The following is a 60,948-nucleotide window of genomic DNA, read 5'->3' on the forward strand; positions in this document are numbered from 1 at the left end:
AGTTTTTCTTGCTTGCAGTTTTCTGAGTTAACAGAACTGGTTCTGCGAATTGCATTCTCAATCTGATGATGAAATAGGTGTTATATAACTATGATGCTTTCACTGGAAAATACTGAAAAGAACATGTACTTGGCTTTAAGGTTCAGCTGTGTTAGATTATGACAGGGATCCCCCTGTTAATTTCAAATTATTCAGTGTTGCATTAGTTCTTTTAAAATGCTGCTATAAACATGAGTTGTTTTAGAATGAACCAGCCCATTCTGGGATTATGTATATATTCCTTGGCCCTTGCCTTCCACACGAGAGGAGAAAAAGAAAGCAAACATTAAATGTGAAATAGTTCTCTCAGCAACATTTTTAAGTGCTTCTGACAGAGAAGCAGACATAAAACATGCCCAGGTGGATGTGTTTGTCTTCATTAAAGGCATGAATGAAAACCCAAAGAAGGTGATGTGAGGTTTCCAATTGATTTTTAATGGGGATGACTGAGCTCTAAGTGGAGGAAATGACATTTTTTTAAACTGCTAATGTTACTGTGGTGGCCAGGTGAGTGCTGGGGCCCTTGCCGGGAACCCAGAACGTTAGGTGGGTACTTCGACGCGTGGAGTGGAATTAGGTACGGATGCGTATTGGTTGCAACAAGGTTGTTTACTTACGCTACTGATGTGTGCAGCGTAGGAAGAATTGGCTTAATTGCAGTTACAAATGAGTTACAAACGTAGTGAGAGAAACGTAGCAAGAGCCCTTGAAGCGAGACAAGACGTTCCATAAACGAATTACCAAGCATGCAGAGGAGGGGGTACGTCAGGGAGGTCGGTGACAGGGAGTTGTTGGTGGGTGATCAGTCCGCCAAGTTTACTCCGAGGTGTATCCGGAGTTCTCCAACATGGGCGGAAACTGCACGGACTTTTATATGTTTAGAGTAGCCAATGTTGGGCTGCTAAATAGAGCGCGGAATGGCTGATGTCACAGCGCACTTCCATGACCAAATTTGGGAGTGGAGGTCGGTCCATACGGTCTATTGTGACATGGGCACTTGCTCGACTTGGTTATGACAGTTACAAGCTGTTTATTTTAAAGACAATCTATTTTAAAGTAAATGGAAGTGCCACAGCTCATATTTTTGCTTCCAAGAAGTTAATAAGGGATTTGCTAGGACACTGATTAATGACCACACAGATGGAAGTAAGAGCACACAGACCCATTTCTGGCTCTGCTGAGAGGAAACAGGGAGAGAATTAGTCTCTCACTTTCTAACCAGTCAGAGGGTAGGAGAAGATCCCAGAGACCTGATTTAAAGCACAAGAAAGTCATTAGAAAAGGCTTGCATTGACTTGCACTGCATTTGGATCACAAGATAAGGGTCTTACAGGATGAGATGAGATGTGTCCACTGTAAACAGGGTTCAAGTTACACTTTGACTCTTGGAGAGGTCTCCAAAAAACATTGAGTTGCCATCATGATTCCCTAATAAAATCAGAGACCCCCAGTTTATGATTTTCAAATCTTGCAATGGGGCTCTTGTCTTATTTGGGGGGTTCAGCCCCCCAAAAGTTCAAACCCTACCTCTAAAGCAGTGTCTAGACACATAATGTGGTACATTTCAAGGCTGGATGTTTTAAATGATCTTAAAAGAAAAAAAAAAAAAAGTACTCACAGCATGATTTTCAAAAGCATTCGAGGGATAGAGAAGTAGAGGTCCCATTTTATTTGCCTTTGTATTGTACCTAAGTAACGTAATAAGCACACTTGGAAATTGAGACTTGGGTATTTAACTCTTAGATGCCTTTGAAAATTCCAGCTAGAGATGTTTTCCTGAACATGGGCAGGATTCTTCAAAGCTCCACAGCTTCATTAAGTTAAAGCCAAACTGTACAAAGTGAATATTTCTCTTAAGATTTAATTACAGGATAAGTTTTGGGCTTTATCTGTAATAGAGGCAGATAAAAAAAAAAAATCCCAGCATATGTTTCAGTTAAAGTCAATATCATCATCAGAAGGCTTGGAGGAATTTTTTCAAACTCTCAACACCCATAAGCTTTAGCACAGAGATCAAGAAAGGAAATTGAGACCCAGAGGAAAATATATGAGAGTGATGTGATCGTGTGAAAATAAAGGGGGAGAATGAACAAACTGTTTTGCAACTGTAGATCTGCTACTGACAAATCTATAACTTATGTTGTGAATGAAGTAGGTAAAAAAGCCCCCAAAAAACTAGACAGAAAGTCCTCTCTGCTACTGACAGACAGCAAAGATAAGCTAGAAGTAGAAAATGATGGTGAACCCAAAATAGTATTTTGCTTTACCCAAATGAACTCTTAACCTCTTCAGTGTCAAGCAGTCAAGGTGAAAGCAGGATGCAAGGGGTGGGAAAGATACAGCAGAAACATTTCTGGGAAAGCTTTACTGAAAGAGATAGAGAGGTTAAATGTGACACTGAGAAGCAAGAAAGGTTTACGTTCTGGAAAATTGTTTACTTTAGCATATAAATTATTTATTCATTCTCCATGATTCAAACAGGTTCTGAAACTAGTAAAACTTATGCATAGTTCCTCTACTCCAAAGTAAGAGTTTACCTTACAAATATCACTTCAATATATAATTCGGGGGGGGGGGGGGGGGGGGGGGGAGGGTGATCCAGGAGCTGTCTTTATTGCACTGCCCAATACTGATAAAGATCAGGCTCAAATCTAAGCTATGCCATAATTTTCCTGTGTGACCCTGGGCCAAGTCATTTGAGACCAGTTTTAAATGTATTTAGACACCTACAAATGCATATAAACACCCAATGTGGCCATTAAGTGTGTCCTTGAGTCTGTTTCCAATTGGTTTGTATTTTGATTGTGAAAAGGCAATTTTGTAAATCCCACTGGTCTTCAGTCTGTGTGTGCCTCAGTTACTTGGTTGTCCCCTTTCTGCTTTCTAGTCTCTGCTTGTTTAGACGGCAACATCTTTGAAGAAGACGACAAGGACTGTACCTTACTAAGCATTTGCACAGCAAAGGGACGATCAGTTTAAATACCTGTTCCCAAGTAGGCTGAACAGCACAGAAGAATGGGGCTGGACAGTGAAGTCAATGGCAAAACTCTCCTTGACTTCAATGGGTCAAAATTTCACCACAAATCTTTCATTTTTCATCAAAATCAAGTATCACATTTCAGCCTGGCATTTTCCTCTGGGTGTCCTCTCTGTTACTGTTATTGAGTGCTCACTATGATATTTGATGGCGTTTTATGTCCAGTTCCTTGAGAGAAACTGTTGGCCATCCTGTGGTCTTTATGCTGGTTTGCACATAGCATTTCTGTGTAGGCAGACTTGATCCTTTGGAAGAAAATTTATTTTCTTCCATAGTGCATGAAAACAGCAGGTTTTGTGCAAAAGTAGATTTTCTTCTTTTTATTTAATATTGGTAAAAATTAATTCTAAAGTTTAATAATTAATTCTCATTGAGTAACTCTGCACTTAGAGGGAATGCAGGTTCACTGAATACATGGACAGAAATTATACTGAGTTTTGCAGGATAACATATTAGTCCCAAGTGAAAAATACTGGAAGAAGCATCTTCAGACTGAAACTTTTGATGAAGCTGCCATTGCCAGAGCAGCTGAGCTTCTGTATTTATTCCAACAATAGCCTATGTGAAACTACTATTATTGTTCTTTTTTCTCCCATGTTCTAGGCCTCCCATATTCTAGACCAGGGTTCAGCAACCTGTGAACAGTGGCAGGCTGAATTATTAAAGCTTTGTCTAAGGAGAGATGTAGCCTGTGATTAGGCTGCCACCACATGCCACTGATTCTCCCCACTACCATGTGCTGTGGAATACTGATGACTTCCCTTGCTGTTGGCACCCTGAGTTTTTCAAGCTTGATAAAAATCCCTCTGGATCCCTATATCCTATAGGATAGGCCAGACCTATCCTATGGGATATAGTTCGACAACTCCTGTTGCAGGCAATCATCTAACAACTTAATTGCCTTTCCCTCTTTGAGATATGAGCATTATACAAATAACATTGGACATCTAGATTTTATGTTTTCACATTTCAGTCAGGGTTATCAATGACATTATCCTGATAACCTTTTTATCAGAATCAGGCCATGCAATGAAGATAGCTTCATGGATCAGAAAACAGGAATATGATTTAGGTGATATTTGTACAGTTAACTTTTACTCAAGGATGGAGTGACTATGGGTAAGTCTTGCCAGTTTGGGGAATCATTGAATAAATAAATTACATAGTACAGTAACCAGTTTTCCAGAATCTGAGTGTTTTCTGCATCTCGCCTTAGTTTGAAATACAGCTGCAAATAGGCACAGCAGAAGCTTTTCTGGGAAATCTTTATCTAACAAGGTAGTTAAATAAAACATTTAGTGTGATAATGTCACAGAGGCCCAGCTTTGGACTCTGTGACCTTGACAGGAATGTGCATCTTTACAAGGAAAAGATAAGTAAAAATAAAACTGCTCCTTTTTTCCTCTTACATAACCATATTGTCAGAGGTTATTCAGTCCTTAAGCTCTGTTATTGGGTCAAAGCCCATCTTCCATTCTGTTAGCCAGTGCAATTGCCCAAAATGCAATCGTGGTGATTCCATCTTCATGGTTGCCTTCCTACTATACCCATGACAGGGACTGTGTGTCAGAGGGTGCATCTACACATGCTATTAACGTGCAGCAATAGACTCTGGCTCATATTGTGTCAGAGTTTATTTCTGGGTGTTGCATTTGAACATGAGCCCAAGACCACAGCACATTGAACCAGGTCAGAGCAGCCTCAGCTGGCAAGGGGCCAAACAAAGGGGTCAGCTTGCCAGGCCTGTGCTGCAGATGAGCTGGCTCAGGCATAAGGGTGCTCCAGCATGGGGCTACCGGGTAGGCAGCCCCTGCACTGAAGCACCCTCATGCCCCTGTCAGCCCCATCAGTGCATCTGTGTTGCTACACAGCAAAGATCTCCACCACAGGATAATACTTGTATTTACAAGTACTAACCTGTGGTAGAGTAATTAGTTTCCAGGGCCTCAGTGCTGCACGTGCAGAGCCTGAGATGTTTACTATCCGGCTAATTAGGCACCTCTGCAGTAAACATCTTGTGTAGACACACCCAGAATGATATAAGTTACTGTATTAGGTGATAAGATCTGTTTTTGGTCATTTTGCCTGGGATTACTTCAGTAATTGTCTCAATCTGATGGGGAAACTGCTGTTAAATATCTGTAGAATTTGCAGATTTGGAGGTGGAAACTGCTGTAGCTACATAGAGGCGAGTAGTCTCCATGTGGGCACAGGATACTTCCTGCACTGAGGGATGTTCAGGACAGGGGCCTGTCACTGACAGAAGGAAACGTAGCTTTCTTGAGAGTGTTGATGTGCATTTGGACATCTGTGAGGGGGAAAAATACATAGTATAGGGAAAGGTGTCATGAAGGACATTTTAAATAAGCAGACAGTATGTGATGTTGTTAAATGGAAAGGCTTTGCACATATTAATAAATAAAAACCCCAAACAAACAACTTACAGTCCCCATGTGAGCTGGACAGGTACAACTATTCTGTATTTTACTGTGGCAGGAATTGCACTAGAGAAAGCCTGAACAGTCAGTACATCTACACAAGACACATTAATGCGCAGTAGCATAGTGTACCATGCCATAAAAGTACATGTCTACATGTGCACATACTTACTGAAGAGTAAATTATGCTACTCATAAGTAATCTTGCTACATGCAAATGCAGGTAGCAAGTTGACTCACAAGTAGTTAGCACACAGTCATGCATATGTGGACAACAACCGGGAGCAAATTTTCTCCCCATCAGTCCTGCCACTAGGGGGCCAGCCTCAGCACAGCCCCTTGGCTGGGAGCCTCTCCTGCTCCAGGGCTGAGCTGGCTCTCTGGCAGCCCCAGGCCCTTAAAAAACCTACAGACAGTTTGAGCCCTCCAGCACAAGAGCAGGGAGCCTGGGGTGACTGCTGCCCACTGCAAGCCAGTTGTGCCTGCTTGTTTGCACCCTGACACCACTCCCTGGTACTGCAGTGCTACACAGCTGCCAGGCCTACACTGTTCTGGCCTGCACTGTTCAGGCCCAGCTGCAGCCAGCTCCTGGCCACTGAGACCAGCTGCAGCTGCCCACAGCCAACCCCCAGCAGCCTGCCCAGAACCTGCAGGTGCTGCAGGGCATCACCTCACTGTGCCCCTGTGAGTCCTGCACTGTGCCCCCGTGCTGGGTGGTGCAGGAAGCTGCATAGGCCTGGCAGCACCAGGACAGCTGCACAGAGACCTGGAAAGCAAGCACAGGAACCATGACGGTGTTATCACCGATGCCCCGCACCACCACCCAGGACCCCAACTGGTCCAAGGAGGAGACTAGCAACCTTGTGGTGCTGTGGGGGGAGGCAGAGGTGCAGCAGCAGTTCACATGGGGTGGGCACTCCAATGCCCATGTCTAGGAGGGATTGTCAGGCTGGATGCGGGAGCGCAGGCACAACCAGTCAGCCTGGCAGTGCCACATAAAGTTGCAGGCACAGGGGGTTACCATCACCAACCACAACCGTTGGTCAGAGAGTACTTGCAAATCCATGCCCTTTATGCAGCAGCTAATTGACATCCTTGTGTTCTGGGACAAAGGCCACAGCCATGCTGTGTACTGCAGCATGGGCAGCCTGCCCAAGCCCCCACTCCAGTCTGACACCCACGGTAATGTGTCACTAGGCGAGGTCCTTGGGGCCCTATATCTTACCACATTCATGCCAATACTGCCTTAGTGTTTAGAATAATCAAAAGGCCTGAGCTTTTTCAGATAAGCAAGATGACAAAACATTTCTTCACCATATAAAACTCTTGGCCCAGTGAATGTCTCTTACATGCCTCAGTAGAACCAGCGGTCCAGTTCCTAGAAGACTGTAATGCAATGCACTAACCAACACAGCAAAGAGAATAAATACCTGAATGAAGTGGAAGACTAATTTTCAGAAGCCCACGGGAAGAACTCTGTTCACCCAGCAGTGTTAGTCTGGCACCTTTCTCAAGTTCTAACTGCTCATGAAAGAAAGGAAAGTGATAATCCCCAAATGGCAATACTAGATCTGTTGGTCATGACACATACCACAGGCCCCACATCATTCCTATGTGGGTCACTCTTCTCTGGGCAATAAGCACTACACTAAAAAGTGGTGTCTTTCTAGGCACTTTTCCAATTGAAAAATTAACTGCGTGGATCTATCATGTGGCATCAATCAGTGCAACTCCCTAGGCTTCCAACAAGCTGCAACATTTTATGCTAGTGGGGATCTGATCCATCACTGTGGCCAACAGTCGATACCACCTGGGAGTTTACACTTTTCTTTATTTGCTGGAGTTACATACAAAGGGCATTTTACCACCCTGAGAAATGGAATGAGAACTTTAAACAATGCGAGGTATATTATAATCAAAGCTTGATCAGCAAATACTATCAAGGCCCTAGTACTTTTGCACCTATTTTGAACTGAACTATCTCCACAGTTAATACATAGCCCGACATGTTTGCACATTGCCTAGTTTTATTTATTCTCTCTACCCCTCCTTTCTTCTTTTTATTTTAGCACTTGATGTAGGCTGTTGCCTGTGAATGCTTATAACTAACTATTCAGAAAGGTTCTAAGGGTGTTTTAACGTGTGTTCCAGGTAGGGTGGCCAACATAGAGGACATTCCAGTTTTCTGCTACTCTGTCCTCTATTGATACAAAACCAGACGCCTATATGTCCTATTTTTCTGTTGAAGAGAAAAATAGAGAGGACATAAAGGCATCTGGTTTCTTATCAGGAGAGGACAGTGGACAACCATACGGTCTTCTGTGGTGGCCACCCTCATTCCAGGGTGGGGTGGCAGGGAGGAGGGCATTTTAATTAGAGTGGCTCTCAGGAACCACTCTAATTAAAATACCCACAACATCTCATGGATTCAGCATCCCACATTTCAGAGTGACAGTGGGGGCACTTTTAATTAAATCTTGTTCAATTACCTTTAAAGTGTCCCCAGCATAATTTGAAACAAGGGGATGTTGAATATACAGAGCAACTGGAACACGCTGGACCATTCGGATTAGAAGGCTCCAGCAGACTCGACTAACTGACACGTTCTAATCAGAACTCATCACAGAACCTGTATAGGTGCCCTAAAATGCCCCCCTGCCCTGCCTTCTGCCGGACTTCAGACTAAGACGATTAAGTACCTCTCTCAAGTTTATAGTAATTTAAGTATGTCTACAAAGTTGTTTCCATTGGCCTATGCTACAGCTTGTCAAAAAACAGATACAGTAGGTTTCCATAGGGTTTCCAAAAAGTGCTTTACACAGTATGCGACAATTTGAACTATTTTAAATAAAAACAGAATTATTTCCCTTGCAAAATGACACTGTATTGTTTAGGAGTTTGGTGGCCTAACTCTTATTTCATTTTATGCACCTAAATAGCACATTTATGGCCAAATAACTAGTTTTGGGCACTTGCAAACACTTTGGCATGTGTGAAGCCCACGTTGGGGCTGTGTGAAGCTTCAGTACCCGATTCGATTTGGCAGAGATTTGGCCCAATTCAGCGGCCAAATCTCCAAATCTGGATTGAATCAGGAGACCCTTTAATCTCTCCAAATTGAATCAGAACCCGCCGAATCAATTCAGAGAGATTTGGAAAGATTTGGAGATTCCTACATAGACACAGCATTAGATGTTTTTTCTACATACCTCTAGGTAGCAGGCAGCTCATAAATGCTGCGATGTTGGGATGGATGAAGCTTCCTACGGCAGCATGGGGCACTCCTCAGCAGACCCGGAAGTGGACCAAAAGCATTTCTGGTCCACTTCTGGGTCCACTGGGGAGCGCACTGGGGGAGCCCCCCATGCCCCAGTGCAACTCAGTGACTGGTGCCTCCTGGGTCTGGGGGGCACCCAGGGTCCCCCCCCTGTGGCTGATTGCCAAGCTGGGGGGCACAGGGTGGCCCCCCCTACACATTCCCTTGTGGACCCAAAAGTAGACTGGAAGTACTTCCGGTCCACTTCTGAGTTCCCCGCCGAGCATGCGGGCTCCCCCCGCACACCCTTGTGGGACACTCCATCCGCCCCAGCATTGCAACATTCATGAGCGTCACCTTGTACTTGGAGGCATGTAGAAAAAACATTTAAAGTTGTATCTATGGCCAAATCACTGATTCTCTCACCAAATTACTGATTCTTCTCACCATCGAATCTTCAGCCAAATCCAAATCTGAATCAAATCGGGGACAGTGATCTGAATTAACAAATTGAATCATTGTCCCCGATTTGGGCCAAATCCAAATTGAATATGGTCCACTTCTCACACCCCAACTGAACATGCTGTCAAAGTCAACACACTGCCTGGGCAACTGCACAGGAAAATGGACTTACATAGGTATAGGCATAAGGCCTAAGTTATGGTCAGGCAAAAACTACATATCGTGAGCATAAAGGCCCTCTCACTCTCAGCCCAACAGCCTGTTAGGGGACTTTCCAGAGAGCTTGAGACCCAGGTTCCAGGACCCCTTCAGAAAAGGGTTTGAAAGTGCATTTCCTGCTTCTCAGTAAGAGGGGAGGCTCTAATCCTCAGGCTATATATTAACTAGAAACTTCACCAAAGGAGATAAATGGAGCTAGAAAGAAAGAAACAAATAGAAGGGTGTGTGGGTCAATGTGAAAACTGCACGTGCCCTAGATAAGCACAGGTCCCCCCTTTTTCTACTTTTTACTTCTGGTAGGTACCCATACAAACTCATTCTTTTTCACCACAGGTCACACTGAATCCTCAAGCGTGCCCAGAAACACCAAAAGGCAGCTCTGCAACTGCATATGGTCCAGTTAGGCACATCAGGCAAAACAAGATTTAGCCCTTGATGAGCCTGGGACCTTTTCTGTTTGCTCCAAAACAAGAAAACTCTGAGGGTAACCTAGGGTTCAAACCATGCAGTTTTATACCACTCTATGTATTTCCACAAAGTATTACTATGTATTTCAGTGTGAATGAGAAATAGGTGTGCATGGGAGCAGAGAAAGGACTGGAGGTATGATTAGTGTTCAGCCTTCTGGCTATATTCTATGCTGCCGAGTACCATGTAGGCAGCTGGGGAAATTTGGGGTCAAATTTCGAGAGACCTCATGCTGGGGACAACCAGCCAAGGGTAGAGTTCAGAAGGTGCAAAGTTATCTGAAAGTCATTTTTGACCCCTATGCCTCTGAAAAGGTGCAGCATAGAAATCACTGCCTAATCATGCCTAGGACTCCTATTGAAATATTTGAAATGTTACCACTTTGACTCATATCTCTGTGGGTTTCTTTCTTAGATCTGTCTGCCTATTCTAAACTTAAGATCATCCTGATGACTATTTACAAGACCGATCTCAGCCCTGCCAACATCTAATGCTCTTCCTGCCATTTATTCATTTCAGCTTAATGATGAGAGACAGATACTGTCTCCCTTTCTCAAACAAGGCAGAGGTCACTGTGGGTAAGGACATTGTGCTGGAGGTGGAACGCAGCTGACTTTATCCTCTGGATAGGTCTCTGATGTTGACAACTTTTATGTAGCATCAGTATGATCCTACAATACCCACTGATTAGCTTCCAGCTCTAGTTTTACTCATGGCAGATACAGGTTTCATTTGAGTCATTGCTTACACCAGACAATCTATCCTGTACATTCAGAAAACAAAAATGAAAAGGTAGCTCTCAGAGCAATTACTTCAACAGGAAGAATATATGAAAGGGTCATGAACAAACTTTAGAAATGGATTCTCCTTTAGAGGAGAAAAATGTGGGAAACCATGGTTTTTCCCCTTGCTGGCTGGCAAAGTTGCAGCCTAAAATGGGCTGCTCGAGTCGTTTCCCCACCCCCCCACCCCCAACCCTGCCCTGCATTGTATTTGTTTAAAGCAAACTAGCCCTAAATTGCAATACATTATGGTATTGGGGAGGGATATTCCAATGGTAGGAATATTAGCCGATGGCTCAGGAAACCCAGGCTCAAGGCTCTATATTACAAAAAAGACTCACAGTGCCCAATTCCTGCTGATTTCAAGGGGAGTTAAACACCTGAATACTTTTCTAGATCTAGGTGCTAGTGTCTCAGTGTTTCAGTTCCCCCAGGTTGGAAGGTAAAACCTGAACTGGCAGATCCTTTCCCTGAAATTAGGTAGAAGTTTGCCATTGACTGCAGTGAGAGAGTAAAAAAAGTCTAATATGTCTATCTATTAATCAGTATTTTTATGTAAGTCCGTCAAGAGTGCAGCAGGTAAAAAAAGCTAATGCCTGGAACAAATGAGTACTGGGAGTGGAGAGCACAACACCTGTCTTATCTATTAACAGATATTTGTGTGTGAGAAACACAGGGCTATTTACTGTAACTTATGGGAAACCTTTGATTATGGAAGATACGAGTTATTTATTATTGGGTGGATCCTGTCAAAAGAGATTTAGAGAATGAAGGTTTCTGGTTTGAGATTTTGGTTTTCAATTCCAGGATTTTACTTATAAAACACCCATTCGTGCGAGACACATGAGCTACAACGCCTTCAGAAGGTCAATCAAGGTTAACTCAGAACTCTCAGTAACTCCATTCCCACTGATATCCATCCCCATAACAGGATCTGGGGAAGAGTGTCCTGCAGGGCCTGCTCATGTTATTCATGTTCTACAGGATCAAGCTTCTATACTTTAAGCCTATGCCCTGTTCTGCACTGATGGGCTAGGGACAGACATTACACAAACTGATTTAAGTGATCAGCAACTGGTTTAAACCTGTAACAGATAAGTTCAGTGCACATAAACCAGTTTCAAAATGGCTGAAACTGGTTTAAGATAAACCTGGTTGAATGCAGTATCAGACTTAACGGATTTGGCTCAAAAGTTTATGCAATGTCTGTCCCAGGCCCCTTCCTGGTTTAAGTTAAAGCAGAGTCCTCCAGCATCCCAGATGCTTTTCACCCCTGGGTTTGATTGTGCTGTACTGTCTGCTCCAGAGAACAGGGATGACCCTGCCCCTCTGCTCCCCAGTCAGAGCTCTGGTGGAGACTGCAGGCACAGCAAAGTCTGCCTTGCTTCTCCCTGCCCCTCCCCACTTGCTGTTTGCTGTTCAAACAGGGATCCCACTTCGCTGTCTCCCATCTCCCACAGCACAGACCCCAGCCCCATGGATCCTAGGCATGTGGTATGCTAGCTAATGCTGAGAGGTATGTGCGAGTGTCTGTCTCTAATTTCACTGGAACAGGCAGACAGAACAGTGTCTGATTAGGACTTTTTGGAGCTAATCAGCAAGTCAGCTGGTGATGTCCCTCTGTTCCTTCCTTGGAAAGAGCTGTTTAAGAAGCGCGGCTTTTGTTTTACTGATGGGCTGATAAATGCTGTGTTATCAGCCACCTGTTGACTCCCTCACCTGTCAGGTTTGCAGACAGTATAAAGAAGTAGGGACAGGGAGATTGAAAAGCTCAGTATCATCAACAGATACATGCACTGCACATATCCCCTTTGCCTCAGAGTGCTAACCTGGGGCTGGGAACACTCCCATCCCTTGAGCAAGGAGTGGGAAAAAGCCTGGGATGGTGCAAACAGGGTGGGGGTTAACACCCCTCCCTATTCAGAGCATCCTGCTGGGGCCTGGCCATACCTCCCTCAGCTCAGCATAGTGGAAGGGAGAGGAGGGATGCTCTAGTGCACCCCAGCTTTTAGCCTGAGCCACTGCAGGCATGTGCCAGCACTTCCTCAGTCCAGAGGGAATGCCTGTGCAGTTGCAAACCAGACCAACCTAGCCAGGTTAAACTAACCTTCAAAGATTGAATCAATCTAGGCTCAGGCTTTTTGAATGTCCGTCCCTAGCCAGGTGGCATTTCCTGATTCTGGAAAGAGGTCAAAAAGGAATTGCGTTTTTTTTTGTTCTTGATTTTTGATGACTGTCATGGAATGGGGGTCCCCAGGCATGGCCATGATACCTCTAGGTCTCCTTGACCATGCCAATCCTGCCCAATGGGCACCCTCTTTATCTTCTGCCATGTCTTGCTGTACCTGTAATAAATGGGGAGGCTGCCCTCAAGTTTATATTTTTTGGACACGGTCCTGATGGATCCCACTGAACCCTGTGGGTTCTCGGACCCCTTTTGGGTCTTGCTCCAAAATGGATGCCTCTCGGGACACCCTCAGCCTTATGGGCTAGATGCATGGCTCCAAACTGCCCCTTTACCATACCTCAAGCCTCACAGATGGCATTTACACAGTGTTCCTCTGAGGCCTTACTTTAACTTGGCCTCTGGTCATCACTGGGCTCTCCACAGCCCTCTTTCTCTCTCTCGGTGCCCCCGGCACTGGGGTCTGCTCACCCCCTTTGTCACCACACCCACATTGGCGCTGGGGTCCCCATAGTGCAGTGGGCCCCCCAATGAGGCCTCCTCCTTCCCCTATACCATCAGCCCAATCCACCAGTTTATAAACAGAAATCAAAATACAATTTTGGGCTAAAACATAATGCAAGCAGCTCAAGGTGTGCTCTGTCCCTTTAAAAGAATCACCCTTCCCCCCCAGCACTATGTGCCTTGTAGGCCAGGATATTTGTTAAGCTCCTGAAGCCCCCCAGTCTTACCAGAAGCCAAATGGGCAGCCAAGCCTCTTCACTTAGCTTCCTCTAGGAGAGCTCCTTCCCCCTTGACTGCTGGCACAGAACTGACTCTCTGGTCCCAGCCTTGGGGTTTACATATGCTCCAGGCCCTGCCTCTTCTGGTCACCTGACTGCCTGCAGATGGGGCTAATTCCCTCATTCCTGCTGCCATGGTAATTTGCAGCTGAGGGGTTCCTGACTGACTGCTAGGGCTCTCTCCCTAGGCAGTATCAGCCCTTAAAGGACCAGGCACCTTAGTGCCCTACGACAATGACAATGACCCATACAACGATGAACCTGATGCTTCCAGGGTCAAAAAAAAGTGTCACAGCACACATGGAAGCAGCATGTGCTGCCAGAAAGGGAGCCTGGCCAACCAGAGCAAACTCTGGCTGCTGGCCAGGCCCCAAGCGGCCGACTTGGCCCTGCTGCTGCTTCAGAAGGCCCTCAAGCCCTTAGGTCTTCTCAAGAGTAAATCAGTGGTACCTGTGATCTTTTTTTAAGATTTCATCTCTTACAGTGGTTGAAAAGTAAATGTATGAATTAGATGACAGTTCTCCTTCCTGCAATAGTGGAGAGAACATTTTTGCTGAAGAACTTACTAGATGGCTCAAATGTACTTGGAAACTAGCATTCTGCCTTAATTGTGGTAAACATGCTACATCTGCAAAATCTGATTAAAATCACTGATTTAACTCAAAATTCAGTTTTTACTCTTAGAAAATTCTGTTTTTACTCTTAGGGCTAACTAGAGCCCTCTCCACTCAGACTTCACATCCAAGGGCTATACATAATGAGTTTTAGCAATAATTAAGGTTGGGGAGTATCCTCTTACCTACAGTGGTGCGATATTCAGTAAATCAGAATAGATTCAACGGAGCTTCTAAGGATATTACCCAGTATTTTGAAATTCATAGATTCATAGATTCATAGATATTAGGGTCAGAAGGGACTGCAATAGATCATCAAATCCGACCCCCTGCATAGGCAGGAAAGAGTGCTGGGTCTAGATGACCCCAGCTAGATGCCTATCTAACCTCCTCTTGAAGACCCCCAGGGTAGGGGAGAGCACCACCTCCCTTGGGAGCCCATTTCAGACTTTAGCCACTCGAACTGTGAAGAAGTTCTTCCCAATGTCCAGTCTAAATCCGCTCTCTGCTAGCTTATGGCCAGTATTTCTTGTAACCCCCAGGGGTGTCTTGGTGAGCAGAGCCTCACCAATTCCCTTCTGTGCCCCCATGATGAACTTATAGGCAGCCACAAGGTCGCCTCTCAACCTTCTCTTGCAGAGGCTGAAGAGGTCCAGGTGCCCCAGTCTCTCCTCATAGGGCTTGGCCTGCAAGCACTTAACCATATGAGTGGTCCTTCTCTGGACCCTCTCCAGGTTATCCGCATCTCTCTTGAAGCGCGGCGCCCAAAACTGCACGCAGTATTCCAACTGCAGTCGGACCAGTGCCCGATAGAGGGGAAGTATCACCTCCTTGGTTCTGTTTGTCATGCACCTGCTGATGCATGATTTTGATGACTTCATCACACTGCCGACTCATATTCATCTTGGAGTCCACTAGGACTCCAAGATCCCTTTCTGCTTCTGTGCTACTAAGCAGGTCATTCCCTAGGCTGTAGGTGTGCTGGACATTTTTCCTCCCTAGGTACAGCACTTCGCATTTCTCCTTGTTGAATTGCATTCTATTGTTTTCTGCCCATTTGTTCAACCTGTCCATGTCTGCCTGTAGTTGTTCCCTGCCCTCCGCTGTGTCCACTTCTCCCCACAGTTTTGTATCATCCACAAACTTGGACAGTGTAGACTTCACTCCCTCATCCAAGTCACTGATGAAGACATTGAAGAGTATCGGTCCAAGGACCGAGCCCTGCGGGACCCCACTGCCCATGTCCTTCTAGGTGGATACCGACCCATCTACCACCACTCTCTGGGTTTGACCCCCTAGCCAATTTGCCATCCACCGAACTGTGTAGTCATCCAAGTCACAGCCTCTTAACTTGTTCACCAGTATGGGGTGGGATTCCGTATCGAAGGCCTTCCTGAAGTCTAAGTAGATGATGTCAACCCCTATTCCTGCATCCAGGTGTTTTGTAACCTGGTTGTAAAAAGAGACTAGATTAGTCAGGCATGATCTACCTGCTACAAACCCATGCTGGTTTCCCCTCAGCATAATTTTTCCTGCTGGGCTCTCACATATATGAGCTGTAATAATCTTTTCAAAGACTTTGCCAAGGATGGAGGTAAGAGTGACTGGCCTGTAGTTGCCTGGATCCTCCTTCCTCCCCGTCTCGAAAATAGGGACCACATTGGCCCTTTTCCAGTCCTTTGGGACCTGGCCTGGGCACCACGAGTGTTCAAATATTCTTGCCAGTGGCTGTGCAATGATGTCAGCCAGTGCCTTCAGTACCCTTGGATGGAGCTCATCCAGGCCTGCTGACTTAAATGCATCCAGTCCTTCCAAGTGACTCTGCAACATCTCAGGGTCAACACTTGGTAGTCTGGCGCCCTGCTGTTGTCTCTCTACAATCGCATTGTGAGACTTGTCTTGCCCCTCGTTTAGGAACACTGAGGCAAAGAACTCATTGAGGAGTTCAGCCTTGTCCCCCCATCTGTCACCAATTTCTCTTGTCCATTCAGTAGCTGTCCTATTCCTCCCTGGTCCTTTCTTTTCCTCCCTATATATCTGAAAAACAATTTTTTGTTATCCTTAACTTGGGATGCCATCCTCATCTCCATGGTAACTTTGGCCTTTCTAACTGCCTCCCTACAACTGCGAGCTGAGGAGGTATACTCCTCTTTAGTAATCCCTCCCTGTTTCCACTGCTTATATGCCCCCCTTTTTGCCCTTAGGCTGCTCTGGATTTCTCTGGTCAGCCAGGGAAGCCTCTTGGCCACTTTCCCCGCTTTCCTCCGCATTTGGATCATCTTCCTCTGTGCCCAAAGGATAGTTTCCTTAAGGCACAGCCACCCTTCCTGGGCTCCCATCTTGCTAAATCTCTTACTCTGCAGTGTGTCATAGACTAAATGCTTGAGTTCACTGAAGTCAGCCTTCCTAAAGTCTAGCACTTCCGCCTTACTAGTTACCTTACCCACTCTACGCCTTATGACGAATTCTATTATTTGGTGGTCACTGTCCCCCAGGTGACCGCTGATCTGTAGGTCTCCTACCATGTCATCCCCTGTTGCCAATACCAGGTATAGTAAGGCATTCCCCCTAGTGGGAATATGTACCTCCTGTGTCAGGTGGAGGTCCTGTACACAAGATAGGAACCTGCGTGAATGGTGGGGATTTGCTGTCTGCATCTCCCAGCAGATGTCAGGGTAGTTTAGGTCCCCCATGACTACCACCTCCCTAGCCTTTATGGTCTCCAAGAGCTGCCTCAGGAGTTCCAAATCTAGTACTTCTCCTTGGTGTGGGAGTCTGTAACAGGCCCCTACCCCCAAATCTCTTTCCCCTTGTCCTCCATGTATCCTAACCCACAATCCTTCTACTTTCTCCTCCTCTGAATCCATTTTGATAAGGGTTGATGTATAACGCTCCTTGACATACAGCGCAACCCCTCCCCCTCTCCTCCCCACTCTGTCCTTTCTGTACAGCTTATAGCCCTCAATGTGTACTGCCCAGTCATGGGTAGAGTCCCACCAGGTTTCAGTTAGCCCCATTAAGTCGTAAGTGTTTTCTGCAAACAGGAGTGCTAATTCATCCTGCTTGTTCCCCATGCTCCTAGCATTAGTGTATAGGCACTTGAGCCCTGTGACTGGCGCCTTTGTTGCCCCCCGGCTCTGATGCCCAGTGGGCCCCCTATTGCTTACCTGCTTATTTCTCACCTGTGCTGTACTGCTGGCTGTCCCTTGGATTGTAGGTTCCTGATGTTCTCTTTCTTCTTCCTCCCCGTCCCCCATCTGAGCTAGTTTAAAGCCCGACGTAGGAGATCAGCCAACCTGTTGGAGAAAAGACTTTTACCTTTCGCTGAGAGGTGAAGTCCATCATGCCCCAAGAAGTCCCCTGCCAGGAAGTGTGGGTCGTGGTCCAGGAAGCCAAATCCTGCACCATGGCACCAACTCCTGAGCTGCAGGTTGACCTCTCTGATGCAGGTACTGTGATGCCTACTGCGACCTCTGACCGGGAGGATAGACGGGAAGACCACCTGTGCCCCTGTCTCTCTAAGCCTGGCCCCAGAGCCCTGTAGTCGCCCGTGACATGGTCAGGACTACTCCTAGCCACATCACTGGTTCCCACATGAATGAGGACCATGGGATAGTAGTCTGAGGGCCGGATCAGATCAGGAATCCTTATCATGACATCCTGGATCTTGGCCCCGGCAGGCAACACACCTTACGCGCCATGGGATCTGGATGGCAGATGTTTCCCTCTGCTCCTCTCAGTAGGGAATCGCCCACTACGATGACTCACCTCCTCTTCCTCCGGTAGCTTGTCTGGTCCTCAGCTTGCATGAGGATGGATTGGGGTACTTCCTGTGCCGCTTCCTCCACTGCACTCTCCTCCAGTGCAGCCAGGGCTTCGTATTTGTTCCCCAGCTGCACCAGTGGATCCATTTCTGTGGTGAGTGGCTTACCCCAGGAGGTGACAGTCGTCCATCCTTCCGTATCAGCTTTGGGACTTCTGCAGTCTGCTCCTCTGCCTGGTGTCTGGCTCTGCAGAGAAAGGAAGTACCCATTTATCTCCTCCTCAATTGCCCTGATCCCCCTCAGCCTGCTCACCTCTGCCTGGAGTACCGCTACCTGTCCCTCCAGTGCCTCAACCCTGGCACATGTGGGACAGGCAGGGGGACCCCTGGCCTCCCCCTGGCCCCCAGGCTTCTGAGAACCTGCCAGGCAAACCCTGCACGCAGGGTGCCCAGGTGCCACTGCCCCGGCCCAAGGCTCCATCTGGGTGGAGGCCTCAGAGGCTCCCAGGGAAGTGGGCAGCATCAGGGCAGGGTCCCTGGCTGCTCTCCAAGTTACCACCCCCATCAAGCTCCCCACACGTTCTCTCCCCTGGAGAGTCACTGGCCCTCCCTGCTCTCCGCCCTGCGCTAACACTGGCGCAAACACAGGTGTGCCCCTACAGAGCGTGCCTGTTTGCGCGGTCTGTTAGTGCGCGGCTCAGGAGCGCGGCTCCCGGCCTTCTCAGCTAAGAGGCTCCGGGGGGCTTCCCCTCTGGATCCTCTTCAGCTGTGCTGGCCTCTGCCCCTCTTACCTTTCTCACTGCTCCACTGCTGCTGTTGCTGCCTTCACTTCCCGGTAAGTCAGTTGGGTACACGTGTGCTGTTGGCACGTATGCTCCGACTCAAACCCCAATGTACTGCTATTTTCTTGTTTTTATTTTCTGGAAGTGTTGAGTCAACAACATTTTTTCCAGTGATGTATTGTAAACTAGATTAACCTTGTCATTTAGTGAGCAGAAGTAACCTCAGGCAGTCACAGTTACCAGACTGCTGGGAAGTATGCAGCAAGTTGGGTTTAACAAATTCCCTACTGATCAAGTTTTAAGATGGCACCATGATTAGAGGACTGGTAAATAATAAAGTAGATAGGCTGCAGACCCAGTCATCTGAATTGCTCAGGAAGCTAAGAGCAAGGAAACAATATGCCTTTCAACGTGGCCAAATACAGTAATACCTCTAAAAAAAAGAATGCAGGTCATATTTAAGGATAGAGCACACTATCTACATAGCAGTTTTTCTGAAAAAGACTTGGGGTCATCAAGGATAATCAGCTGAACTTGAGATCGCAATGCAATCTGATGGCCAAAGAGCCAATGCAGTACTTAGATATGTAAGTAGGGAAATACTGACTAGAAATAGCTATCTGTATATTTATTTTTTAGATATATATGCCACTCTTCCCAACAAAGCTCAGGGTGGCTTACAGTAAGAGAACAAAAACACTTAAAACAAGAAAATGGAAAAGAGAACAAGACAAGGAAAAAATACTCATAAAAGCATGTAGCGCATTAAAATATAAAATACATCCTTCCCCACCAAAAAAACAGTATCCCTGCTTAGCTTTGCTTGCAAAATGCCCACCCAAATAAGAATGTCTTATAGCACTACCAGAAGATGTCCAGGCTTAGGTCTGGTGGGCACTGGGGGGAAAGGAGTTCCAGAGCTGAAGAGCAACTGCCAAGAATGACTTCCTATGTGTTTTCATCAAATGATTTGGCAAAATCACATTGCTGTACTTGGAGGAGATAATAGGAGGCCCTTCAGTACTGATGTGACTGCACTGGAATACTGGGTGTGTCTACATGTGCAGAGTTACTGTTCAGTGACTTAGGTTACTATGCAGTAACCAAAAGTTACTGCACAGTACAGGCATGTGTCTACATGTGTGCACCTGTACTGCACAGTAACTATGGCGATTTACGCTGAGTTGGGCATAAATTTGCTACCTGCATCATGCAGGTAGCAAATTTACTCCTACTTAGTTACTCACAGTAAGGCACATGTAGATGCCTTACTGCACGTGCTCCGATTTGGGAGTAATTTTACTCCCAAGATGAAGCACACACAGCGTTACTGCGCGGTAATGCCTATACATGTAGATGCCGGTCTTAAAGCCACCTGTGACCTGGCTGGTGGCTACAATGGAAGACAGATGTTGATAAATTGGCGAGGATTCAGATAACCATACGAGTGAGTACTGGAGATCAAGCTTCATGGTGGAAGGTTCCAGGGGCTCAATCTGTTTGGTTTGTCAAAGAAAATGTTAAAAGATGAGTTGACCACAGTATGTACACCAGAAATAGGAAGTTGTCTGCAGAGTTCTTTGGTTTGGCAGTCAGAGGCCTAAAAATTTAAGTTGTTGAAAGATGAAACTAGGCAAATTCAAACTACAAATAGAACATTTTATCAATGAGAGTAATTGGCTGTTGAAAAAATCTGGCAACAGTTGTGGTAGATTCTGCATCATTTTACATTTTTTTAAGTAAAAGTATGTCCTTTTCTACTATGGCCTTTGTGACTCAGGATATAAAACCACAGTGGTTCTTTCTGTGAAGCTGTAACAGAAATGATACCTTGCCTAGATCAAGTTTCAAATTTCAAGCATTGGTCATGGATCAGGCAAGCTTCCTGAGGAAAGGTAGGGCATCACAGGCTTAACTACCTTGTCATTTACTCCCATATTAATTTAGGAATATCTCCACTGAAGCCAGTGGAGGGTACGCCAGACAAAAGCAGAAGATAATCAGTATCTTTAGGTCAGAACCCTAGTTTCTTCATACCTTGTGGAGTCACTTACACCAGTAATAAGTGAATGCAAAGAAGATGGGAAACACATCCTAATCCAAAAAGTAAGAGTTTGCGCTTTCTTGTGATTGTATCTGGCACATGTCAACAGTGAGGCCTGCCACAGTATTTGATCCTGGTGTGACAAATGAAGCACTTCTAACAAATGATTTTGACCCCATTTCTAAATGACAGTTCTTCATGTCAGACTTTCCACTCTGCTTCCTAAAGTGACCCAATTGTGTCCTAGCTGCCACGGACACCAGCAATTCTACAAGTAACTGCCCTGAGCAGAGGTCATCCCCCAGATCCTGAACCTGATTTTAGTCCCCCCATGTCCTCTCCTCAGCTGTTGAAACTAAATACTGCTGGAGCTGTGTGAATAACTGATGTCCCCATTCTTTAGAAGACTGGAAAACAAAATGTGTTTTGGGTCAACTGAAAATGAGGAATTTTCACTGAACCAAATGTTAAGGCCTGAAATTAAACATTTAATTTTACTTTGAGCTTTGTTTTATTTTTTATTCTTTAAAATAAAATTAAAAGTCAAAGAGCAGAGTTGTTTCAAAATGAAAAAATGAAAAGGATTTTTGTGAAAATTAATTTTCTTTTTTTAGCATTCTGTGCAAAGAGATACTTTGTTAAAATCTATATAAATTAGCCACATATTTCACTCAGCCTGAATTTTGCTTCGTGTCAATCCAAACAAAAAGGTAGTGGCTGAAAAAATTATACAAATTCTACCACTATCTTTCCCACCCCACAAATGACAGGAAGCTGCTTCAAAGCTCGTGTAGCCTAAGCTGACGTTTCATAGTTTCATAGTAGTTAGGGGTCAGAAGGGACCTGAATAGTTCATTTGAGATAGGATGAATGGGAATAAAAACTTTTCTCTGCTGCTTGTTCCTTGCATGCATTTTGCTGGAGGAAATCAATTTAGATTCTTTCCTCTTCTTTCTTGGCCATTCTCTGGTCTCAAACAGTCTAAGGGTATATGTTGTCCATGTAAGGGGTAATATATTTCCATTAATTCAGGTGAAGAAAGGCCTTTAGGTTCCAGTCTGGATCTGACTGATTACATCTCAATATTCAGAAATTACTAGACCTGTGAAAAGCGGCTAGTATTCGCTTTGGATTTGGCTGATCTGGGGGACAGTGATTCAATTTGGTGATTCGAATCACTGTCCTGATTCAATTAGGCCGAATCTCCGAATCACTCAGGCCCATCCCCTGCCCGCTCTCCCAGCCCACCAATGGCTGCCCTGCATGCCCAGCTCCCAGCACTTTGAAAAAATAAAGCCCCAACTCAGGTGCTGCTGGGCAGCAGGGGGCGATCCCCACTGCCCCGCACTGCACCACGCTGTGTGGGGGGCTCTGCATGAGCCCCCTGACCCCCCTGCTGACCAAGCCCCACCATGGCTGCCCTGCCCACAGTGGCTCTGGCCCTTTAAGAAAAAAAAAACCTGAGAAAAACCCCTGCACTCACCCTTCCTGCTGGTGTGGGGATGATCCCCACTGCCCCACTCCATGTAGGGGGCTCTGCATGAGCCCCCCCAAAGCCTCAAGGCTGCAGCAGGAGCCATGAGTCCTGGGGTTTTTCTCATTTTTTTTTTTTCTTAATGGGCTGGAGCTAGGGTGAGCGAGCGAAGCAGCCATGGGGGGGGGCTGGGGGAGCAAGGTGGGGTTGGGGGGCTCGTGACAGAGCCCCCCACATGGCATGGGGCAGTGGGGGGGCAGCTGAGATTGCCTCCCCGCCCACCAGCACTGGTGAGTCGGGGCTTTTTTTTAAAGTACTGGGAGCTGGGGCGGGCAAGGTAGCCATGGGGGGCAGGGGGAGCAAGTGGGGGTTGTGGGGGTCTGGGTGTCTAGGGGAGCAGGGAGGGGATGGGGCCTGGCAGGGGTCCGCCATGATCCTCTCCTCCCTCCCCCAGCCCCTGCTTACCAGCTCCAAGTCCAGCTGCAGCTCCCTGCTGCAGCCAGGGGGAACTGTCCAAATCATCAAAGCTCTCCAAATCTTTTCCAAAGATTCAGAGAGCTGCAAATCAATTCAGACCTTTTAATTGGTCCCCTGATTTAATTCAGATTCAGAGATTCGGCCACTGAATTGGGCTGAATCTCCTCCAAAATGAATCACCACCCAAAGCTTCGCATAGCCCTAGAAATTACCCTTCACCTGTTAACTTCCCCTCTGCTCCTCCCCAAGCCTTGTATTAAAATCTAGTCTCTTTCTATGACCAGGTTCCAAAATGCCTGGACACAGGAGGAGGGGTGGATGTCGTATACTTAGACTTCAGGAAGGCCTTCGATACGGTATCCCACACCATACTGGTGAACAAGTTAAGAGGCTGTGATGTGGATGACTACACAGTCCGGTGGGTGGCGAATTGGCTAGAGGGTCGCACCCAAAGAGTTGTGGTGGATGGGTCGGTCTCGACCTGGAAGGGTGTGGGCAGTGGGGTCCCGCAGGGCTCGGTCCTTGGACTGATACTCTTTAATGTCATCAGTGACTTGGACAAGGGAGTCAAATGTACTCTGTCCAAGTTTGCAGATGACACAAAGCTATGGGGAGAAGTGGACACGCCGGAGGGCAGGGAACAGCTGCAAGCAGACCTGGATAGGTTGCACAAGTGGGCAGAAAACAACAGGATGCAGTTCAACAAGGAGAAATGCAAAGTGCTGCACCTAGGGAGGAAAAATGTCCAGCACACCTACAGCCTAGGGAATGACCTGCTGGGTGGCACAGAGGTAGAAAGGGATCTTGGAGTCCTAGTGGACTCCAAGATGAACATGAGCCGGCAGTGTGACGAAGCCATCAGAAAAGCCAATGGCACTTTATCGTGCATCAGCAGATGCATGATGAATAGGTCCAGGGAGGTGATACTTCCCCTCTATAGGGCGCTGGTCAGACCGCAGTTGGAGTACTGTGTGCAATTCTGGGCGCCACACTTCAAGAAGGATGCGGATAACCTGGAGAGGGTCCAGAGAAGGGCAACTCGTATGGTCAAGGGCCTGCAGACCAAGCCCTACAAGGAGAGACTAGAGAAACTGGACCTCTTCAGCCTCCGCAAGAGAAGGTTGAGAGGCGACCTTGTGGCTGCCTTTAAGTTCATCACGGGGGCACAGAAGGGAATTGGTGAGGATTTATTCACCAAGGCGCCCCCGGAGGTTACAAGAAACAATGGCCACAAGCTAGCAGAGAGCAGATTTAGATTGGACATTAGGAAGAACTTCTTCACAGTTCGAGTGGCCAAGGTCTGGAACGGGCTCCCAAGGGAGGTGGTGCTCTCCCCTACCTTGGGGGTCTTCAAGAGGAGGTTAGATGAGTATCTAGCTGGGGTCATCTAGACCCAGCACTCTTTCCTGCTTATGCAGGGGGTCGGACTCGATGATCTATTGAGGTCCCTTCCGACCCTAACATCTATGAATCTATGAAAAACTGTTTTTCCTGGAGGGGTGACACTAAATTCTTACTCCTTTCTAAACCATTCTGTCTAGTACAATACTGGGCTCAATCACAGCATAAATAGATGTATTTAAGATGGCATTGAAGTCAGATCAGGTACACCATTTAGAACGTCAGAGCAGAGCTGATGTTTCCTAAGACTAGGCAATACATCTCATTTCATTTGTTTTCATAATGATTTTCATTGTCATGTCTGCCTTTGCTCTTCGGGGACTGCAAAAGCAAAATCAGGGATTTTTAAAGGATAATTGATGATTCTAATCAGGAAGAGGAAGGGTTGGAGGTCTCGTGGTGAAATCCATTCACGTGATATTTCAAAAACCAAATTTGCCAGAACAAGAGGAGTTCAGAGATATGATCAAAAAGAACCTATGAATCTATTGAAATGCACCTGTCCCTGGTGATATTGTAGGCTTACTTTGATTAGCTCCTACCATATCTCTGATGCAGTTCTAAGCACCTCAAATGGCCCCATTAACTCCTACCTATTCTGCTGCCCTAGAGCAGTGAGGGCCAACCATTTTAGCAAGCATGCCACAAGGTAAGCCCCACACCTTCCTTAAGTGCCCCTTCCCCTGTCCAATTTGCTGCTCTGTTTCTGCTTTCTACTCTGTCTGCCACTGTGTTCCTTGCTCCCTCCTTGATCTGCCACATGCCACACACACATCTACCCATGCCACTTGTCTTTTTGGTTTCTTTTTTTGGTCAATCAGCAAACCTAAAAATCAGGCATTCAAGCTCTAATTGCAAATCCTTCAAGTTGGACATTATGGTTTAACAGATTCAAGGGATATAATTTAACATCATGGGATGAAGACAATCTTGCAAAATTTAGAGATGTTCACCAGGGTGGGATATCATCCAGGGGTAAAAAGGATCTAAGTTGGGGAGAGATTGTGAGAGGAGCCAACATATTTTACTCAATTTGCACTGGTGTAAATGATTAAGTGCAGGTCAGTGGTATCGCCAGGTTAGGGATTAATCTTAGATTTCTTTAGTAAAGGGCTATGTGATATTTAGGCACATTTCTGGGCTGTCCCCTTCATTGCCTCTTCACCTTAGTTTCAGTGATGACCACCCATTACATGCTTGTTATCTGACCTAGTTAAGGAATGGGATCAAATTCATCCGTAGTGAAATTTTCCTGAAATCAACAGAGTTGCATCCTAGATCGGGGCGGGCAAAATACAATCCACAGGCCTAATCCGGCCCACTTGGCTATTCTATCCAGCCCTTGGGGTCCCTAAAAAATTTAAAAATTAATATTGATCTGCCCTGGCTGCTTGTCAAAGATGACAAGACACCAGGGGTAGTAGGACCCAGGGGGAGCCAGTGGCAGGACCCAGCAGCCACAGCAAGGCCAGCCTAGCCTGGCCCCACTCCCCCCATCCCCAGCTGGCCTGGGACCCTGGGGCTGTTCCTACCTCCCTCCACCTGAGAGGGAAATTCAAATAAGGGGGGCGGGAGGGGGGATGGAGGCAGGGTAGGACCACAGGCAATTGCTCCAGTTCTCAGGGCCGGGCTGAGCTGGCTCCTGCAATCCCGGCACTGTAGCTGAGAACCACGTGGTGCCGGAACAGCAGGCACAGGGTGGGGAGGAATGGCAGCAAGCAGGAAAGTAGGGAAATGGCAGCGGTAGACAACTGGAGAGTGGCAGGGGGTGAACATGTATGCAGGAGTGCAGGGCCTATGCTGGTGTCCCAGGGTGGCAGGAGTGCGGGGTCTGGGCCGGCAGAGGCTCTATGGAGCCAGGCTGGGCTGCACCAGCAGGGAGAGTGGGGAGCCAGCCTGGCTCCATAGAGCCACTGCCAGCCTGCACCCCATGCTCCTGCCACCCTGCTCTGGGCCCCTGCCAGCACTGGCCCTGGCACACCAGTGGAGGCCCTGCACTCCTGCCCATGTGCCCACTCACTGCCACTCCCCCCAACCTGGTATGACGGAATCACCCCTCTATCTGCCTCACTGCTGTGAGCAGGCAGCCCCTCCCCCATCTATTTCATTTAACACTGAGTTGTGACCTGAGCTGGAGACATTCTTGAGGCAGGGGGAACCTGCTCCCTTTGTCTCAAGTTTCCCGCCCTTGCAGGTCATGTGACTGGTTCTCTCTTGTAGTCATAGTTTCATAGTTGGTAGGGTCAGAAAGGACTTGAGCAGATCATCAAATCCAACCCCCTGCCATGGCAGGAAAGAGTACTGGGGTCAAACAACCCTGGCAAGGTGTTCATCTAGCCTCCTCTTAAAGACCCCCAGGGTAGGAGCCAGCACCACTTCTCTTGGAAGTTGGTTCCAGGTCTTAGCCGCCCTGACTGTGAAGTAGCACCTCCTGATGTCTAGCTTGAATCTACCCTCTGCCAGCTTGTGACTCTTATTTCTAGTCACTCCTGGTAGTGCTCGGAGGAACAGGGACTTCCCCAACACTGGGGAACGTGTGCCTGCTGGTCCCCTCTGACTAGTTTGTAAATGGCCATTAGATCCCCCCTCAGCCTTCTCTTGTGGAGGCTGAACAGGTTCAGGTCCCGTAACCTCTTCTTGCAGGGCCTGCCCTGCTGCCCCCTGATCATGTGAGTGGCCTTCCTCTGGACCCTCTCCATGTTGTCCACATCCCTCCTGAAGTGCGGCACCCAGAACTGGACGCAGTACTCCAACTGCGGCCTGACCAGTATAGCATATAGGGGGAGGATCACCTTGGACCTGCTTGAGATGCATCTGTGGATGCATGACAAGGTACGGTTGGCCTTCCTGACCACGTCCCCACACTGTCAGCCCATATTCATTTTGGCATCATTAATGACTCCAAGATCCTTTTCTGCCTCTGCACTGTCAAGAAGGGAGTTCCCCAGCCTGTAAGTATGCTGCTGGTTCTTCCTCCCCAGGTGCAGTACCCTTGCACTTGTCAATGTTGAAACCCATCCTGTTCTCATCCGCCCACCCCTGTAACCTGTCTAGGTTTGATTGCAGCCTATTCCTCCCTTCTAGCGTGCCCACTTCCCCCCACATCTTAGTGTCATCTGCGAATTTGAACAGGGTGCTTTTTATCCCCTCATCCAAGTCGCTGATGAAGATGTTGAACAGTGCAGGCCTGAGGACTGAGCCCTGCAGAGCCCCACTGCCCACATCCCTCCATGTCAAATGAGACCTGTCCACCACCACTCTCTGGGTGCACCCCTCCAACCAGTTAGTGACCCAATTGACTGTGTAGGTGTCAACAGTCAGTTGTGTGTCATTGGGAAGCACCGGTCAGCACCCAATGGGACTGCTTCTGGTGGGAACTTAGTGATAAGGTCAGAAGGGCTATTTAAGTGGTCCCCTCCAGGAAGAAGGAGGGCGGACATTTTTAAAGACACACACTGAGCAGCATGGACTTCTGGAGCCCTTTCTCATATTCAGGATCCAGAAGTGAGTAACTTACCAGAAACTCAAATTGGAACTTAGATTCATGTACTCTAATTGCATATCAAAGGGCTACCAAGTCTCTCTGTTTGCTCAGGTTTATTCTTTTGCTACTCTTCAGACTTGTACCCCTCCCCATGCCTCCCCTCTCTATCCAATAAAGCTGTCTGTTATAGCCAGCCGTGTTGTAGATACTCGAGAGGGATTGGGCAGGCCTTCTTGTTCCCTTGGCTCAGCTGACCAAGGGAGGCTACTTTTTAGGCTTCAGGCTAATAGAAGCATTCCAATATCCCAAGGTCTACATGGCCTGTGTATCCTGGGTGGCACAGGGCCCAGACAGAGACCTGAGTCTGGGTGGTGACGACGCTACCCCAGGCTTGTGGGTGTGCTCCAGAAAGGGGGTTGGTCAGAAGTTGGTGCCCCTGGGGAGGCATCTGAAGCCTTGTTTTTGGTGGGGCACAGTGAGGCAGGTGGCTCAGCACAGGAGCACCCTCTACTGGCCTGCCACACTTGCCACTGCCATTTCCTTGGTTTCCTGTCTGCCGCCATTTCTCCCTACCCCTGCCTGCCATTCCAGTGCCACATGGTTCCCGGCTGCAGCACCAGGCTGCAGGACCCAGCAGCTGTCCTGGCCCCCACCATTCTTGATTGTCTCTGTGTTGTGCCAGCTGAACTGGGCTGGCTCCTGTTGAGTCTGGCAGCTTGGCGCTGCAGCTGGCCATGCTATGTGGGGGGAAAGGGGATGAGGAAGCAGCAGGAGAAGGGCAGTGGTGGCAGACGGGAGGGGGAAGTGGTGGTAAGTGGGAGCATGGCGCTCATACTGGGGCCCGGAGTGGCAGGAGGATGGAGCCTGGGCTTGAAGGAGTACTGGTGGGGGCTCTGCCTGCAATGGGGTGGGGGGTGGCTGTGGGTAAACCGTCCTCTTCCACACATAGATTCATAGATTCATAGATGTTAGGGTCGGAAGGGACCTCAATAGATCATCAAGTCCGATCCCCTGCATAAGCAGGAAAGAGTGCTGGGTCTAGATGACCCCAGCTAGATACTCGTCTAACCTCCTCTTGAAGACCCCCAGGGTAGGGGAGAGCACCACCTCCCTTGGGAGCCCGTTCCAGACCTTGGCCACTCGAACTGTGAAGAAGTTCTTCCTAATGTCCAATCTAAATCTGCTCTCTGCTAGCTTGTGGCCATTGTTTCTTGTAACCCCCGGGGGCGCCTTGGTGAATAAATCCTCACCTATTCCCTTCTGTGCCCCCGTGATGAACTTAAAGGCAGCCACAAGGTTGCCTCTCAGCCTTCTCTTGCGGAGGCTGAAAAGGTCCAGTTTCTCTAGTCTCTCCTCGTAGGGCTTGGTCTGCAGGCCCTTGACCATACGAGTTGCCCTTCTCTGGACCCTCTCCAGGTTATCCGCATCCTTCTTGAAGTGTGGCGCCCAGAATTGCACGCAGTACTCCAACTGCGGTCTGACCAACGCCCTATAGAGGGGAAGTATCACCTCCCTGGACCTATTCGTCATGCATCTGCTGATGCACGATAAAGTGCCATTGGCTTTTCTGATGGCTTCGTCACACTGCCGGCTCATGTTCATCTTGGAGTCCACTAGGACTCCAAGATCCCTTTCCACCTCTGTGCCACCCAGCAGGTCATTCCCTAGGCTGTAGGTGTGCTGGACATTTTTCCTCCCTAGGTGCAGCACTTTGCATTTCTCCTTGTTGAACTGCATCCTGTTGTTTTCTGCCCACTTGTGCAACCTATCCAGGTCTCCTGCAGCTGTTCCCTGCCCTCCGGCGTGTCCACTTCTCCCCATAGCTTTGTGTCATCTGCAAACTTGGACAGAGTACATTTCACTCCCTCGTCCAAGTCGCTGATGAAGACATTAAAGAGTATCGGTCCAAGGACCGAACCCTGCGGGACCCCACTGCCCACACCCTTCCAGGTCGAGACCGACCCATCCACCACAACTCTCTGGGTGCGACCCTCTAGCCAATTCGCCACCCACCGGACTGTGTAGTCATCCACATCACAGCCTCTTAACTTGTTCACCAGTATGGTGTGGGATACCGTATTGAAGGCCTTCCTGAAGTCCAAGTATACGACATCCACCCCTCCTCCTGTGTCCAGGCGTTTCGTAACCTGGTCATAGAAAGAGACTAGGTTGGTCAAGCACGATCTGCCCGCCACAAACCCATGCTGGTTTCCCCTCAGCATAATTTGCCCTGCCGGGCTCTCACAAATGTGAGCCTTGATAATTTTTTCAAAGAATTTACCAAGGATGGAGGTGAGACTGACCGGCCTATAGTTGCCCAGGTCCTCCTTCGTCCCCTTTTTGAAAATGGGGACCACGTTAGCCCTTTTCCAGTCCTCCGGGACTTGGCCCGTGTGCCATGAGCGTTCGAATATTCCCGCCAGCGGCTCTGCAATGATGTCGGCCAGTGCCTTCAGCACCCTCGGATGGAGCCCATCCGGGCCTGCCAACTTAAAGGCATCCAGTTCTTCCAAGTGACTCTGCACCACCTCAGGATCTATGTATGGAAGTCTGGCGCCTTGCTGCTGCCTCTCTACAACCCCAGTGAGAGACTTGTCGTGCCCCTCACTTAGGAACACTGAGGCAAAGAACTCGTTGAGGAGTTCAGCCTTGTCCCCTCTATCTGTCACCAATTGTTTCTGCCCATTTAGCAGTGGTCCTATTCCTCCCTGGGCCTTCCTTTTACTCCCAATATATCTAAAAAACAATTTCTTGTTGTCCTTTACTTGGGTTGCCATCCTCAGCTCCATGGTAGCTTTGGCCCGCCTAACTGCCTCCCTACAAGCACGAGCAGAGGAGGTATATTCATCTTTAGTGATCTCACCCTGTTTCCACTTTTTATGTGCTCCCCTTTTGGCCCTTAGGCTGCCCTGGATTTCTCTGGTCAGCCATGGAAGCCTCCTGGCCCCTTTCCCTCTTTTGCCTTGCTCGGGGATCGTCTTGCTTTGTGCCCGAAGGATCGTTTCCTTTAGGCACAGCCACCCTTCTTGGGCTCCCATCCCATCAAAACTCCTACTCTGCAGTGCTTCCTTGACTAATCTCCTGAGTGCATTGAGATCAGCTTTCCTAAAGTCTAGCACTTTCACCCTACTAGTTACCTTACCCACTCGCCGTCTTATGTTGAATTCTATTATAAGGTGATCACTGTCTCCCAAATGGCTACCGATCTGGAGGTCCCCTATCATGTCATCTCCCGTTGCCAATACCAGATCCAGTATGGCATTCCCCCTAGTGGGACCATGCACCTCCTGCGTCAGGTGGAGGTCCTGTACACAGGTTAGAAACCTGCGTGAGCGATGGGACCTTGCTGTCTGCGTCTCCCAGCAGATGTCCGGGTAGTTTAGGTCCCCCATGACTACCGCCTCTTTAGCTTTTATGGTCTCCGAGAGTTGCCTCAGGAGCCCTGCATCTATTTCTTCCCCTTGGTGTGGGGGTCTGTAGCAGACCCCTACCACCAAATCCCTTTCTCCTTGCCCCCCATGTAGCCTAACCCACAATCCTTCTACTTCCTCAACCTCGGATTCTGTCTTGATGAGGGTTGATGTATATTGCTCACTGACATAAAGTGCAATGCCCCCCACTTTCTTCCCCGACCTGTCCTTTCTATACAATCTATAGCCCTCAATATGTACCGCCCAGTCATGGGATGAATCCCACCAGGTCTCTGTTAGCCCCACTAAGTCATAGGTGTTTAGTGCAAGCAGGAGCGCTAGTTCATCCTGCTTGTTCCCCATGCTCCTAGCATTAGTATATAGGCACTTGAGCCCTGCGACTGGTGCCTTTGCTGCCCCCCCCGCTCCGAGTCCCATGGGGCCCATTGTTTCTTACCTTCTTGTTTCTTACCTGTTCTGTAGTGCTGGTCTCCCCATGGCTTTCAGGTTCCCACATGCTACAGCCCTCCCCAACCACCCTCCCCCACACACAGCCCCCCATAAAGCCCACACCCACCCACACCCCACACATCCACATGAATACCCACATGCTTCCCCACCCTCCACAACCCCCCACACACCCTCCCCCACACCTGACATACCCACACACCCACAGCCCTCAACAAACCTATATCCACCCACCCATATCTCCCATAGCCCCCCACATTATACAAGAGTAAGACTTAATTTTAAGCTATTATACAATCACCTCTATGTATACTACACAAACAGATGTAAATCAGGACCAAAATATTTTTTGAAATCAAATTAATGAATGTTGCAATAGATGTTTGACTTTTAGTATATAATCTGGTATTTTTCTGGTTCTGAGATGGCAAACCCTCTTGCTGAAAGGAGTACTTCCAGGGGCAAGGGGAGGGACTTCTGGTGGCAAAGGTCAGGGATTAGGGGGTGGGACTTCTGGTCCCAAGATGGCAACCAAGAGGTGGGGCACCTGTCAAGGGGTGGAGCTACCCTTGCAGCCCTCGACAGCTTGCCAAAGCTCGGTAAACAGCCGTCCACCCGAAATAATTGTCCGCTCCTGTCCTAGATGAATTCAGTCCTAGACCTTTCAAAATGATCTATTCACCCCCCTCCTTCAATAGAAATACTAGCGTTTTTCATGAGAGGTGCAGACAAGTCCATTAACTCCTGAGGTATATTTGAATAACAATTTGGACCATTACAGGATGTTTAAATTGGTGCCACACCTGTGAAAAGATTAATAAACACTGCAAATATCAATGCTACTCAGTTATACAGTGTCCAGGTTTTATTATACGTTTTATTGATTTTGAAAAATCAGTAAAAAAAAATCAGTTCCCTTGAGAAACTCGACAAATAAATTAGCTAAGTCAAAAAGGCGATATTTTCATTCTGTCCATCTCTGTAATTACAGGTCAAAAAGATTTTGGACTGCTATAGCTCCAATGTCTTCACTGGAGTTTTTCCCAATTTAAGGCCCAGTCAAACTCCCATTGAAGTCAGGGAGTTTGCTTGAACTGTTCTTCAAGCCACTTCCAATTGACTTGAAGGTGTGTTAAGCCCTCATATCAGCGTGATATCTGACTAAGGCCCAATAGGTTTGTTACCTTATGTTGGCTTGGAAGAAAAAGGAGAATCAAAAGCAATTATAACAGCTGAATTCCTTATCCAGGGAGGGTTCATTCAGGAAACAGCATCTCACATGATTTTGAATTGTGTGCAGTTCCTTCACCTTAGTATCTATTACTCTGTAGGTGTCTCTATGTGAGACGCCTAATACACAGTAGCCTAATAACACTGCAGTAGTGTGCCAGGCAAAAACCATGCTAATACCCTACTGCACAGTAAGTGTCACAAAAAATAACCCATGTGCCAGTGCTCCTGCACAGTAACTGTAGTTACTGTGTACTTAGTTAGTACTTCATTAAGCAAGTACTAAACTAAATGGGCAGTAACTACTATACATTAATGAATGTATAGACATACCCTGTATGTGATTTGCACTGGAGCCATGAATCTTGCTGCACAAATTTGCAACATTACAATATAATGCATCTAGAGACTGTCCCAAACCAGAAACGAATTACACAGTCATTTCTGATGTGAGGAATAAAGCCCCGAAGAGGAGTCTGGGACTAGTAAGGATGGAATTCCCATAAGATATATATTTTTTATTATGTGTGGTATTTGTAACAGTAAATTAATCTACAAGGGGCAGAGACGTCTCATTTATCCCTTCCCTTTATCGGCCATCATTGATTGGCAAGCCCCTCCCAAATGAATGTGCACTAATATGGTCTGCCTGATTCACTCAGAGCTTTACATCCTACTTTTTGGTGCTGAACACATTGTTGGTATGCAATGCTGAGATCCTCTCTTTTGGACTAGCAGCATTTCTGCCACTTTGGACAGTGTGGGAGTGGTTCTGTTGCTCTTCCTGATCTTCTAAGGTGAAGGCACTGTTGGTATAGCCCACCATGTGTTTCTTCTGCACCTCCTCCAGTATCTGTAGCACCTGGAGCAGACAAAAAGGACTGTGAGATTTGCTCAAGACCAATGGTTCTCAAATGGTGTGCCATGGTTCCCTGAGGTGCCTTGAAATCCTTTCAAGGTTGACATGGGTTGGCACACAATGTACTACGGTTAGGTATACAAACATGATTCACAAAATACACCCAGTGATTTCAAATAGAACTCCACACTTATGGGCTTTCTGAGTTCTTTGCAACGTAAAAACTGCTAAATTATTTTTCTGTAGTCAAAAAAATGGTGAAAGCTAAGAGCTGGCATTTTCCATGGGGGGCTTGAGTCTATCCAGGGGTGCCTCAAGTCTGTCCAGGGGGCCTCGAGTCTAAAAATGTTGAGAACCACTGTTCTAGACTGACAACAGCACTAGTTCTTCTTTTGCTTTCAAGCAATGGCAAACAGCATTTGAATCCACATGATTTTGACACAGCCTTCTCATTTCAGCTCAATGACTACTAGAACTGGCACAGGAAAGAGTGTACAGCTCGGACTCCCAGCTGCTGCCTGAAACTCCTTTCATCTTTTAATATGATCATGATAAGAAAAAGAAGAAAAATACTTTGCATTGACTTGTAAGGCCTCTTAAACTCCAGATCTCAAAGAACTTAGATTCATAGGATTATAGGGATGACGAGGTCGAATGGTCACAAACTACTACAAGATCGTTTCAGGCTGGACATAAGGAAGAATTTCTTTACTGTCCGAGCCCCCAAGGTCTGGAACAGCCTGCCACCAGAGGTCGTTCAAGCGCCTTCATTGAACACCTTCAAGATGAAACTGGATGCTTATCTTGCTGGGATCCTATGACCCCAGCTGACTTCCTGCCCTTTGGGCGGGGGGCTGGACTCGATGATCTTCCGAGGTCCCTTCCAGCCCTAATGTCTATGAAATCTATGAAAAGGAAAGAAAGGCAAGGTCATCTAGTCCAGTCCCCTACTCAAAACAGGATCATACCTGACTAAACCATCCCAGCCAAGTGTCTGTCCAACTTGCTCTCAAAAATTGCCAGGGATGGAAATTCTGCAAGTTCTCTAGGTAACCTGTTCCAATGCTTGACCACTCTCATAGTCAGAAAGTTCCTCCTAATTTCCAACCCAAATTTCCTTGATAACAGCAAGACAGACTCATAACATGCATGCTGGAGATGTAGACGCTCCAGCAAAAAGAGAGAAAGTGATCTGCCCAAGGCCACAATAGATTGCAACACAGGTGTCTTGACTCTCAATTCCTTTCTCTCACTTCCAATTATCATAGATTTCTAGACTTCCAATTATCATAGATTTCTTTGTCTCCATATATACTTGCACACCTCCCTGTCCTTCCTGGAAGTCATTTAATGGATAAAGGAGAGAGAGAGAGAGAGAAATACAATATAGATAAGTTTTACCTGGGATTTGGGAACAACGCCAACCCTGAAGAACCCTATGTTTCCACTCTCAATCTTGGTGCAGTCTACAACAGTGGAGGCAATGTTCTCAGGAGAAGGCCCATCACAAAGAACTGCATCTACCTGCCGAGCAAGCAACTCTCACATCAAAGGTCCTTCAAAGGCACTTGGGCAACAAGATAAGAGTTCTTCCCTTCTCCAAGTAAATAAATGGTAACCTGCTGGTTCTACCACATCTTCCCCTTCCTTTCTTTACCATTCTGAATTGGCCAAAGTTGCAGGAAACCACAGGGGAGTTCCAAAAATTATCCCATGATTGCTTGTGACTTGTAATGTGGAACTGATATAGAGATGGACAGTTCCTCAGCTGATGTAAATCAGTACAGTTTGGCTGATTACAGTGGACCTGTGTATTACACAATGACTGTGTAATTCACAACATCTGAAGATCTCTGATCAAGTCATATTAATAAGGTGTTTGCCTAAAACTTCCAAATATTCAGAGGCTACTAGTGAAAGAACAGTGGCCCCTTTATTTTGCTTCACGCACCAATGAACTTGTCATTAACTTGTCAAAAATATTCAATATATTCCTGGAAATACTTAATTTCAGTGATTGAAAGCTCAAAAATATTTTAAAGTATTTGATAAGCATTTAAAAGGCAATAATCACTATGATCCAAAGTGTCTAGGATCAGGAGCCTTTTCACGCATTGCTCACAGTTTTATAATTTTGGACCTCAACAGTTGAAAAAGCAAAAACAAACACTAGAATCAAAATAATCTTCTAGAATCTCTGACAGCCTCAAGAGCTCTAGAACATAAGAAACATCCCCTGTATTATCATTTTAGGCCAATAAAATGCTCTTTAGTGTTCACTGCATTATGCTTTCATCAGATCCTGGAGTGAATGGAAAGGGTGATTACCTTGTCTCCTAGCTTGGCATACACCTGATTGTGGTGAGTGGTGTCTGCCTCTCCTGTTGGATTGGCTGATGTGACTGCAATGGGACCAACCTGGAGATAAAAAGAAACATGGATTTGCAAAGTAGAAACAACCATGTTCACAGACTGGTATTGGTATATCTTTACATATTATTTGATTAATCCTTTTTTAACTGAAGAAGAGAGCCAGAGAGACAGGCAGACAGAAACATTGGGTGTTGTCGCAGTGCACTAAGACATACTTGCTCCTTTAAGGGTGAAAGCAGCCTAGCCAGGGGCTTTGCAGGCTAAGCCGTGCACCTAGCAGGTTGCCTGAGCAACAGGCTAATGAGGTAATTAGCCTGCACCTGCAGACAGTCAGCTGACCAGAAGGACTCAGAGCCCTAGGAGCATGTAAGCCCAGGGCTGAAACTGGCAGGGGTTAGTTCTCTGGCAACTGCTAGGGGAAGGAGCTTCTGCCCAGAAGAGCTATCCAGGGCTGTTTTGTTGCCTGCAAGACTAATAAAGCTACACAGGCACTAGAGTGCCTGGCATCAGTGAGATGCAGCTACACAGGGGCCAGAGGGCCAGGTGACAGGAACTGACTAAGTTGAGCTAGTGCCTTGGAGCCAAGTCCAACAGAGTGACCCTAGGCTAGAAGGCCTAGCCAGATTAAAGGGGCCAAGGCTGAGTAGGCCAAGACCACAACATCCATGTAACACCCGCAAGGCCTGGGGCATGGTATAGGGGAGGTTTTGGGGCCACACAATTAGCCCATAAGGCTTAAGTTGTCCCCATATGCACCATTGTGGAGAGGGGGCCTGGTGAGGGGTCTGAGGACTAATGTCGTCTGTTGGGGTTCAGTGGGACCAAGACCATGCAAAGGCTCATGGGCAGCCTCCCTATTCATTATTTTACCAACAAGACATGGCAGGCGGGATAAGAAGGCACCCTCAGGGGGGAACTGGCATGGTCAAGGAGCCCCAGGGACATTACAGTCACTCCCAGGGACCCCAACATGACAGGTGTCTACACATGCTAACTTTCTGACAGTTAAGTTGACTTAACCTTTTGAAGTCGATTTAACTGTTAGAGCATACACATATGCGTAGCAGAGTCGACTTACATGCAGCACAAGACAATCACCTCCAAGGTGTATTATTTTGAGTCACATTAATTAAATTTAAGTCACCTCATTTTAAGTCAACTTAAATGTATGTGTATGCACTTACTGTGTGCAAGCACAGAGATACAGTAAAAGTTCTGTTATTTGGCATCTTACAAGCCGGCATGCTCTACTAACCAGCATGCCAACTTGTAAGATAAGTGAAACTGGAAGTGCCCACCATAGCACTTCCGGTTTCTCCGAGCCCCCATGGCCTGGAGCCATAACAGGCTGTGTGGGGCTGTGCAGGACCCACCTCCCTGAGGGCTGGCAATGCGGTGGGAGGGGCGGCGATGTGGCGGGAGGGACAAAGGGACGCCCCAAACGCGGCATGAGAAGTGGTGCCCAGGGCTGCTCATTTAACCAGCATATCTTGTTATCCGGCATCCCCCGTTCCTGGGGGATGCCAAATAACAGAACTTTTACTGTAGTAGTAAATTGAGCAATACTGAATACTGTGGGCTGAGCATGGAACGAGCAGTAGGAAATATAAGACAGAACCAGAGCTTCTGCTAATTTTTAAACTTTAACAAAGTGAACATTTTAGTGATCCATGGGATTCCAAGTGATCCATGCAACAGTAATGAGATCTGGATACAGTGGAACTCCTGTAGAGTTCCAGCAGGCAGCAGTTATTTGCCATGACCACAGGTCATGAAGCAAGTTATGATTCCTTTTATAGATTTTATAGATTTCATAGACATTAGGACTGGAAGGACCTCATAAGATCATTGGGTCCAGCCCCCTGCCCAAGGGACAGAAAGTCAGCTAGGGTCATAGGATCCCAGCAAGATAAAAGTCCAAATGTTTCTTGAAAGTGTCCAGAGTAGGTGCTTGCACCACCTCTTGGCGGAGTTTGTTCCAGGCCTTGGGGGCTCAGACAGTAAAGAAGTTTTTCCTTATGTCCAGCCTAAAGCGGTCTTGCAGGAGTTTGAGACCATTGGACCTTGTCACCCCTGGGGCGCTCTGGTGAACAGGTGCTTCCCCAGATCATAATGCACACCCCTTGTGTAGTTATAGGCTGCCACCAAGTCACCCCTGAGCCTGCACATCTCCAGTAAATGATGGGTAAGTGGTCTGATCTGTGGATGATCAAGAAAGATCAGAATTCAAATAAGGATTTTTAAGAAAGTTGCCTTTGAACAGCATGCTGAGCCACCACACTCTACTGGGCCATCAATGTGCCCTAGCTCCAAGTTGTGTTAATGCAGCTCTGGTGCAAGGGTCAGCATTGCAGGAAAGTCTCCCACACGAAGAGCTCTATGCAGCAGTTATGCTACTGTTAAATAGCTGACAACACATTTCTACTGCAAAAAGGTCATAAGGATGAGCAGGAGATGTGCCAGCACAAAGTTGAAAGAACAAGAAAGAAAGTGCTTTTCTTCCTAGCAGAAACCAGGGGAAATAGTATAAGCAGAGCATCCAACCAGGGAAGTAGAAGTAACTAGTTTATGGCATTGTGGTTTTAGAGAGGAGTAATATTAAGATGGTAACTGTGCAGGAAGGATCTTCACTCTTTGTAGTTTGGGGCAGCAAATATATTTGGCCACTGCCACATTATACCAATATACACACATTGTTAGATAGTGATCTTGTTATCTCAGGTACTTCTGCTTGGATTAAATTATGAAGCAGCAGTACTTATTTCATAGTTCAGGGTGTGAGTGATTTTTCCATTTTACGCCTTGTTTTGCCCAATCCTTAACACCTCCTCTCACCCAAGAAAGGTCACAAGTCCTCCATACAGATTTAAGACTGTAGTAGAACTTTTTTAGGAAATGTCTAGAGAGTCAGGCAGGGAACTGCTAATTATGTGCTTTCTGGCTTTTAATATTAGATTCTAATTTTCTTTTTTTAAAACTGAACATTCTAAGGAAACATTTAAGCATTCACTGCCTTATGTTCTTCCTTAAGACTTTATATGAGTATTGGCACCCTCCATTTACAGATGAAGAAAAAAGGAAAGCTGAAGTGGCTTACCTGAGGTAAAGTGACAGAGCCGGAAAAAAAAATAGGTGTCCTCAGACCTAGCCCTTGTATCAGGCTGCCTCTGTTGGATGCCACTGATTGACACTGGGCCAATTCACTAGAAGAGTGTGATGGTAAGACCCAGCCACTCATCTTCCACACTACTTTACCTTGGCAACTTGAAGAGTATGATTCGGCTACTCACCAGATCGATGAGGTGTGTGGTGACGGAACAGTCAGGGATACGAATGGCGATGCTCTGAGGGGTACCAACATATTTGGAAGAGTCTTTCATACCTAAGAAGTCCACCCATTTCCCTAGAAGAAAATAGCCACAGAACAGTGACTGGACCAAGTCCATAAACAGTGGTGTTACCAGGTAAGCAAGCAAGGAGCAGTCTAATATCAACACACAGCTAAGTGAAGTACTCCTGTACTTTAGATCAGTACTTCTCAAACTATCTGATGTGGCAGACCGGCAATTTTTTTTCCAGTGGGCCAGGGACCGGTGCTCGGTTCAGCCGGTGGCAGCAACTGCGTGTAAAAGCGCTACACAAATGTGCGACCAGCTGTTTCTTTCTCTTTCCTCACCTCGCACGACATGACGTCACCTGGAGTGTTGGAACGTACGAACTGTGGCACTATGACATATCAATGTTATGCTTCTGAAATTATCTTTCTTTCTTTCCTGGCAACTTGCTGCGGACCAGCAACTGGTGGCTCGCGGACCGGCACCAGTCCACGGACCACCACTTTGAGAAGCACTGCTTTAGATTACTAAGCGCAGTGATCTTTGCCCAGCTTATGAGCAACAGCATTTTCTCACCTCTAGAAACCACAAGGCTAATAGGGGATGGCCAAGCAGCTTTCATGAAATCCCAGAGTATGGGGTTGAACAAATGCTTTGCAGGTTCCAACTGCTTCAGGTTAGAGATCCAGAGTGACATGGGACGGTCCTGAGCCTGGCGCTTTGTACTGGAAAAAAGACAAAGGAGATGAATTTTCTTTAGCACCTAAAAATAGGTTAGGAATTATTTTCTCAAGTTACAACTGAAGCCATCTGGAGAAGACTTAAAATTAAATCTGTCCCTGAAGACATAACCTGAGTGCAACAGCTTATGCAGCAGAAGCAGCATGGACCAGTGGACTGAACACTAAACTGGGAGGCAAGGGATCTGGGATATATTCCTAGTCATACTGTTGACTCACTGTGGGATGAGAGATACTAAGGAATCCTTATCTGAGTTCCAAAGGACTGTTTTTCCTATAAGCAACTCCATATATGCATGTTAAGAGGATTAGTCAATTCAGACAGGAGCCAATTGTAATTCAAACTACAGACATCCATGTGAATATAGTGATGGTTGTAGAACAGATTAAACCTAGAAAAACATAACATCTATAAATGGCCTAGGTGACTAGAGTTTCCATAAGTTTGTTTGAACAAACCTGCATCTGGAACTATGATCAGGGACATTTGTCCATGCCATGTTGTTTGCCTTTCTTGCACTGAAACAGCATGACTGTGCACGAGTGGGTTTTCCAGATGCTTTAAAAGTATTTCTGGTGCATTTAACTAAAACTCCTCAGACGTGGTTTAGTTTGGCTTGCTGTGAATTAAAGCATCACATCCATGGATTCATTGTGTGCAAACACAAAGGGGACTCTGTGACAGAGCACCTTGGGTGCCTATTACTTTAAGGGCTAGGCCTGGGAGAGGGCAGATGTCTGATGAGGGTGGCCATGTAATGCCTAGCTCTCTGGGCTGAGGAGAGCAGTTTGTGACCAGCCAGCAGGGGAGAAACATCTCCCTGCTGAGCTCCTGCTCCAGGAATACCTTGGAGATAAAGGGGGCGCTATGGGGAAGGAAGAGGAGGCCTCAGTGGTCCTGGATATGATCTAAAACTGCACCCTGCTGGGGAAGGGTAGCTTGATGGGATTCCTGGTGGTGCAGGAGTCCCCAAGAAATGCCAGGCCAGCTGCCTCCCCAGTGAAAGGTGGGGAAAGGCACCTAACCCCTAGCTTCCACCATCCAGTGGGTTTTTAGTGAGAACTTGTGGGCCAGGCATGTCTAGGTAGGCACCTGAGCCTATGGGGGTGGTGGGGATGGAGGATCCCAGACAGCCCTGGCCCTGACGAGGGGGTGGTGTGAAGCCCCGGTGAGAGGGCAGGGTATGAAGGCCCCAGAGTGATAGGGGTGGAGAAGTGGTCTGGAAAAGGATGTGGGATTAAGTCAGCCTCAGTTCTGCTAATTGCCCAGCATCCATTCAGATGAGGGCACGAGAGAGGCCCAAAAGGCTGTATGCCTGATGGCCAAGGAGAGCAGGGGATTAAGCCTGATGGCCCTACGGGTTCACTCAGAGACCAAGGGCAGGGTGTATGTGGCCCAAGAGGGGCAGTATGAGAGAGAGAGCAGTGGGAGTGAAAGAGACCCTTGTAAGAGGAGGGCTGTATGAATGAGGCCCGTAACCACGTAGAATGAAGAGGCTTAACTGTGGGTGAGTTTAGTCTGGCCTTGAGTCAGAGTCATTAAGAACTTATATACTATCTGCAAGGCACAGGCCATGGTGTAGGGAAGGTACAGAGCCATGGATAGCGCCCCCTGGCATCAGAACATGTAATTGGCAGCCTCCTGCATTACACCACTAGTTATAGGAACAGCAAAGTTGTGGCAGGCGAGACTGGGCGACTGCTCCATAGACAGGTGGGCAGGCTGGCTTGAAACTTGGCCCTGAGTGTGCCCTGTCACACGCTCAAAGATGAAAGATGTGTAATGAGCCTCTTTGTCTACCAGATGGCACTGCAACGTTTTTTGTAGTTCACCCCTTCGAACTGCTGTCACTTTCAAATTGCTTCCGCTTTTTGGTTTTTTTTTTGTGCCGGCTCCCTGCTCTCACAGCTGCATACCAGGGCACTGGGTGGGAGGACCCAGGCCAGTGGGGGCAGCTCAGGACTGTCCTGCTCTTCTGTGACACTGGCCGGGGACCAAGCTTAATTTGTTTGAAAACCTAGTGCATGCAAATACTGATGCAACACTCCAAAATTAAACAAGCTTATATTTTATAAACCTATTTAATTTAATGAGGATTAAACCCTGTGACGTATAGAGGTGCCCTAAAGCACTTACTTGTAAGCTTTCTCCACACCATCAGGTCGGTTACAGGCTGCTACAAGCACATACACTGTATCTGTGGGGATCCCACAGGCCCCTCCATTTTTCAGGATCTCTGTTAACAGAAAAATAGGACACCAATATATAGAATTACTGGGTTGTAAACTCAAACAGGTGATATCACAGATGATAGAAACCCACTCTTTCCTGGATTAATAAAGTGCTGCTCACTGTGGTATCTCATGCTCACTGAAGTACTCATGAAAGGAGATTCCTAGTTATATCAGGACAGGAATAAAAGATGGCTCTTCTCTAGAGACAGCAACACTTCTGTATTAATTTTAATACTTCCCAACAAGGATTTACAAAGGTTGTATCATCTCATGAAGCCAGCCCCTGGGAATTTCTGTGAAAGAGCTGAGGCTGACTATGCAGGGAACAAGCCAGGAGTCATTGAGCCAGATTAACTGCTTCTATAAATGGATGCACCTTCACTGATTTCAATGAAATTTAAACCATCAGAGCATTTGGCCCCTAACTCCCACTCTCTAACCACCTGACGACACTACCTTTCTCCAAATGCAATCATATACCAAGGTTCTTAGATTCTGAAAGGGGGAAAAAAACTTGTAATAAAGTAACACTGACCCCCTACTTTTTCACTGTGTATTTCCCTTACCTGCAATTTTCTTGACTGAGGAAGCTTTCCTGGCAGACAGATGAAGGCATCTGGTGCTTCCTCCCCCAACACCACTGAGCTTCACAATAGGCCTACCCACTGGGAACAAGGAACCTTCAAAAGTGCTATTAAAAAGAGCAGACAGGAAGCAGAAGAAGCTGACCAGGCCGAAGATGATGGTGACAGCAATGTCATAGCCAGCTGGGATGGCATTGACTGCATCCAGCAAGAAACTAATGAGGATAAGCCAGAACGTGAGGGAGTAAATGAACCAGGAGATGCTTAGAAAAAGTGTACTGAAGACAATGAAACCATTGAAGAGCATGAAAGCAATGATGCCTACAGCTACTTGGAAGCCCCTGCTAGTGCCATAGAGACCACTGTATCTAGTCAAGCCCCATATGATCCACATGGCCCCATAGAGAATGAAGGCACTACTCTCTAGGGTTTTACCACGGGCAAAGGCCAATGAGCCACATAAAAGTTTAAAGATCCCTCCAGCTGCCACAACCCATGGTATGACTACGGTAGCGAGTGGAGCCTTTGGATCCACTGTCATTGTGATAGAAAAGGAGGCGAGGACGCTGCATGCATAACCGAGCACTTCTGCATCTGCATACTTGGAATAGCCAAGATAGGGAGCATGAAGGTCTTTCCCCTCACGGAGCTTAAGAATGCTGTTGCGAGCAAGCAAGGCTTTCATTGTTCCTTCCCCTGTTGGGAATTTGGTGCTTGCCTTCATGTTGTACAGGTAAATGAGAGTCATGAGGGCTGAGGCCACAAAGATGGCCACATCCACACCTTGGGGACCACCCTCAAAAAATCCCTTGGGACAACAGGCTAATGAGATGCAGTAGGCCACATAAAACAGCAAATACAGGCCCTCCAGTGGGCTTTTAAGAGCCCTGAAAATAGCCAAGACAGCAAATAGGACAGCAAAAACCACTAAGAGTGGGACAGGAAAAACTGGTTCATCTGCCTGCCAGATCCGGTAAAGAAGGGAATAACCCCCAGCAAATTTCAGGATGGAAGTGAAACCAAAAAATGTGGCAGCAAGGGAATCCAGGGCACGGTAGGATAAGATGCAGACTCCAGTTTGGTAAATTGCGGCAGCCCAAAGCCAAGGCACTTGGCCAACAAATAGATTATTGGTCACTCCCAGGAGCTTACAGCCAAAAACACTGGCAGAGAGCATGTTCAAGATCAAACCAGTGATTGCCAAGTCATTTGTGCCAGCATTGTTGTCCTGAACAAGTTCATTGGCCTTGCTGTTGGCTAAATCTGTGCCAGGGAGGATGATTTTTTCCTTGCTGAGGAAATAAAGGAACCTCCCCACAGCAAAATAAGTTGCAGTGAAGCAGACAATCAGATAGTTGCAAGCTACAGCTGAAGAACCAAAAGCCATGTTATAAAGTGCAGCAATTTCATGGGCACAGGCGAGAGATACAGCAGAAGCAATAATGGCTGGGATGACCTCCTGGTGGAGGAAGCCTACTCCAGCAATGATTAGCAGACCTAGAGTAAATGTCACCAGGCCAGGCACCACAGCATTGCGGTAATCACCAAGACCATTCAGAACTCCTTGCCCTGCTAGAATATGAATCACTCCATAGCTACACCATAATACTGAGAGAGTCAGGCAGAGGGTAACAAACAAGTAGACATTTCTCAGGCTCTTCCGAACTCCTGTAGGAAAAATAACAAAGTGGAATTAAACCATGACATGCCATGTTGGTAACTGCCACCTCAGACTCTATTATCACAATACAGAATGCTTGTCAGGGTGCCAGGAATGAGTTTCCATAGTTTTATAATTTAGTGTATGCTGCATCATATATTAAGGATAATAAACATACCTATAGGCTGGGGAACTCCCTCCTCATCAGCACTGAGGCAGAAAAGGACCTTGGAGTCATTATTGATTCCAAGATGAACATGGGGCCGCCAATGTGAGAACATAGTCAGTAAGGCTAACTGCACCTTGTCATGCATCCACAGATGCATCACGAGCAGGTCCAAGGAGGTGATCCTCCCCCTCTATGCAATATTAGTCAGCCTGCAGCTGGAGTACTGCATCCAGTTCTGGGCACCGCACTTCAGGAGGGATGTGGACAGCATCGAGAGGGTCCAGAGGAGGGCCACTCGCATAATCCAGGGACAGCAGGGCAGGCCCTACGAGGAAAGGCTACAGGACCTGACCCTGTTCAGCCTCCACAAGAGAAGGCTGAGAGGGGATCTAGTGGCCATCTATAAACTTACCAGGGGGGACCAGCGGGGAATGGGAGAGGCCCTGTTCCCCCGAGCACTACCAGGAGTAACTAGGAATAACAGCCACAAGTCAACTGAGAGTAGGTTCAGGCTAGACATCAGGAAGCACTACTTCACAGTCAGGGAGGCTAGGATCTGGAACCAACTTCCAAGGGAAGTGGTGCTCGCTCCTACCCTGGGGGTCTTCAAAAGAAGACTAGATAGACACCTAGTCGGGGTCATTTGATCCCAGCATTCTTTCCTGCCCATGGCAGGGGGTCAGACTTGATGATCCCTTCTGACCCTATCAACTATGAAACTATGAAACATGTATGAGTTCCTACAATCAATTCTTTGCTTACTGTTCTACAGCTCCCTGTGTGTATAGAACACCCCAACCAATTTAGGTTCACCAATTTATTATCTTCTCTTCACCCAAATTCTGTGTGGCCCACAAGAGAAACTATACTAGTGTTCATACTACTGAAAATAAAGCTGCAGCACTTCACTTCTCTTTACTTCCTGGTGAATCCTGTTTATCCCCTGTCTACAAATCAGCTCATATTTGCATGACATGTCTTGCACGGTATTGCAACTTGTTGATATTTATCGTAAGTCAATCACAAAAGAAGACAGAATGATAATTACTGGATTGGTTCAGACTCAAGGTCTACCTTGTCCAGTATCTCCTTTCTGAAAATAGCCAGAGAATTTATTTTAAAAGATTGAAAGCTAGTTTCAGAGGAATCCAGCTACAGCTCGGAAACAATACAGTAAAAGCTCCATTATCCAGCATCCCCTGGGAACGGGAGATGCCAGATAACAATATATGCCAGTTAATTGAGCAGCCTGTACAGGCGTCCTTGCCTGTTTGGGCCACCACTTCTCCCGCCGCATCCAGGGCATCACCGCCCCTCCTGTAGCATCACTGACCCTTCCACGGGCCCTGTGGGCCCTGTGGGACAGGGAGGCGGGCCACGCACAGCCTGTTATGCCCCCAGGCCATGGGGGCTCAGCAGCTCAGGCTGCTTTGCCCTGGGCCATGGAGGCTCAGCAAACCCGTCCAGTTTCACTTTACCTAACAAGCTGGCATGCTGGTTAATAGAGCATGCCAGCTTGTAATGTGCTGGTTAATGGAACTTTTACTGTATTATGAAAATGGTTACTATGTTATAGTCTGTTAACCTGGGGTAAAATGGTTAGAAAATTTCACTGGGATGCTATGGAAAGGGGAGAAAGAGGATCTCACATTTGGTAACCACTTTGGTACAGAATTTGTAAAATTGTAAGGAATTGTTTATCATTGGCTTCAGCCTGTGCTGTACAATTGCTGGGGTGGGGAATATTCAAAGTCCTCAGCAGTCTTCACAAGTTTATGGAACAGGGATTTAGTCTGTCCAGTCCACTCCTGCTTCCATCAATAGCATTAATGCCTCCCTAAAATGAATGCATCAAAATCTGAGTATGAGGGGTGGGCAAAATACAGCCCATGGGTCAGGCACAGGCCACCAAGGGATTTTGTCCGGTCCACAGTGGGTGCCTCAGCTCCACCTGGCCCAGGTGCAAGGGACAATCCAGGCTGTGGCACATGCAGTTGGTTGTGCTGCCCCCAGGCATGAAGCTGGGCTGGAGAGGTGCGGCAGCTAATCTCATTTTCCTGCAGACCCTGCAGTGGCAGCTCTTTCCAGCTGCTGCTGCCAGTCTCTGCCACCACTGCCAGACCAGGCCCCACTGCCTGGACAGCCCAGCCCATCTGCCTCACACCCACCACTGGGGGCACCAGATGGAGCAGGCAGGCAGAATATTCAGTGAGACTGGCCAGGACCCACCTGGGTAAAGTGCGTAGCTGGGCAGATGAGATGCAGCCAAGAATGGGTGGGGAGTGGTATCTAGGAGTAGGATGGGTGGACGGGCCAGGGCTGGGATTGGGATTGTGGGGCGATGACAGCATGGGGCCAGAGCCCAAGGCAGACCCACAATCCAATGCCCGCATGTCCCTGCGACAGGAGCTGGTTCCGTGGGCAGGGGTGTGCGGGGAGCAGATTGTGGCTCTGCCCTGGGGCTCTGGCCCCACACTGTCACTGCTCTGTGATCCTGATCCCAGCTCTTGCCAAATCCATCCATCCTGCTCCTGGATGCTGCTCCCTGCCTGCCCATGGCCCCATCTCATCTGCCCAGCTGAGCATGGAGCAGAGCTACTTAGGGAGTATTGGTAAGTTGTTATGGACACAGGGGATGGGGAGAGGGGAGGAGAGATATTGATACAGTCCACTATCTTACCAAAACTCCCTAAGTAGCTCTCTAGCCCAAATAATTGCCCACCCCTAGTATATTCCATGTTCCTGCTGGAAGGATAGTAAGTCAAAATAGTTTGAAACTTCATATAACCCATAATTCTCACTGATGCTAAGTATGGTCTCTTAGCAAATTATTTAGCAACATGCTGTTTCATTCAATGAATTTCCTTAAACAACACTTTTATGAGGCTTGGAAACATCAAGCATCAAATTTCTAGTATGCTGAATCCATTTAATAACTTGGCAAATATTAGTTTAGAAGTAATCTGTCTAGCAAAACTGGCATGCATCCTTCCAGGAGTGAAAATCAGTGGTTTGGCAAAAGCAGCAAAATGTCAATTAACCTGTTGCAAAACAGGCACAAATACATGTCAAGTTACAGAAGGGACTTTAGGCTGGCAGCCCTTATGGTCTTACCTGCATAAGCCAAGATAGCTGATAAAACAAACAGAAGGACTCCCAGAGCCGTGCTGGGGATTAGAGGGGCTGGTCTGGTGAAGCTGTATGAATGCACAGCTAGTAAAAGGGATCCTGTGTGTAACAAAGGGAAAAGGCAATATCTTGAGTGCTTTGCAGGAACACAGGAGAGGGAGAGTCAGGTGAAGAAAGCAGAGAGAAAATGAAAAGGGAGGGGGAATCACAAAACAGGAATGAAAGAAAGATCATGAGAAGAGGAGATAGGGGAAAGGAGAGCTCTGGGGGGAAGAGAAAAGAGAGAGAAGTGAATCAAACTACAAGAATTGCTTTATAAAATTTATCTGTACCAGAAAGTTTAGATTTGACACCTGCCCAGGACAGATCAAATAACATAGTTCAACTCCTTGTCTGAAAGCCAAGACAAACATGTTACTGACTGTTGAAATATGCAGATGGACTAATAAATCTAAAGGTTTCTTCATTCAAAGAAGATTCAGAGAGCTCTATTCTGAAAATAACTACTTTTTTTTAACAAAAACTAATTGATCCTCCTTCATTTGAGACCTCATATGAAAGCCAGTCCCAAAACTGGGTTCCTTTACCTGGCACACCTGGTTCCTACCTGCAGAAATCCCCAGGAGCCCTATGGAGTGATGCAGTGATTCCACTTGTACCTCTGCCATTGCAGAGTTTGCTGAAGATACAGCTGCAGACTGAAGTGCTGCCTCTCTAACTCTCCTTCCCTAGCTCTTTATACTCAAAGCTGTTCCAATGACTGCTCTTCCTCTAAGCTCTCCGCCCCTTTTTCCTAAGAGCAACATCCCTGGTTAGATTGCCTTGTTGTATGTAGAGAAGGAAATGCAAGTGAGCTGTTAAACATAATAAATTTCAGTCTATGACTCAGCCTAAGATGCTCCTAACTTCCTTTAGGGCCCTGCTAATTTTACGTCTGGTTAACCCTTGTTAAAAAGATGCTTTAAAATTAGCTGTCTGCTTTGTATTTACTCACATATTTATTTCCATGCTCCAGTATTGCCAATGGCAATGCTTGGGCATTGAATACAATACCATTTCTAATAAATCCATCCAACGGGGCTAACAGGAAAACCTCTACTCTTCAAGCCACCTTGAGTTCAGTCATTTCTTGTGAATATTGGCCTTTGCATTCTTAAATTTCTTTGTCATTTTTTTAACACACAGTACGAGGAACTCCCATTGACTCTAGTGAGAGTTGTGTGCGCATTATAAATTGTAAGCTAGTGGGTATGAGAAAATACAAATGGTTGAGTCATGCAGTTTGCACCAATATGGCATTCAATGGGGTGTTTATCACACAGCATGGGGCTTGGAATTAGAAACAGAAGGAAAAGCTACTAATAAGAAAGTATAATTTAAACGAGTTTAAATTCCAACAAGGGAAATTAGGGTTAGGTACTAGGAAGAATTTTCTCACTATGAGGGTGTTTCAGCACCAAAACAGAGTATCTAAAGATGTTGTGGATTCTCCACCATTGGAAGTTTTTAAGTGTAGACAAAAAATTGTCTAGAATGGTTGAGACAGGGATAAGTAGGGAATGAAACTAGATGACTTCTTGAAGTCCTGTCCACTCCTATTTTTCTCTGATTCTGTGCAGGTCAGGATTAAATAACTGGGCCTGCTATATCCTACCTGGAAGCAAGACAAGTCACTATTTGAACAATTTCAGATAATGTATTTGAAAGCTATGAAATTCACTGAATAAATTCACCTAACATTGTTCTCCATGCTTTAACATACTGCCTCCTGTTAGCTCCTTGCAGCACTTCCTTTCCCTGCTGCTCCACTAACTTATCAGTTACCTTCATTTTGCATAGATCACTGGCTCAGATTAGCACCAGTTTACACAGTTCTGCCTCTCACATCCTCTTTGCAAGCAACTCTTGCCACCATTTCACATCATAGCTATATGTATTGGGGATACATATCTAATATCTACAAGATTAGCAAATATCACGGTCTGTAACCAAGTTAAAACTTGGGGAGAGTTCCTCAGCCTTTTTCTGGTTCTCTTATACCAAGTAAATGTCCAGAGTGGAATAAAGGCACCCTAAAAGATTTGCATTGGGAAGGGTGTTGGTTGTAGCCATGTTGGTCTAAGGACATAGGCAGACAAGGTTCTTTGGGTAAATCTGATATCTTTTATTAGACATCAGACCAAATACTTGGTAAAATTCTTCTTTGCAAGCTTTCAGGTACGAACACACTTCTTCAGGCAGAGAGAGTGTCCTTACTAGGCCTGTACGAAGCGGCAAGTATTCGAATCGGATTTGGATTCAGCAGATTTGGAGGGACAGTGATTCAATTCGGTGATTTGAGTCACTGTCCCAATTCGATTTGTCCGAATCAGATTCAAAGATTTGGCGCCGATTCTGAGATTCAGCCATAGACTAAACAGGCAGCAGTCCTCGACCATGCTGGACACAGGTAAATCTGTTGTGGTGGGTGAAGGGGGAGGGACGGGGAATGGGGGGGCAGATCAACGCCCCCACAGTGAGGGAGGGATTGGGGCTAGGGTTGGGACAAGCTGCCCAGCCAGGGTCGGGGGGGTGCAGGACTCAGGGAGGGGGGCTCCCACCACTGCGCCGCTGGTCCAGGAGGGTATGGGAGCAGGCGTGTGTCCGCAGATCTGCAAAGGGCAGGCTAGACTGGGCTGCAGTCTGGACAGGTGGCGGAAGGCCCTGGGAGTAGAGCCTATGCCTTCCCACCACTTGCCCAGCCAGGGCAGGGAAGCGCAAGACAATGCCTCTGCGCTGCCTCAGACAAGCAGCGTGAAGCAGCAGAAGCCGCTCCCACCTCCCTGTGCCTCCTGGATAAGCCACGGCTTCGCCCCACTGCGCCCCAGCTGTGCAAGCAGCTGCAGGACACGGGGGCACGCACGTGCACCTGGATCAGGGAGGGGCTGGTGGCAGGGGCTATGGGGAATTTTAAGGTGGCTGCAGCCCCCCTCCCCATAGCCCCTGCTCCACTGCACTCTGCAGGGTGGGTGGAGCCAGGGCTGCGCTCTGGGCTGTGCACCACCTGGTGGCAGGCAGCGGGGGCTAGCCTCCCAGATCGCAGCCCGGCCCAGCCCATGCAGATCCAAGGGCACATGCCCGCTCCCATGCCCTCCCAGACCAGCGGCGCATGGCAGCATGCAGTGACAGGAGCTTCCCTCCCCAACTCCTGCGCCTCTCCACCCCATCTGGGCAGCTTGTCCCAGCCCTCACTGTGGGGGCATTGATCTGGGCCCAGCTACGCCACTTCCCTCCCCGCTCTGCCCACCTCAACAGACTTACGAGCTGTAGGCAGCTGTGTCCAGCATGGTCCAGGACTGCTGCCTGTTTAGACTATGGCTGAATCTCTGAAACAGCACTGAATCTCTCTGAATCGATTCAGAGGCTTCTGATTCAATTTGGACCTTTTAATGAGTCTCCCTATTTGATTCGGATTCAGAGATTTGGCTGCCAAATCAGGCCGAATCTCCTCCAAATTGAATCGACTACCGAAGCTTCACGCAGCCCTAGTCCTTACATTGGGAAGGGGGAAGATTTCACTGGTGCAGCCACTGCAGTAGCCAAGGGGAGAGGGTTAGGTAGAGGTTGGGGCCATAGTGTGCAGTACTGCAGAGATGCTGAGTAGTGATACACCCCATAAAGCAGCCTAAGTCAGTCTGCCATGTTAGATAGGCCTCCAGGAGTGTCCAAATTATACCAAGGACATTCCAAAACCCAGAGCAGCCCAGGTTTGCCAGCATGCAAAGGCAACTTAAAGACTCTTTTGCCATGGGCTGTGGGCTTGGTACTATGTTTCTGCATTCTCACTTCTAGAGCACTTTGATTCCCCATAACTGCTACAGGAATTTTTTACTTTAATCAGTAATAAACCAAGCTATTTAACTAGGTAGGGGATGGAGGAGGAAATAATAGATTTTAATACAACAATATGACTCATCAGTTTTTTGAAGTAAAGGGAAATGATGTATATACCAGATCTACAATACCATAAACATCAAAGCAACTATGGAGGAAATGTGTTCCCTTTTTCTTTCTACTGCTCCTGCAATTCACCTGTTTCAGGGGCTAATAAAGATCAGAAGCATAGCAGGGCAGTTTTGCACCTGAGGTAGCCACAATGCCCAGGTCAGTATGGGCTATCATGCCAGTCAGATGCAATCAGCCTCTGCTGTGGTGATGGCTATTTTCATGAGCCTTCCCTTCCCTTTCCCTCCAACACCTCCTCGTCAAAAGTGGTGCCTGAGGCTTCTGCCTTGTTTGCCCCCCTCAGTATGCTACTTCACAATGCTGTAGAGAACAAACATATAATGATAGTAGGTTCTCAAACTTTTTCGGGTCCCATGCCCCTTCTTAAATTTGTTATACTGCTGTGTATCCATATTATCCATGTAATAGACAATAACTGACACTTTCTGTCTCTGCCATTACACAGTAGTTTCCCCAGCAACCTGAGAGATATTGCAGAGTTGTTCCTCATTTTTCTCTTCCTTTCTCTCCATTTACATTTGCCTTCCCCCTTCTTCTGCTTTTCTATTCCTTCAGTTTCATATGCGTTAGAAGTTTGTTGGATATTCCCAGCGGTAACATGTAAACACCTGGTGCTTGACATCACTGGTTTTTAAGAAATGCTGGTAATAACTGCAGATGCTTATGTGTGGTGATGGGAAGGCACTGTGTGCCTGTGTGCATAAACAAAGTGCTCCCCCAAAACATATATTTTTTAAATAAAGGATAGGTGTCATACACTGTCTCAATGGGATGATAAAGATCAAATAAAAAGTGTTTTATTGCTAATCTCAGAAGACTGTAGGGCTGTGTGAAGCTTCGGTAGTGTTCAGCCGTGTCACATGAGACTCACCTTCCTTTATGGCAAGAGAATTTATGAGCCTCAAAACCCAGAGGGCACCCAGTAAAATGAAATAATGGCAGGTGCATTAAGATAATCTTTTTCTGGATTGGAGGATGTTTCAGGATCTTGGGCCAAATTTGTCACTCTGTAATATCACTGTTACTGCCATCAATGGTATAAAAATGGTGCAGTGGATTGAGCTCTTTGTTTCTAAACTGTGGGCCCCAAATCCATAAAACTAATATGTTTGTCTGAAGAATTTATGTTGTTTGGATATAGCAGCTGAAACCTGAGAACTTTTAACAAAGGAAAAGGAAAATCTGTTAAAAGAGCACTACTACTTGTGCAACAAAGGGTTAAAAAGTGTAGGACCTGAATCCACCCCTTGCATAACTCAGTGTCCTGAATGGGATTAAACTAGGAATTAATTTTGGTCAGTTAGTGCCTCAGTTAAATCCCACTGCACATAAATATGTCTCTGTGCATTAGCTTTCAATATAGTAGAAAATTGATTGAAGAAAGGAAAGCAACACAGCTGCTGAGCTGAACAGCTCAGGTCAATGGGGGATTCCCCTTGGGGCAAGGCACCTTGGAGCGGTAGCACCTGATTATGGAAACAAACAACATTTATACCTGTCTCAGGGAAATGGAAAGTTTCCTGCCAGTAAAACGCCTCTTGCCCAACCCAGATAGCCCCACCTGCTCCTGGGATGGGATCACCTGCTATAAAAGGCTCAGGGCAGTGAACAGCAAGACATATTAACTCCAGCCTCCCATGAAAATCCACCTACTCTGACTCTGAACATGGGCAAGAAGGTGGCCATTGTCTTGGCTGGCTGTGGTGTATATGATGGCAGCGAAATCCATGAGTCTTCTGCTGTGCTGGTGCATCTCAGCAGGGAGGGGGCACAGGTAAGAAACATACTGGCTCTGGTGACCAGTTTTGTCTCTTCTACAAATCCTCTTGCCTTGTTCTGCTCTTTACCATACCCCTATTGCCAGATGCAGTTTGGGGATCTGAGCATCTTTGCTGATCACTGGAGAAGGAAGTCACACAGTCTTCTCCAAGGTTAGGTGCTGGTTCCTTTGGCTGTGAGAGTGATCAGACACAATGGTGATGGGCACAATAATACAAGCATAGATTGTTATCCCCTTAAAATATCCAGAACCCCTGCAATACAAAGAATCTGACTGAGCTCTGTGCTGTCTCTCTGTAAATCTGTAAGCAGCTTCCTTAAATATGTGTCTCTCCTGCAACACCGTAGCTCCGTTTTCCTTGTGGCCTAGACATTTCCTCCTTTGGCACTTCCATGTCTGTTTCATGCACATTCTTTTTTTAAATTCTGTTTTTGAACATAAAACATAAAAACAGAATCCACTCGAATGGCTCTTGCTGGTTAAACTGAAACAGTGTAAAACAACCCAGCAGCGACCAAGAAGCTGCTTTGGTAACTGAACCTGAATTGCACTGATTGCCGAGGGAAAGAAATATTGTGTGATGTCACCCTTTGAAGCTGACATATCTGGCCAGACTCTCCATTGCCATAACTCTCTGTGATTCTGTTGTCAATGGACCAATGCTGATTTATACCAGCTGAGGGTCCAACCCATCTAATTCCAGAAGTATCCGGATACCTGTTCTCATTCATTTAAACAATGGAACCCTTTCAAAAGCTGCACTTGCTCCTCTTGTTTTTCACTCCTTCATTTCTTCTGCATTCAGTCTCCCTTCCCGGTGCTTAGAGCGGTCTGCTTCCCCATGCCTTAAGCGAAGGAGCCCTCTAATGGAGGAAACTGGCATACTTTTCACTCAATACATTGAAAGGGGTTTTTTTTCCCCTTTCCTGGTAGGAAGTTAGTGTAACGGCTCCCAATCTTTATGTAACTGAACTTCCCTCTCTTTTGTTCCATACTAACTGTCACATAGAAAATCTCTTTGCAGCAGAAGAAAATCCAAGTTTTTCCAACACATTGTAGTAATCTGATAGGAAGAATAATCTGTTCTTGGTTTTTTTTATTATTATTATTGTTAGTTTTTCACGAAGGAGAGGGTAATAGTCCTCCTTCTCCCTCTCCCCACAAACATGAGAAGAGTGTGCCAGATTCTGCTCACTTACGCTACTGTGGGCGTGTTTACATGTGATGCTACGTCACCATAGCAACACGCTATGCCGACATAGTGATGACCAGCAAAAACTGTGGCGCCGCAGTTACTTTGCTGTAGCAATGCAGTCTGTCATTATAGTATGCTGCTATGGAGATGTAGCAGCTAAAAATAACAGTGCAGCTGGCACCATGCAGTTTGGGCTGTTACTGCGCGGTCATTTAGTAATACTAAATGACCGCACAGTAACAATGGTACCATATGGCCACATGTAGACATGCCCTGTAACTCTGGATTTCTTCCCTCTCTTCAGGGAAGCCACTTCACACATACAAGGGTGGAGTTCCTCTGAAGTCAATGGGTCTGATTTTTTTTCCCTCCACACTGGGCATGTCTACACGTGCATTTACACTGGCTTAAATTTACTGCGCATTAAGTTACTGCCATTAATAGGCCAGCATCTACACGTGCAAAGTTAGTCCCAAGTCATTCCACACATATAGTGCATTACACAGTCTACACATTCATTACTGCGCAGTACCCAATCGGGCTCAAATTTGAGACCTGCATGATGCAGGTCTCAAATTTACGCTCAGGTCAGTAAACCATATTTACTGTTCAGTATGGGTGTGCATGTGTAGACATGTACCTGTGCTGTGCAGTAATTTCAACTACTGTGCACTAAATGCGCATGTGTAGTTATGTCCACTGTTATGTCATTTTTATTGCAGTATATAGCTTGGGTAGCTATTTTGGACTTCCACTAGTGTAACTGAGAGCAGAGTTTTGCCACAGTGTTAGTGCTGGTAGTTTCCCCACACTGAGAAATCATGAACCAATGAGTGGCTTTAGCATGGGCCCAGAATTCTGAACCCAGCAGTAACTGGGACTTGCCAGGTAACTCCTATTGCAAAGAAATGGGCAAGCTCAGAGGGACCAACCCTACTGTGTGATACTCACCTGGATTCTACTTCTGAACACCCAGTGGTCTTCTTCAGAGACACTGAAACAGGATGAGATAAGTTCTTCTCCTGATCTTACCACTGATTTTCTGTGTGATGTTGGAAAAGTCACATCATCTCTATGTTTTCTTTCCTTCCTCCATCAAAGATGGGGATAGCACTACTTTCCCTGTCCCACAGTGGTCCGTAGAGCCTCTGAAGGAAGATGTTATAGAAGTGTGAAATCAGCTGTGATCTCAGGGAAAAATCAAGGGAGTTACTCTGGACTATAACATCAGTAATAACAGGAGTGAGGTTTACCTGCTGAGGACCTCAAGCAAGGGTTCACTACCATGTCCCTCCTCTTTACTAGACAACCATACTAAAAGCAGCTATGAAACTGACTGCTCTTAGTCGGTTGCTTTAATATTGCTTTAATACTGGCCCTAAGTAATACACATCATGTTCTGACGGGCTAAGGATCTTGGAGCTTTATCCAGCATCACTAGGCCAAGGAAGAGTTTTGCCATTACTTAAATGGTGCCAGGATTGGGCCCTAAATGAATAGTTACATGATTTACCCTGTTATTGATGCTTGTGTCTAGTAATTATGTGATACATAAAAGTTGGGACTTCATCAGCTTTAGTATAATCTTTCTTCCTTCAACCCAATGCCCAAGAAGTTTAAAAAGTGGCATATTCTGACAGTAACCATTGATAATGTAGTGACAAGCCATCATTTATAGGAGCATTGCCAGCAAATCAAGGGAAGTGATTAGTTTCCTCTATTTGGCACTGGTGAGGCCATATCTGGAGTACTGTGTCCAGTTTTGGGGCTGTCACTACAGAAAGGACATAGACAAATTGGAGATTTCAGCAAAAGGCAATGAAAATGTTTAGGGGGATGGAGCACATGACTCTGAGGAAAGGCTGAGGCAACTGGGTTTATTTAGTTTGCAGAAGCAAAGACTGGGGGGGGGGGGATTTAATAGCAGCCTTCAACTACCTGAAGGGTGGTTATAAAAAGGATGGAGCTAGATTGTTCCCAGTGATAGCAGATGACAGAACAAGGAGCAATGATCTCAAGTTGCAGCAAGGGAAGTTTAGGTTATATGAGGGAAAACATTCTTATTAGGAGGGTAGTAAAACACTGGAACAGGTTACCCAGAGAGGTTATGGACTGTCTACACTTGGAGGTTTTTAAGACCTGCATAAACAAAGTCTTGGCTGGGATGATCTAGTTGAGGATGGTCCTGCTTTGAACAGGGGGTTGGACTAGATGACCTCCTGAGGTCTCTTCCAACTCTAATTGTCTATGTTTCTGTGATATGATCTAAGCTGTGAAGCTAGGAACAGACATTGCACTTGTCCCTGGGTAAGTTGTGCCTGTTTTTTTTTTTCCTGGATCATAAATATCCTAGGACTGGTGTGTACACACATCACTCTTCTAATCAGGGTTTAATGAGTGACTGAATAGACCGCCACTTTTCTGCTATTGATTCAATGATGCAATCCCAAAATAGCCATTCAGAGGTACTTCGCGATGTCCCAAGATAAAATGTTAGTCCTTCTTATGCCATGAACCCTTTTATGATTTATCCTGAGATAATAGATGTAGATGTCTGAACAATTGCACTTTGTCCCAAGATAAAATGGTTTATCCTGGGATAATGTGACAGCTGTTTGTAGCTTCAGTGGTTCTGAGAACCACTATATTCCTGCTGTGCCCTTCACTATCAAAGCTTCACAAACATGGCAACCAAAGCATCCCCGTTCACTACCTAGTATCTAATAATACAGCTTAGAAAATGGGCCTCAGGGTAACAACCTTGTTATTCTTCTCATTCCAGGGAGAGTTTTATGCTCCTGATATAGACCAGATGCATGTGGTGGATCACGTGAAAGGTCAGCCAACTCAGGAGAAACGAAACGTGCTGATTGAAAGTGCCAGAATTGCTAGAGGCAACATCAAAGACCTGGCCAAACTGAATGTCAAGGAATTGGATGCTCTGATCATACCAGGTAGAACTGCTTGTGAAATATTAGTGACCCTGAGGAGCAGCTGTCCACCAGGATGATCTGGAGAGGAACCATATCATTTCAGTATGAAGAGAGGGTTTTAATGCAGGACAGGAAAGAGAAGGCATTCCTTTCACACAATCTGCTTTGACTGTTATTTTAACTGTAGCAATAAAGGAGCTTTCTTGGGAGAGAAAGGGAATATTAAATAGTATTTCACTATAGTAGCATTTGCTCTTCTTCTCTTGCTTGATACAAGAGGAAGACATAAAACTGGAAGATGTCCATTAGTAGGGACAGGAAATACAGGGAACATGTAGTATAAAACCAAATGGTGAAAAGTCGGACCAACCCTGGAAATGTGGCTATTGACTTCCGCTAGTACACATCAGGGATGAGGCCTGAATTAGAAGTTATTCTACCAACATGTTACATGACAACTTCAGAAAAGTAAGATAATGAATGAGGAGTGGGTTCATGGATAATGAACTACTACATCTCCAGCTAACTCTGCTGAGAGACCATGAAGGTCCTTTGCACTACTGTTTCCCAGCCTAAGAGGAAATTTCAGGCATTCAGATGTGGTGGTTTTGTACTGTTTTTCTAACGTGTATAAATGATACCATGCTTTAAGTCTACATAATCATAGTGGACTTGACAGGAAAATCTAAACTCGTGTAATCATATATTTTTTAATTTTTATTTTCCCATTGTTAGGTGGTTTTGGAGTGGCCAAAAATCTTAGTACTTGGGCTGTAGAGGGAAAGAACTTCACTGTCTCCAAGGCAGTGGAGGACACTCTGAAGGCATTCCATGCTGCCAAGAAGCCCATTGGCTTGTGCTGCATTTCCCCAGTGCTGGCAGCCAAAATCTTCCCAGGATGCGAGCTGACTGTTGGACATGACACAGAATGTGAGAAGTAAGTGCCACAGAGGTTTAATACACAGTCTGATCTTGAGATACCTATGCAGCACAGTGTTCCACCTCCCTCACAATCCTGGGGTAAGAAAAGCATCAGGTTATTGACTGACAAACCTAATTATGGTACATCCTATCACTACATCCATTTCCTTGCCTAAACAGACCAAGAATGTCATTGGGCATGACCTCAAAGATGGGGATGAATTCTCTAAGGGTCAAGAAATGAGGTGAACGTCACTTCATTTAACATTAGGTTAATAACTAAACCCCTAGGGCTTGATGAAAGTAGCTCTCTGGAGCTTCACAAAAGGATCCTAAAGGCCTCAATTTTTATTTTACTTAAGGTTTTTATTCATTTTGAGGGAGGGAGAAGTAGTTACAGTTTGCTTAGTTTACTCCCTTGACCATGGAGACATTCCCTTGCCACAGGCAAAGACCTGGCTTTCTCGTAGTAGCCATATGCTTATTTCACTATCTCTATTTCAGGGAGGCACCTAATGATTAATTTTTTTTTCCATTAAGTCTTTGGATGAGTCTTCCTCTGTTATGACTCCCATCATGCATCTGGTTTACTCTCACTTCTTCCTCTAGGTGGCCCTATGCAAAGACTGCTGAAACCATGAAGGAACTTGGCTGTAAACATGTAAACAAACATATAAATGAGATTCATGTAGATGCAAAGAACAAGCTGGTGACTACCAGTGCCTTCATGTGCAATGCCCCGATCCATGAGGTCTATGATGGCGTTGGAAAGATGGTCAAAGAAGTGCTCAGATTGGCTTAAATGCAAAACTACAGAATATGCTGTAAAATGGAGTCCAGGTCTCCTGACAAGGCATTGATTATACAATGTAGCCACTGAGTATGGAGCACCAGCCTACCCTTCCCACCCATTTGTGTCACAAGATGAATTTTTTATCAAGTTGAATCCTTTGCTACTGAACAATTATCAAGAAGGGGGACCTCTAGAAAAAAAATCTTGATTTCTTGCCACCCTTACCTTGCTAAGAGACACCATATAGTAAGCTGGCAATGCAATGGAAGCACTGGCAGCACCTATTCACATCACTGTATGCCAAGCTTCTAGTGGGAGGAGATATAGCAATTGTATGTGGTTCTGAATAGCTGAGGAATATGTCAGACATGAATGGACCAACCTGAACTTTCTCTTGGTTCGTCTCAAGTCCTAGATCTTGGTGCTAATACCTTTTTCCCTCCCCCGCCCCCTCCCCACAATCCCTGCTATGTTATGTTGCAAGACTTTTTACCAACATGTAAAGGCTCTAATGAAACACAAAATGTGTCAACTCCCACCTTGTGTTTCACCTCTTAGGAATAAAAGTAGAAACAGATCCAGAGAGAGGGAGAGACATTTTTAAAACTTCATAGAAATGGGGATATGGAGACCATTACAGATGTAATAAAAGACCCAAAACTTTTTAAGGAGATAACTATCAGAGTTGCTTTGAAGACTTGTTCTGTGGAACTTGAAAATCAGCCCTAGAATATGGGTGTACCAAGCTGCATCTTCAGCATCTTTATGCTCATGTTGGCAAAGTTACACTTGCCTGTTTTAAAACAATTGCAACCATGTAAGATGAGGACCTTTTTTTTTAAATTTGGGAAAAGGTATTCAGATTTTCCAAGAATTCAATTCCCTCAGTAGGTGCAAGGGGGCTAGCATTCCTATGAGACCCCAGCTATGCTGACATTTTCTGGCATGTATCACTTATATCAAAAGCTTGTCTTTCTACTAAATAAAATTAGAAACTTGTTAAATCTACTGATCTCTAACTACTGTGAGTTACTTTTGCATTGTACACTATAGTGGGGAGCACTGTAAATGTGATTGCTTTGTTCTTGCTCAGAGAAAATAGTGCAGAGAACTGTTGGCTATAAGCCTAGGCTTGTCTTCTGAAGCCATGTTAGGATTCTGATTCTGGGAAAAATAAAGTACATTTTACTGTTTTCTGCTACACAGGGAAATATCAATTATGCTGTTCCAGACTTGTCTTCTTTCCTGCCTCAAGTGATTAGGTAATAATAATGCAAAGCCAAGGGACATAGTTTAAACCCTAAGGTGTCAAGGGATGATCTAGGGCAGTGCTTCCCAACCTTTTCCTCAACATTACCCCATTTCCTCAACATGGCCCCTCACTCCCAACCCAGAGCTACCTGGCCCTTTCAGTACCCCTCA

General features: G+C 46.4%; 2 protein-coding genes across 2 annotated transcripts; one reads left to right on the forward strand and one right to left on the reverse strand.

The window, feature by feature from the left end:
* Nucleotides 1–33,361: 33,361 nt before the first annotated feature.
* Nucleotides 33,362–52,060, reverse strand: LOC102563559 (uncharacterized). The gene is made up of 8 exons (XM_059733002.1): nucleotides 52,021–52,060; nucleotides 42,924–44,609; nucleotides 42,260–42,359; nucleotides 39,959–40,107; nucleotides 39,338–39,450; nucleotides 36,003–36,092; nucleotides 35,076–35,198; nucleotides 33,362–33,677 (listed from the first exon to the last, which is right to left on the reverse strand). Exons 1-8 carry the CDS (start codon nucleotides 52,058–52,060, stop codon nucleotides 33,489–33,491), a joined length of 2,490 nt encoding a protein of 829 aa, XP_059588985.1. The 3' UTR covers nucleotides 33,362–33,488.
* A 1,454-nt stretch (nucleotides 52,061–53,514) lies between these two features.
* LOC102562844 (glutamine amidotransferase-like class 1 domain-containing protein 3, mitochondrial) lies at nucleotides 53,515–60,534 on the forward strand. Its single transcript, XM_019481854.2, has 4 exons — nucleotides 53,515–53,678; nucleotides 57,662–57,833; nucleotides 58,548–58,749; nucleotides 59,343–60,534. The coding sequence occupies exons 1-4, from the start codon at nucleotides 53,571–53,573 to the stop codon at nucleotides 59,533–59,535; spliced, it is 675 nt and encodes a 224-aa protein (XP_019337399.1). The 5' UTR covers nucleotides 53,515–53,570; the 3' UTR covers nucleotides 59,536–60,534.
* Nucleotides 60,535–60,948: the final 414 nt, after the last annotated feature.

Source organism: Alligator mississippiensis, chromosome 8 (genome assembly GCF_030867095.1).
Source record: "Alligator mississippiensis isolate rAllMis1 chromosome 8, rAllMis1, whole genome shotgun sequence".
Taxonomy (NCBI): Eukaryota; Metazoa; Chordata; order Crocodylia; family Alligatoridae; genus Alligator; species Alligator mississippiensis.

Bases quoted from the DNA above. Each gene is read 5' to 3' on its own strand.
- LOC102563559 (XM_059733002.1), bottom strand. From the start codon at position 52,060: ATGATAGCCCATACTGACCTGGGCATTGTGGCTACCTCAG. The intron at 36,093-39,337 runs GTGAGTAGCCGA...TTTTATCTCCAG, and splicing joins CCACACACCTCATCGATCTG to GTTGGTCCCATTGCAGTCAC. The intron at 33,678-35,075 runs GTAAAACTTATC...TGTCTGCTCCAG, and splicing joins GCGTTGTTCCCAAATCCCAG to GTGCTACAGATACTGGAGGA.
- LOC102562844 (XM_019481854.2), top strand. From the start codon at position 53,571: ATGGGCAAGAAGGTGGCCATTGTCTTGGCTGGCTGTGGTGTATATGAT. The intron at 53,679-57,661 runs GTAAGAAACATA...TTCTCATTCCAG, and splicing joins TCAGCAGGGAGGGGGCACAG to GGAGAGTTTTATGCTCCTGA. The intron at 58,750-59,342 runs GTAAGTGCCACA...TTCTTCCTCTAG, and splicing joins CATGACACAGAATGTGAGAA to GTGGCCCTATGCAAAGACTG.